At 39.8% G+C, this 72,089-nt stretch overlaps 2 protein-coding genes and 1 long non-coding RNA gene across 3 annotated transcripts in view; all 3 read left to right on the forward strand.

Moving 5' to 3' along the window:
* Nucleotides 1-5,304: 5,304 nt before the first annotated feature.
* On the forward strand, nucleotides 5,305-25,738 carry top2a (DNA topoisomerase II alpha). Its single transcript, XM_032574933.1, has 35 exons — nucleotides 5,305-5,442; nucleotides 6,814-6,960; nucleotides 7,094-7,184; nucleotides 7,285-7,348; nucleotides 7,435-7,580; nucleotides 8,059-8,156; nucleotides 8,245-8,457; nucleotides 9,793-9,966; nucleotides 10,165-10,266; nucleotides 12,014-12,151; nucleotides 12,233-12,371; nucleotides 12,455-12,612; nucleotides 13,286-13,411; nucleotides 13,826-13,936; nucleotides 14,797-14,902; nucleotides 15,035-15,144; nucleotides 15,232-15,324; nucleotides 15,404-15,518; nucleotides 15,608-15,729; nucleotides 16,208-16,356; nucleotides 16,447-16,678; nucleotides 17,137-17,271; nucleotides 17,376-17,576; nucleotides 17,667-17,862; nucleotides 18,671-18,762; nucleotides 18,851-18,997; nucleotides 19,677-19,760; nucleotides 19,834-20,037; nucleotides 20,131-20,248; nucleotides 23,779-23,943; nucleotides 24,170-24,350; nucleotides 24,449-24,504; nucleotides 24,585-24,701; nucleotides 24,968-25,203; nucleotides 25,320-25,738. Exons 1-35 carry the CDS (start codon nucleotides 5,425-5,427, stop codon nucleotides 25,467-25,469), a joined length of 4,734 nt encoding a protein of 1,577 aa, XP_032430824.1. The 5' UTR covers nucleotides 5,305-5,424; the 3' UTR covers nucleotides 25,470-25,738.
* A 2,109-nt stretch (nucleotides 25,739-27,847) lies between these two features.
* LOC116726595 (gap junction delta-3 protein) lies at nucleotides 27,848-30,394 on the forward strand. Its single transcript, XM_032573370.1, has 2 exons — nucleotides 27,848-28,199; nucleotides 28,408-30,394. Exon 2 carries the CDS (start codon nucleotides 28,580-28,582, stop codon nucleotides 29,408-29,410), a length of 831 nt encoding a protein of 276 aa, XP_032429261.1. The 5' UTR covers nucleotides 27,848-28,199; nucleotides 28,408-28,579; the 3' UTR covers nucleotides 29,411-30,394.
* Nucleotides 30,395-68,084: 37,690 nt separating this feature from the next.
* Nucleotides 68,085-72,089, forward strand: part of LOC116727733 (uncharacterized) — an 8,790-nt gene continuing 4,785 nt past the window's right edge. The window contains exons 1-2 of the long non-coding RNA XR_004340845.1: nucleotides 68,085-68,107; nucleotides 68,902-68,904. This is a non-coding gene — a long non-coding RNA (uncharacterized LOC116727733). The remainder of the gene's footprint in view (nucleotides 68,108-68,901; nucleotides 68,905-72,089) is intronic.

Genomic DNA, 72,089 nt, shown 5'->3' on the forward strand with positions numbered 1-72,089 from the left:
AGTTCACAATGACAGCCAGGAAGGGGTGTTCACCCTAAAGGTCACGTTGTGGACTTCCAAGGGCACTGCTGAGCAGAGTAAACATGAACCAAAAGGAAGCTAAAAGAATGTTGTTTTTTTTATAATGCCTTACTGCTGTAAAGATGTGGAGTTTGGTGACATATTCCAAGTTCCTGTCTTGGTCTTCTGTACGCGCATCACGCCCTACAGTACTTCCTGTGTATTTTCTAACACCCACATGGAGACAAGGTTGTTGCCTGGAAAAAAAATACACTCAAACACTGTGATGTCAAATGAATATTCAAGCTAAACCCATGCTAATTCATCATTCTGCAAGATATTCTTGAGAAACTGTTGTTAATCACAAAATGTAGCTTTGTACCAATGCAAGAGTGTAAGTTAGCTTAGCTTGCTAGCTTAATCTAGTTTGCCTTGTTAAGATGAAAGCCTTCCTTCCTTTTTCTGTTAAAAAATAAAAAAATTTTTGCCTGGACTATCTGCAGTTTTATAAATGTGTGTTTTAAAAACTACCTAATGGACTCCATTTAACTATATAACACTGCTTTGTTTCATTGACCACTCAGAGCTGCATTCATCCTTGGAAGCTGACATTTATGCAACTCTCCTTACAGTTTCTCACAGACCACTGTGTGCTTCTCCTCACTGCAAATTGAAAGTCGATGAGAAAATCAAAAATGAAGATGTGCTCAGCGCTTTGCCCTAAAACCTTTAAGAGTTGAGAGTTGCGTTGTTATCCTCCTCTGCTCGGTTCCTCTCATGATTAAAGATCAGGGTCAAACTTTCACAGTCAGACTGAAAAGTTTGTGGCAGTGCTTTTAGAACTTGGTCTGGCAACACTCTACGTACAACTAATAATAATTTATTGGGACGGACTTCAATCATACCCCCAATAAAAACCCAGTGGTAGGAATATAAATTTATCCATTTATCTGTAATGTATTATGATGTGTTACATGTCCAAGTTTCAACTCTCTGATTCAAGCTATCCCTCTAAGATGAATTATTGTTTGTTAGTCTCAAGCCTGACATAAACTTGAAAATGCTGAAACACTTCTTCCCTTCTTCCACAGAGAAACTACCAGACCCCGTCACTGAGAGGATACTGACCCAAAGACTGACTCCTACTGCAGCCTGGACACCTTCAAACCTGAGCCCACTTAGCAACTGTCCACAGAAAAGCCTAAACACTTTATTGAGAAAAGATTTCAGATTGAACAATTTAGCCACAATGATAAATATGTTTGAAAAAGTAAAGATCAGGTTGGCAAACCAAATAACACTGGGCCAACTGTTGAGCATAGCATCACGTTGTGGGCCTGTTCTGGTGCCAGAAAGGTTGGTGTGTTGTAGAAGGTTGATGGCATGATTAAGACGAAAGACTAGCTTCGAACTTTTGAAAGTTGGACCTCGTTGGGTGTTCTAACAGGACAGTGATCCTGTTTGTACGACGGGCCATTGTAGATTTGGAAAAGAAAAAAAAAAGAGGAGTACGTTTCAAACAAAAAACTCAGATTTTGTTTAGATTATTGTCAGAAATTTGCCAGAAAAGTAAGTACAATTTCTAAGTTTGAAAAGTTGGAACATTTTCAAGAAAAAACTCAGAAATATTGATCTTTCAAGTAGCCGTCAACAGATCTGTGACACATGAAGTTTCTGTCTGCTTCACTTCCCCAACATTCAGGCTTCATCAGGCAGCAGAAAACACGGAGCCATCAATAAATAAGCAGGAAAGCAGGTCGGGCTGAGAGGACGTCCATCTACTCTGCTGGGTGACTATTTTTGGATGCTGAGTACTTAGTATTCAAACTGCCCACTTGCACATGGCAAAAGGAGGGCTGTGTGAGTGGATTCCAGAGATGGTGGAGTAACGGCCCAGCTGCAGCTAAGAAAAAATTATCCACTGGAATTAAAATCAACTGTGATGAGATTCATTTCGTAAGAACAGATACTTTTAGTAAAGTAGCAAATAACTACCTATATGATGTCCTGTACACAGGTTCCTGATGATGAAGTGGCAGATTTTAGACTCACTGGATTAAGTCATAAGTACTAAGTTATTCCACGCTACTTCATATAATTTATGAATCAATTTGTATTTGCTTTTTACTCAGGTTGCTGCCAACATCAGGTGTGAATTTCACACAAACAGATCCAATTAGAATTTTTTTTTTCCACGAGAAATTATGTTGATGTTTTCAAGACATATTCTGTAACCGGCGGCACATACTGTATATCAGCTAAAAGTTCAAATTATTTGAGGTAGTCAAGAGAACCACCACTCATCAATCAGCACCACTGCTGGTTACCTTGGAGACAGAACACAGCTGGTGGCTAGACATTGCTGATCACACTAATTTCTCTGGCAACATCTGTTGCCTTGTTGCCATCAGATGTTGCTGCTTTATACATTTTAATATAGCTTAAATGATGAATAAATAACATTCTACTTACTGTTTTATATAGCCTAATCCTCCACTATTTAAATTGAGCATATACTGTATCTTTTTGTCTGTCTTCTTGCCAACATCTTTTATTTCTGAGGAAAGCATTGAAAGTCTTGAAGAAACAAAGTGCATGCCTTGTGTACTTTGAAGATTATTTGTGTATCACCTCCTCATATGTACGGTAACATTTAGGACTAAAAAGGGGGCTTACCAGTGTTTTTGCACTAACTTTGACTTTCCATCCATATGTTTCCCATTTCTCTGAAAGGAAGGTTGAGCACTTCAGCAAACGACTCCAGCTGCTACGGAAAGCAATGTTCGAAACAAACAGCATCTAATCACATGAGAGGAGGCAATCAAAATCTGATTTAATTGCTGAGTTGATATAATTTCGTACCACGCAGCGCATTCAAGGTAATTATTAATCCACCCTTGTCATGTTGGCTCTCCACTTTGCTTGCAAAATCTGCACAATATCACATTTTGGCGGTGAAGTACCTATTTGCAGGGATGGAGGAGTAAAAACATCCTGTTTTTTTACTGAATAGAGAGGATGATGACAGCCGACACGTTCTTTTGTAACAACATAAATCGTTTTTGCGTTTGAAGATACCAGGTGTTGTGAATCAAAAAGTGTTGTGTACTTGTGTGTTTACGTGCGCTATGGATGCACCTGTGTGCATACGTTCCTGCTGGCCGACAGCATTTCCATCCCGCCCTGTTATTGTGCCGAGGTCAGCCGGGTGGGCAACAGAGAAAAGACTCAACTGACTCAAAACTGCAGGTCAGGGAAATATAAAGATCCTCATTAGCTTGGATCCTGAATAGATTTCTCGCTTCCTTTCAGAGAGACTGACTTCTCAGACGCGTTACCTTAGCAGAGTGAAGCTGTGTGTGATGAGCAACACGTTAGCTAAAGGCTATCACTGAAATACATCAGTGCATCTCTGGGGAAATAAGGCCATTAACCGGCAAACAACGTTCAGACTGCTGTCATGTGTGCTTATGGTGTGTATGCATGTGGGCGTGTGTGTGTGTGACTGAATAAATGGAGGAAATCAGGGAGGAAGTCCCAGTCAAAGAGGATTGTGATGAATGAAGCAAAAAATCAAAACTTTGGCCAAGAAAAAAGAAGGAATGTTTCTTCAGGAAAAAGAACGCTGTCTGTGGATGAGTTTTTCATTAAAATGAAGAAAATATCTTCAGAAATATCTAAATCTTTTTGTAATCCTTAAGTTTTCTATACCTGTATTTTTTATGTTTTGACATGAGTTGTTGTATCATGACTGTGGTTGCATGTTTAGATTGATCAACTTGTTGTACGGTCAACCTTCACCCAGCCTTGAATTTTTTTCAGTATTTAATGTTGGCCTGATATTTTTTTAATTTTTTTATCAACCATGGCCAGTTTCCTGTTCCTGCTAAAGGAAAGCTTCCACACAGCATGATGCTGCCACTACTGTGTTTCACCATGAAAATTTTGCGTTTTCAAGGTAATTTCTACTGCTTGTTTTCAACAACACATAGGCCAAAACAAGTTTCATTTTGCTATTTGATAAGTGTTACTTTCTTCCACATGTACAAAATATTTTTGGCAAACTACAAAACTAGATTTTCTTTTCTTTTTTTTTTACTTTACTCCAATAATGTTTTTTTTTCTGTCCATAAAGTACAGATTTATGGAGAGCACCACTAACAGTTATCCTTTCTCCATATCCTTCCACCTCAGCTGTTGATTTCTGCAGCTGCTGCAGAGCCTCTGCCCTCTTGTTAAACTTTGAAACAGTCGAAGTTTGGGATATAGTTGTATTATCTGCTTAATACATTTGTAGTCATCAAGCACTCAACAATTAGAGTCTTGTTTGTGCAAATCTGTCACATAAAATCCCCAAAAGTACATGTCACAGTATGTGAAAAAGGTTTAAAGGTAATAATAAAACATTAGGGATACACTTTAAACATCATTGCAATTAAATAAGCTGCAATTGAAATAATGGAGAAATCTTTTGGTGTTTTTCAAGTTCAGTAAATTCTAAACATATGACTGAACAGGAGTCTGCAGCCGTTAGAATCCAGAGAGCCGTTTTACGCTTAGCGCCTCTATGTCAAATTTCTTTGGAGCTACAAATGTTCCTTTACTTTTTGAAAAAGGCAGCTTATATTTTCTGATAAATAGGGAATTTAAAGTCAGTTTTTAAAGAATCATCATATTATTTCTATTTTCAAGTTTTAAAGTAATGGAAAAAGTATCTTGCAAAATTTTCTCCTATGGGAAGCTTGTAAACTTCTTGAAAAAACACCTGGTTTCCTACTCTGGCAGTAAAAGTAGATAAAAAAATAATACAGGTACTTTTACTGTCACTCAGTTGTGGAAATTCAATACTATTACTCCACGGGGGAAAAAAACTACCAAAATTTTTACTTATTACATTCATTTATAAATATTATTTAGTTCTTCATCATTTTTTGCTAAAGTTATTAAAGAGCCATTGTGAAAAGTCCAAAGAGACACTTGAGGCTCCAGAGCCACATTTTGTAAACCCTTTTACTTCTTATTTTTGACATATAGCAAACCGTTGTTTACAATAATGTAGCTGTTGTTTGTAATAAAAACTACCAGTTTCGTAGCACTGAAGAAAATATTACTGAAAGTGTTGAACGGAAACAGAAATACCACGACGCATGTTGATTGGCTTATGAATATCAAAGAGGCGGGTTAATTTTACTTTTTCTGCCAACTATTGGTTGGCGTTTGGTTTGTGTCCCTCATTGGAGGAAAAAAGTCTGGGTCGTCGCAATGTTCTCTCGTCTAATTGGTCAAAGTAGCGAGCGGGAGCTGTTTGCTCAAAATTCGAATTTTTAGTCAGGGTTTAGTTCGGAGTTTCTGTAGTTTAAAAGTTACTTCTCCAGGTTTAGCCGTATTTTATTTACATTGTTGCAAGCACAAGGCACCAGAAGAATGGCTCAACCACTCAAGGTAACGTTAATGTCACATGTTCTACTTGTGACTTTTACTTGTGTAACTGCTTTTGAGTGGTTACAGTTAGCGACCTAGCAACGTGTGCAATTGTTAACGACCTTAGCAAGACTTTAGCTCGCAAACTAAAAAGCTACAAATACAAAGCATGGAGGGTAGTGGCAAAAAACAGGTAATTTTATTGTTCCTATAGCTTGTGTCCAAGCATATAACATGCACAAAATTACAAGACATCATTTCGTTCCTATTGAAAATTATGCAAACAAGTATTTATTTATTTAGCTAACCGTGCTAATTTTATACCGATTGGATAAAATTAGCTACGCATACATTTCTGTTAGTGGCATTAACATATTAATTTACTGTTATGAAAGTTGTTAGACTTAGAAATGTAAAGAGCAGACAAATATATTGCGTTAGGGTTAGCAAGATAAATGTCCTTGACTCGTTTTTATGAAATTAATAATTCTACCATTTTGCAACTTTTCGATGCATCACAGCTTTTGAAAGAAATGCACAACACAGAACAGGACAACAAAAGGGATACGACAGTTTAACAAAAACGAGTAAACCTGCATTTTTCAGCACAAAACATTAAATGACGCAAGTAATCCACAATAAGCGCTGTTAAATTGCACTTTGCAAGACAGATTCCGGGTACAAACACATGTAAACAGTCCAGTCACATTATATTGCATTCTAGTTCATTTCTACTTATGATCTACGGTAATTCAGTTTAATAAGATAAATTGATAAGTAAATATTTTCTTTTATTTATATATACAGTGCAGACCAAAAGTTTAGACACACCTTTTAATTCAATGAGTTTCCTTTATTTTCATGACTATTGACATTGTAGATTCACACTGAAGGCATCAAAACTATGAATAACACATGTGGAAATACGCACTAAACAAAAAAGTGTAAAACAACTGAAAATACCCCTTATATTCTAGTTTCTTCAAAGTAGCAACCTTTTGCTGTGATTACTGCTTTGCACACACTCTGCATTTTCTTGATGAGCTTCAAGAGGTAGTCACCTGAAATGGTTTTCACTTCATAGGTGTGCCCTGTCAGGTTAATAAGTGGGATTTCTTGCCTTATAAATAGTCATGAAAATAAAGAAAACCCATTGAATTAGAAGGTGTGTCCAAACTTTTGGTCTGTACTGTATATATTAGCTATTCATTTTAAAGTTACAAAACACATAGGGTTGAAGCAAAATATCAGTTCTGCCAGACAGAGAAAAGAAAAAAAATTGTCTAAGGAAGCCAATCAGATTGAATCAAGTATGATTTGGAGTTGATTGCATAGAGCTATTAATCGTGGGGATATAATCAACTTAGACAAACTTTATGGTGTGTCCTGCAGGCCTTTTTGGAAAATAACCCGATGGAAAAGACAAAGAAGGATCCGAAGCGACTGTCGGTGGAGAGGATCTACCAGAAGAAGACGCAGCTGGAGCACATTCTGCTCAGGCCAGACACCTACATAGGCTCTGTAGAGCCTGTCAGCCAAGTAAGAAATCACTTCACTGTTTTCCAAGATTTTGTGTGTTGTCACTTTTGCCGCTGCAGGAGGTTGATTGGGAGCGCCCAATGGAGTGTGTGCGTGCGCATTGCTGTAATCGCTAATTGGCATCTTTCCCCAGCAAATGTGGGTGTATGACGAGGGCGTAGGACTGAACTGCCGCGACGTGACGTTTGTTCCCGGGCTCTACAAGATTTTTGATGAGATACTCGGTGAGTGATTAGCATGTACGATTTTAAAAAGAAGAGCAACGTCAATCATCCCGTGTTTTGTTCCCTTTTCTTTTATTAAAAGTTGTATTTTTCTTTTTAGTAAATGCAGCCGACAATAAGCAAAGGGATAAGAGCATGTCCTGCATCCGAGTCAACATCGACGTGTGAGTCATCTCTGCTCGTCAGTTCACACTGCAGCTCATAGTTCGTCACAGAGAAGTTGGACGGTAACATGTGCATTTGTTTGAAGGGAGAACAACACCATCAGCGTGTGGAATAACGGGAAGGGGATCCCTGTGGTGGAGCACAAGGTGGAGAAGGTCTACGTGCCTGCGCTCATCTTCGGGCAGCTCCTCACGTCCAGTAATTATGACGACGACGAGAAGAAGGTCACCGGTGAGGCTGATTGTGTTGCGTTTATTGTTTTTTTTATTAGGCCAGCAAATTTTGCTGGTTGATGAGTTGTCCCAGAAGGTATCGCGTTAAATAATATTATTGTTTTGAGACCATTTTCAAATGATATGATGGCATAATGATGCAGGTACGCAACTTTAATTTGTAATGCACATGTAACACTGGAACTGTAAGATGTTTTAAATTTCCAAAATGAATAAACGAAACACCTAAAATGACACATCAAAGAAATACTCAAATCTGTACATAAAATTTTCCTTAAAAAAACTGAACTAGTTGAGACCAAATCACCAAACTGAAGACTTGTGTCATCCATGATTTGGTAGAAAGAGAGAGAAACACACATGGAAATTATCTGACTCGTTTTAATTTATTATGCAATTCATTGATTTATTTCCAACATAAAGGCTTTGGAAAAACAGGAATGCTGGAAAATAATTTCCTCCTTGTTTTCATGTAGGTGGCCGCAACGGATACGGTGCCAAACTTTGCAATATCTTCAGTACAAAGTTCACCGTGGAGACTGCTTGTAAGGAGTCCAAGAAGGTGTTCAAGCAGGTGGGAGGAGCTACGAGTTATATTTATCTGTTTTATTGTTTTCTAAAAGGAGAAAATTCAGTTTAACATCAGTACTCTGTTAACACAGACCTGGTACGACAACATGGGCAGAGCGGGAGACACCAGCATCAAACCTTTTGAAGGAGAGGAGTACACTTGCATCACCTTCAGGCCGGACCTGGCCAAGTTTAAGATGAGCATCCTGGACAAAGACACGGTGGCTCTGATGACCAGGAGAGCGTACGACATCGCTGGCTCCTCCAAGGGAGTCAAAGTGTTCCTCAACAGCAAGAGGCTGCCTGTAAGTCCCTTCAGGTTCCCCCCTGCAGGGTGTTTTTATTTGACTAGTTTCAGGTCATAATTTAGGATGATTTTGACTTGAATTTAAAAACATGTAGCTTTTGTGCATCTTCCTGTGGACTGTCTCCTCAAAAGCCAACTTTAACTTAGGCTAACTGACGTAAAAACACTGTAGTATCATGAGGTTAAAACGAAATCAACATTTCTTCTTGTTTTGTAGATTTCCTGGTATATGGCTAATCTTTAATACTGTATGTAGCTGCAGGCTTCCTACAGAGTCTTAACTCTAGAATTACTTTGTTCCTCTTAATAACTTTGACCAAAACTACTAAAGAATTAAACAATATTTTAAAGTGTACAGGTAATCATGCTATGAATGCTAGCTTCAGCAGTTTTTCTGGTGTGTTTTTGTGCAACATATTCATAAGATTTTCCCAAAGAATAATCTTAATAGTGTAAGAAATATTTATTTTATGACAAACTTTTCTTTCTTTTTTTTTTGTCAATAGGTTGTTTGTTTTTTGGGTTTTTTTGCACTGAGGTTCAAAAGTTTACAAAAATTGAACACCTCATAGACAAAACTGTTTGTTAAATTCCAAAACAAAATGTAATATACCACTTACTATTAGGACCACGCTAATAAAATAAAATAACAAAAATACAGTCACAATATCAAGAGAATAAAGTTATGTGAGAATAAAGTCAAAATCCTGCAAAGTCTTGTTTTGACTTTTTCTTCTAGAATTTCGACTTTATTCTCGTACGACGTCGTGTGATTTGATGTCCTTATTCTTGTAATTTACATTTTTCTTAGTATGGTCCTAATATTCCATCACAGTAATAAACCCCAAAAATAAATTGTTTAAAAATCTGAACAAATTTCCTGGGTCTTATAGAAAAGAGCTTTTTCTCATCGATGAGTCATGTTGCTTTTGTGTCTCTAAACAAATTCTGTTGAGCTGGAAAGAAGGCAAACATGGCTCTGAGTTATTGAGGTTTCTGACCCGTGTTCTAGAATATTGGATTTGATTAGATCGTTTTTAAAGTCTGAACAGGGAGGAAAAAAGAAAACCTTGAGTTATAGTTAGAGTTGAATTTCTTCTAAACACATTCCTTTGTATATTCCTTTAATATCAGATAGTGCCCATTATCTTTGATACGAGGCAATGTATCTCGAATCTTTGCCAGTAGCTGAAGGATAAATACAAAATCATTTTAAAAAATAAATCTGTCTCACCACCATCTTTGGCCTCTAGATGCCCTTAGATCAAAGCTTTTAAACTAGACAAGTATGTCGTATTTGTGCTACAAGCTGAATCCTGCTGTTCCACTCCAGGTGTCAGGTTTTCGAAGCTATGTGGACATGTATGTGAAGGACAAGGTGGACGAGCTGGGCAGTCCCCTCTCTGTGGTCCATGAGGTGGTCAATGAGCGCTGGGAGGTCTGCCTCACCATGAGCGAGAAAGGCTTCCAGCAAGTCAGCTTCGTCAACAGCATTGCTACCACAAAGGTATTCCCTCATATTCATAACTTCATCGTCAAGATTCTTGAGATTCGTTGTTTTATTCGTAAGAATGTATAGCTGAACTGACTGGCTGTATTTTGGTAACTAAGTTCAGAATTGGCTGCTCTCCAGAACTCTGTCATTTCTGACCGAAAACGTTTCTTGTGTTGATAAGATGTGCTGAATGTTTCCTTTGGCTCTCAGGGAGGCAGACATGTAGACTATGTGGGTGACCAGGTGGTTGGAAAGCTCATTGAAGTGGTGAAGAAGAAGAACAAAGCCGGCGTGACTGTCAAGCCTTTCCAGGTATTTCAGTTTACATTTTCTGTTCTAATATTTTTCTTGTAAAAATGTTTTCCGTGGGCTCACATTGTTTCAAAGTTTACCTAGTACTTTAAATCCAGTCCTTCCTGTTTCTCCTCCTCCTTTTCTATGTATAAAATTATACATGTTGATGAAGGGCTGGACAATAAATCAGTAGCAATTAGGGCTGTTGTAAACAAATATTTTAGTAATCGAGTATCGATTATTCTTACGATTAATCGAGTAATTGTGGGTTCGACTCCCGGTCCCGACAACCTTTGCCGCATGTCTTCCCCCCCTCTCCTCACCCTCCTTCCTGTCTGCCTACTGTCACAAAAATACGAGCCACTAGCGCCACAAAAACTCTTCGGAGAAAAAAAAGAAGAAAAAAAAAGAATCTGGAGTTATATTCAATTTAATAATAAAAAGGCAGGCTCACAAATATACTAATGAAGAAATGCTAATTTATAGTTTTTGTGTTCATGTTGGCGACGGGATTGAACACCTTCGTTCGTCACACACAGAAACATCTACCAGCTATGTTGAGACTGGGATGATATGAAAAAAATTTTCCGGTTCATCCGTAAAGCTACACTTGCGTTAATCATCTAATGCGCAGCCGCCCGCAGTGTTCAGTCTATCGGCTCACCTGTATAAATACACCTGCAGCGCTGCACCCCGCTGTTTGCTCTGAACCAGCAGCTCCAGGAGGAGAAAAGCTGCCGTACTCCAGGCATCGCTCCCGTCATTTTAAAGATGCTTATTGGTCCCCCGAAAAATGACAAAAACCCGGACATTATCATCAATCAATAAAATCTTTCCAGGCCGAATGTGAAAACTGGACGTTATGCTCTAACACTTAGCTTCGTCAACAACTCAGGCGGAAGTGAGAATTCTGCACAGCGCTAATAATAACCCAGCCGGAACACGGTGCATTAAATAATAAAACATAACTTAACGAAGCTTCAAGGTAGATAATTGTTCCTCGAGGAATTTTAATAATTGAGGTACTCGAATCGCTCGAGGAATCGTTTCAGCCCTACTAACAATATACATCGCTATAGACACATGATCAATATCAATAGATGATACATCTGATAAAATTTCCAATATTGTTGCTAAACTCCAATCAAGACCCACACAGCATTCTGGGGGATGTAGGCAGAGGAAAGGCTTTAGCAGCTCAACCTCTCTCGGCCTGCTATGCAAGGCTGGTGGCATCAACTGACTCACACTTTGGTTACCTAGCAACAACCTGTTGAGTGACTTTCTGCAGCAGCAATTTAAGGTTTTGCCATCCTGCCTCACAACTGCTTAAAAATAATTTTTAAAGAATGGATAAACCAGGAAGAGGCATGTCATCAGTTTGGCAGTATTCCAGATATTTAAAATAAAAAACTAATCAATAATTATAAATATAAACTGAAGTGAAATGCTTGTATATGGATCTATTTTTTAGCCATGTATTCCAACCCTGTGTTGTTAGAAATATATATATTTTTTAGTTGCAAATGCACAATAAACAAATGCTGTTTTATTTTAGGCAATAAAATGTTTATTTAAAAAAAGAGGAATTGAATTATTATTTTTTTCTGTATTTCTAACTTTGTATATCATAAGCTCATGTAGTTGATCGCGAATTTGATTGTGCCAATTTTATCTGCTTAATTATCAGAATAATTTATGGCTATCAGTTGCTAAAATTATCATAAGCTGCAGCCTCATTTCCTACATATCTTTGACTTTCCAGGTGAAAAACCACATGTGGCTGTTTGTCAACTGCCTGATCGAAAACCCCACCTTTGACTCTCAGACGAAAGAGAATATGACTCTACAGCAGAAGAAGTTTGGCTCCACTTGTCCACTGGGTGACAAGTTCATAAAACAGGTGCTGGGTTAACAAAGCGGTTTGTGTAGAACTCGGATATCCGTCTGTCTCTAAACGCTCCTTGTCCGCTCATTCTCTTAGGCCACAGGATGTGGGATCGTGGAAAGCATCATGAACTGGGTGAAGTTCAAAGCTCAGTCTCAGCTCAACAAGAAATGCTCAGCGGTGAAGCACACCAAGATCAAAGGAGTCCCAAAACTGGACGACGCCAACGATGCAGGTAATGTCTCTCACCTCTGTTATCTTAAAAAAAACCAAAAAAACAGAGACTGCAGCCATTCGGTGTTAACTGTGTTCTGACAGGTGGGAAAAACTCCATCGGCTGCACGCTGATCCTTACTGAGGGAGACTCAGCCAAGACGCTGGCTGTGTCTGGGCTGGGAGTGGTGGGACGGGACCGCTACGGTGTGTTCCCCCTCCGGGGAAAGATGCTCAACGTCCGGGAGGCTTCTCACAAACAGGTGGCGCTCCACAGCAGGAAGTTCAGACCAGAGGTGGTAGAGAGTCAAAGGGGCAGTGTTATGTAAAGTCCACTTTTCTTTTCAGCTTTGCATCCCCCATCAAAAACATACCTTTAATCTCCCATGGCAACCACTCGGCTGTGAAAAACGGCTGGGTGGACCTAGCGCCTCCTTCAAGGCAGAGCTGCAGTTTCCATGTTTTTGAGCTTCTCTCTCCTTCAACTCCCCCACTCAGCTCCTTCAGACTAGCCAGCAGCAATTAGCAAACACCTGGTGGAACTGAGCATCTGCTGAGCTCATTATAGGAGCTGCTTCTCAGTGCAACGCTGGTTAAAGACTTTAAGGGGTTGATAGAGGAGTGCTGCTGTGATGACTTCCTGTAGGTGGAACGCGGGAGTTTTTAAAGAGACAGACGTCCAATTTCAAGGCGTTTAAATTACAAAGTTGTTTTTGATGTATAGCATTTTTATAACAACTGAAGGTAACCTAGTGCCATTTTATAGCATAATCAATTAACTATGTGCCTGGAAAGCGCATAACGCTGCCCCTTTAAAGGTTTTTGGTGAATTACGTTTGTGGCATTCAAAGCTTGAACACATTGACTGGTCTCATCAGAAAAACCAAGTCTAGCATGGAGAACTGAGGATGACTTTTTTGTCGTCTTCATCCTCAGATTATGGAAAATGCTGAAATCAACAATGTCATCAAGATCCTCGGTCTTCAGTACAAGAAAAACTACAGTGACCCAGAATCCCTGAAGACGCTGCGTTACGGGAAGATCATGATCATGACAGATCAGGTGACCTAGCTTCTTATTCTTTTTCTTTTTTTATGTCCAGACTTTATTCCCTGGCCCTTGTCAGCATAATAAATATCTGAAGTAAAAAAATCTTTTCATTCATTTACCTTTGTATTTGTCCATCTATTCTTTAATGCATCTGTCCGTCATTCCCTTTGTCCGTCCTGTATTTACTGTGGTGTCTGTCTGGTGTAAGCTATGAACTGCCAACTGATACCCAATAGAAACAGCAACACACGTGTAGACGCATTATAATCACAGAGAGCTTTGGTCAGATTACCCATAATGCATGTTTACACCAACATTAAGAGGACTCTGTAGAATTTAAGAGCTGTGAAAAGTTATGCAGAACCTTTGACATCAGTTTCCACATATCTTTACAATGTGACTGAATTGCATTTGTTGTTTGGACAGGATCAAGATGGATCCCACATTAAGGGCTTGTTGATCAACTTCATCCATCACAACTGGCCGTCGCTGCTTCGCCATAACTTTCTGGAAGAGTTCATCACACCCATCATCAAGGTAAATGGACTCAAGATTTTGGTTTAAAGCGATTAATCGTGATGCATCAATTATCAAAAATAATTCTCAACGTATTTAGCAATTGATTAATTGTTAGTTGGAGTACACAGACTACAAAAATGGCTGAAAATATGACATATTCAGAGTAGTAATTAAGCAAAAACTGTACAAAAACATGTAAATATGTTTTGCATTTAACAGAAAAAACTGTCTGTAAATGCCTTTTACCCAGAACTCATCAAATGACAGTTTTAGCTTCACCTGGTTCAAATTCTGTAAAAATAAATAAATAAATAAAAATCTCCTATTAACCACTTTTGCTGTTCAGTTATTAATCTGTCAACAGATAAGCCCTATGCTATATTGATGTCAAGTCCAACAGAAGGCTGAGCTTTTCACATGTTGTAAGAAATATTTTTTTAGCTGTACAAATGATCTAGCACTCACTAAGGAATGCTCTTGTTGAATTTTAGGCAATAAAAAGATTTTCTTGTTTTTTTTAAATAAGGTGCCTAAATGAAATATCTGACTAATGTTCCCATTTTTGTATCCAATTAGTTGTCAAAATAATAAATGACTAAATTGATCACTAGTTACAGACCCACACGCAATGTAATTTTTCCAGTTTTAGTTGTTTTAAGTTGAATAACTTACAGCTGAAGTTCACAATTTTGAGTTTCAGTGGAGTTTATCAAACCACATGGAACAATGATTTCATAAGGCCCACCATATTTATAGCAGCACTGCCCCCTAGTGTCAAAAACGGTATAGGATGCAATTTTTTAGTAAAAAAAAATTTTTAGTCCATTTTCTGCTTTTGTCCAGTTTCCCTGAACAAAATCATTTTTCCATTCCTTTAGGTGTCTCTCAAGAAAAGCCAGCTGTCCTTCTACAGCATCCCTGAATTCAACGCATGGAAGGAGAACCAACCTAACCACAGATCCTGGAAAGTCAAATACTACAAAGGTTTGTTCCAAACCCCTGTGTGGTAGTAGAACACAGACAAGTAAGCAGTGCAGTTATTGTCAAGAATACAGCTTCTGGCTGTTGACTCTGTGTTATTTCTATAACTTCTGTTGTGCTGCACAATCCCTCCAGGTTTGGGAACTAGCACATCACAGGAAGCCAAGGAGTACTTCTTGGATATGCAGAGACATCGTATCCCTTTTAAGTACTCTGGCCCTGCTGATGACGACGCTATCACCCTTGTAAGAGCTTCCTAATCTGTCTTTGACATGCTGACAGACATAACTAATAGTTTGTCTCATATTTGATGGTCTGGCATTGTTTAATAGGCCTTTAGCAAGAAGAAGGTGGATGAGAGGAAAGAATGGCTCACCAACTTCATGAATGACAGGCGCCAGCGCAAGGAGCACAACCTTCCAGAGGTAAAGGCCCAATGGTTTAATAAACTTACTGCTTTATAGACATTTAAAATGAAACATCACACCTCTACCTGGTTTCCAGGACTACCTGTACGGCCAGTCAACAAAGTCCTTGTCCTACAATGACTTTGTCAACAAGGAGCTCGTTCTTTTCTCCAACTCTGACAATGAGAGGTCCATTCCTTGCTTGGTGGATGGTAAATGGAATTATTTCTGTGCTTTAAAAACAAACCTGACTTCAGTCCAGTAGGTTGATGTAACATGCTTGGTGTTTTGCATGTTAAAGGGTTGAAACCAGGACAGAGGAAGGTGTTGTACTGCTGCTTTAAGAGGAATGATAAGCGGGAGGTGAAGGTCGCCCAGCTGGCCGGCTCAGTGGCTGAGATGTCAGCGTACCATCATGGGGAGGTGAGAGACTCTAAATCAGATTACAATAAATCCATTTTACCAATTAATCACATTTTAGGTTTATTATTTCATTTTTGGAAAATATGGAATGTTGGGTTTCCATAGTTCAGAGTGACGGTCGACATCTTGTTTAACAAAAGTTTGAACATTTATTTGAAGTTTGAATATTAGGGCCAAGCTAATTTTTTTTCAGTTATTTTGTCGTTTGTAATTTTGATTTTCATAAAAGAAAGTGAGGAGAAGAAAATAGATTAAAATGGGATCTAGTATGTAAATAAATCTGCAATTTTTATTTTTAAGCCATATCGCCCTGACGTCCATTATCAAATGTTATTTGGGTTAAAGAATAAGGCTTTAAAAAAGGTCATTGGTCGTAGTTATTAACTCGTAATTTTCAGCTTGAAATAGATTTTTATTTGACCTGCTTTACATCGCGATCAGTTCTGATTTTCATTAAAAGTTCATTCTTAATTTCCAGGTATCTCTGATGATGACGATCGTCGGTTTAGCCCAGAACTTTGTGGGAAGCAACAACATGAACCTGCTGCAGCCTCTGGGACAGTTTGGAACCAGGCTGCACGGCGGCAAGGACTCAGCCAGCCCTCGATACATCTTCACCATGCTCAGGTCCCAACACGCTTTCATCGGCTCCAAGTCGAAGACGCTGCTGGTTATTTACAACGTGACGCTAACTTCTGGCCTTTTTTCTGCTTTTAGCCCCTTGGCTCGCCTCGTTTTCCCAGCAGTGGACGACAACCTGCTCAAGTACAACTACGACGATAATCAGCGCGTTGAGCCCGAGTGGTACATTCCCATCATCCCCACCGTGCTGATTAATGGTTCTGAAGGTATCGGGACCGGCTGGGCCAGCAAGATCCCCAACTACGACATCCGCGAGATCATCAGCAACATCCACCGGATGCTCAACGGCCAGGAACCATTGCCCATGGTGAGAAGAGGGAGTGGGGGTCTGCAATGTCACCAGAGATGCAGAAAAAAAATCTATTCTGTAGAAAATCGCAACTCCTAGTCCTGGAATTTCGAATTTTGAATAATTCTTTAATGCTTTTTATTCAAGAAAAAGTTAAGCTAACCTAACACCGGTAATTTAAGTTACAGAATTTTATACAAAATCCCTTTTTATATATATAAATTGATGGAATTTGTTACCATATGGAAACTTATAGAATTGTTTTAAATAAATGTTTTGTGTTTAAATTGTCTTTTCCTTGTCAGTAACGTAATTTAAGCAAAATCTCTAGACCGTTTTTGAATAGAAAAATTGGTTTCTGAATTGAAAATCATTTCAGAATCAAATGGAATTGCTGGACACTGAAGGACTCGCATCTTTAAATGTCACATCTAGAGTTCAAAACCGATGGATTAATTGTCTTTTCTCTCCCCTAGCTTCCAAACTACAAGAACTTCAGAGGCACGATTGAGCAGGTGATGGATAACCAGTACATGAACAGCGGAGAGGTGGCCATCATTGATTCCACCACCATTGAGATCTCTGAGTTGCCCGTCAAAACCTGGACCCAGGTCAGTCGTTTTAAGCCCGGACGCGTTAAAGACCCGCTTAGTGGAAGCGTTCTTTCCTCGGAACGGCGAGTTTGTTTTACTGAACTTTGTGCGTCATGTGTTAGGCCTTCAAAGAGAATGTTCTGGAGCCGATGTTGAACGGAACAGAGAAGGTTCCTCCTCTGATCACCGACTACAAGGACTATCACACCGACACCACGGTCCGCTTCGTCATCAAGATGTCTGAGGAGAAGCTGAGGGAGGCGGAGGCTGCCGGCCTCCACAAAGTCTTCAAGCTGCAGAGCCCGCTCACCTGCAACTCCATGGTAACGGCTGCAGCTTAGGGTCACGCACCCACAACACATGACTACAAATACAAATATTTAACAAAATTTTGCGTATATCACGCATTTTAGGTTCTGTTTGACCATGTGGGCAGCTTGAAGAAGTACGAGTCTGTTCAGGATATCCTCAAAGACTTTTTTGAATTGAGGATGAAGTACTATGTCCTGAGGAAGGACTGGTTGGTCGGGATGCTCGGCGCAGAAAGCGCCAAACTGTCAAACCAAGCCCGTTTCATCCTGGAGAAAATTCAGGGCACCTTGGTCATTGGTAAGTTGCAAGTTTGATATTTAAAGGGGCAGCATTATGTAAAAATTTACTTTTGAGCTTTACACAGTGGCATAATGTTATTCTCTCATCAAAAACATCTGGCTTTTAAATATGAATTCTTACTTTGTAGCAGTGGAAGTTCAAACAGATGTGAAGGATGATCAATGCAATTTATTTTTACAAGAAAACAAATGACTAAAAACAGAGATGCAAGGTTTTAATTGTTTTGTATTTCAGTTAACAGTAAATCAAAAGTTTTAGCAGGTTATTAGTAAATCTTATAACTTCAGGGTGACATTCTTAAAATGTCTTGAATTCATGTACCTAATATTAAGGGCCTTAAAATGTCTTAAATTCAGTGAACAACCTGACCTTCAATTAATAAATCACAGGTCTTAAATTGTGTTGTGGCAGAACTATGTAGTCTCATTCTAATGTAGTTTTCTTTCTTGTGGAACTTTAACGTTACGCAAAACTTTGAATAGCGCGCAGACATCATTGCCTTCTGTGACTCAAGGCAGTTTCAGCTAACAGTAACTAGCTGCTAATATACCCCTGATTGATAGCTACCTAGCTTTTTTTCATTCATTATGGGGAAAGTGCAAATTTATTGTCAGTTGCCTGGACGATGTTCGTTTTCCCATTGGTTCACTTCTGTTGCCAACCCATGCTATTTATTTATTTGTGATTTTCTTTTGTACATTTCTGTCGTGGCACAGGTATTAAATTCCATTCATAATGGTCTCAAAACATTTTACATTTCAGCTGGTGAACCCTAAACTCATTCTGATTCCCTCTCATCTTGTAGAAAACAAGCCTAAAAAGGAACTGATTCGCATGCTTCAGAAAATGGGCTACGACTCGGACCCAGTTAAAGCTTGGAAACAGGCTCAGGAAAAGGTAGGACTCTTTCTAAAGAAATATTTAGCTGAAGCAACAGGACCGACAAACCTGTACTTTTATTCCATTTGGGTTCTTTTTTTTTTAGAATGAGGAGGAGTTAGAGGATGAAGAGGAGGAAGGAGCAGAAAAAGAGGATGACAGCGGACCCGACTACAACTACCTGCTGGGCATGCCCATGTGGTTCCTCACCAAGGAGAAGAAGGAGGAGCTGTGCCGGCAGAGGGATGCTAAGGTGACTATATTACTAAGCTGATTAACATGGGTGTCCCACACGGCTGGGTTCTTGGACCATTTGCTGTTTGCACTTTACAGGCAGTCAGTGTGCAGTGTATCATGGTAAACATATTTGGACTCAATAGCCGTTTTTTGAAGGACAGTTTTGTTTACAGAGATCTCATTCATTTTATTTATTTCTGTTGTCTTTGTTTAATTATTTTGGATATTTAAAATGCCTTCCAGTTCCAGTGTTAAATGTTTCTTAGAGTTTAAAGTTTACTGATCTTTGAGAATGAATTCTTCCATTACCATTAAATTACTTGAAAATGCTCTCGAAACAACAATGTTATAGTTTATTGCAGTAACCGCTGGGACAATTTATCATCCAACAAAATTTATAGTGACAAACCTATTTATATTGTTATAATCTTATGACATTGTAAAGTGATTGTACATCGGTTTCAATATATGCTTTATGATATTCAGCTGTTTTATTACTCACCTGCTAAGGGACTGCAAATGGAATCTAGCTTCAGCTAAATCTGGCGCAAAACAAAGTGTTTTCAGCACATTGTCCCTGTTTTAAATGAATTTTTAAAAAAAGGTAAAACTCTGATCTTCATGATGGAATCCTGTAAAAACTGACTGAAACTGTATTGGTTGGTTTAGTTAAGTTTAGATTGTGTCTCACACAGATGACTGAGCTGAACACCCTGAAGAAAAAGAGTCCAGAAGACCTGTGGAGGGAGGACCTGGCTGCGTTCTCAGAGGAGCTGGAGGTATTTCTGCCTGCTCCTTCACATGAATAGTTTTCAGTTTGCTTTAGTAACTCTGGTTTTACTCGTTGTTTAGCGCATTGAGGCCAAAGAAAAGGAGAGCGACGGCATCCCAGTGAAGGGGGCCGGCAAAGGCAAAGCTGTGAAGGTGAAGAAGGAGACGCTGCCCACGCCGCAGGGCCGGCGGGTCATTCCTCGCGTCACCAGCACCATGAAGGCCGAAGCCAACAGGAAGGCCGACCTGAAGAAAGGAGAGGGCAGGAGAGGCAGGAAAGTCAAGGTTAGCCACTGCTGGACTGCTGCTACATGGTCTGGTGGTTATTACAGCTGTTGGAGTCCAACTCATTTCGTTCTTCCTTCGTCTTGGCGATAGACTGAAGACGTGGTGATGCAGATGGAATTTGATGAGGAGGGTGAGAACGTGGAGCCAGAGGAAATGGGCTTGGCTTCACGGCTGGCCAAGAAAGCCAAACCAGAGCCCAAACAGAAAGGTGAGTGTCAGGTTTACAACCTTAAAATAGACAAAAGAAGAAAGACAAATGAATTGGATTTTACTCGCGAGGAGAGCAGAGAGGAGGGTCTGAGTTTCACAGTCTCCAAACTCTCTCTGAGAATCCTCTCTTGCTTCTCCTCCTTCATTTGCATCATGATGCCCTAATTTCCTTTGGCCAGCAGCTGATAAAAGAGGTGAAAAAACAAAACCCAGCTGCTAACACACAGTCATAAATCTTTCTATACAATGAAACCTCCTGTCTTAGCACATGTGAGGACTTCAAAGCAGTCCCTGTGTCTCTGGGTCACAACCTTTGATCCTTTAGTGTTTGGGTGTTTTACTAAGAGCAGTTCTTAGTTTTGTCTCCAGAGTGGCTGGTATCTGCTTACAATTAGGCACGCTTATCAGTTTCCTGCAGACAGCTCTCAGAATAATACAAAGAATCTCACAGTCCTTAAAGTACATTTTGAGTATCTATGGGATAAAAGATATTTACAGTTCTAACAGTGAGGAGAACTCTGTTCACTTTACTAGCAGGGATGCACTGAACCAGCTTTCTTTGAGGTCCCACGTGTTGCTTCCAATTTTGACCATGTACTTAAACATATATTAGTTTACTTTATCAAAGAAGTATGTTTAATTTCAACTTAAAGAAAAATCTTTATTGATATTTGCGCGCATATTGAATTCATCAAAACTGTAGCTGGACAATAGATCAACAGTATATGTTGTGATATGGGTCACGATATATATTATCGTGAAATGGAAAAGATTTCTTGAATTCATAAAAGGCTGAACATGATGCAAAGTCTTAGTTTTGACTCCTTTAATTGACAGGAAATTTGACATTTTGACCCGATTGAACATATGGAGCCGATCAACCCTGATGATCTATGGTTCATCTATTTTCGCATCCTGTTTATCAATATATATGCAACACATACATGCAATTTAACGCTGTGCAATAAAACATCGAAACAGATTTGATATATATCACAAGTCGATTTCAACCCAATGCGTGCTAGTTCTCATTTTAACCGTATTCAGTGTTTTCTAAATGGTGAAACCAGAGAGAAAAAAAATACCAGGATCATCTGTAAAGTTCCCAAACATTTGGTGTTGAGAGCAAACAAATGATTTTGTTGATTTTTCTTTTTTATACTGTAACCATAGATACACACGTCTCTGAGAACTCCAACCTTCTGTTTATAAGTTAATCAGACATGTTTAGAAATAACAACTTCCATGGTAATTGTGGCTGCATTGTCCTTTATGACAGTTTCATGCTTCAACAAAGTTCCCAAAGCATTTAGGAGAAAAAAAACAGCATCCATCATGATGGGGAGTGGGGTTTTTGTATTTAAAGGAATAAATGAGTTGAAGTCGACCCACAAATGTTACTCCTCTCTTTCATCTTGTGATATAACAACAAACCCGTAAGTGTTGTGGAACTGGTGAAATATGATCCTTCAGTGTCTGACCTGAGAAACACTCTGCTCAGTAGAATCAGGTGCTGATGAAACCCGTCAGCCCCATTCAGACCTGCCACTAACGGGTCTGAATGTTGGAGGCATCCTGAGTGACCCGATTGTCTCCAAGCAACATGAACACACTCACGATGCACTGAAAACTGTTCTCTTCATGTATGAAGTTAGAAAATAAAGCTTCTAAAGAAAATGAACTCGACAAGCTACTCTGATGAATCTCAGCTATGTTGATCTGTAGAATAATAACAAAGCTCAGATGATTTAAAGTGTCTGCAGTGCTCCAGGAACTTTTGTTTATGTCGTGTCGATTGTCTCTCTGTGAAGTGGGTGTGTGTGTGTGTGTGTGTTTGCGTGTTGATCAGACAGCTGAAATCTGGTTGCCCTGGATGGATTCTGGGTGCCAAGTTTGAATTGCAGCTGAACTTCCAATGAAATCAGCAACATGCACACGTTTATATTAATTGGATCAAAGCTCACGGTTCCAGTAAGGTTTATCAGCAACCAGTTGGAAATACGATGTCATCTGTTTACGGTGAAGAGAAATTGGTCAGTATTATGTAAAATCGACTTATCTTTGCTTACAATGTCATTCCCTCGTCCAAAACTCATACCTAGAGAGGTGCCTTGATTCTGTCATGCATGTTTGAGAAATCTTTTCATCTCCATGGCAACTACTTAACTGTTCAAACCCCTGAGTGGACCTAGTTCTGCCTTCGAGGTGAACTTCCTCCTCAGAGCTGCAGTTTTCAAGCTTCTGCCTCACATAGCAACCCTTCTCTGTGACTCCCCCACTCAGCTCCTTCAGACTAGCCAGCAGCAATTAGCAAACATCTGGTGGAACTGCACATCTGCTGAGCTCATTATAGGAGCTGCTTCTCAGAGCAATGCTGGTAAAAACATTACAGGGTTGATGGAGGAGCCATGTTGTGATGATTTCCTGAAGGCAGAGTCTTAAAGAGACAGAGGCCCAATTTCGACGTGTTAAGTTACGAACGCAAATTTCTTTTGTCATATTTGACTTATGCAGCATTTGTTTTATGACACCTGAGGTTATAACACAGCTACTTAATTCTGCTGTAAAATGGTACCTGGAAAACACAACAATAATAATAAACTTTATTGTCATAGAAACCATGCAATAAAATTACATGGATTATAACAAAGTACTGCCCTTTAAAGGATTTATTTGGGGTGTTTTTATTTGTTTGTTTTCACCCCACTTCCTACTGAAGAAATTCAAAGCTCGATTTTCTCTTTTTTTTCCAGGTTTTAGGTTTATTTTAAGGCTTCTTGCACATCTAGACCAGGAACACTAACAGATGTCTGTTTCTTGAGGAAACGCGTCATCAGACCTGTTCTGTCGATCACTTTGTCTTGAGCCCTTTGTGTTTATTTGCAGGTAAAGCCGGTAGCTGTGACATGTTGTCATCCAATTATAATGCCTGGTTTGATCCTTTTTATTGAGGCATACTTTAAATAGACTTGCACAACAGGCCTCATTAAAGCTGGTTCCTATCAGCTCCTTACTGTGATGAGAACTTTTACTCTTCGCTGTTACAGAACAGGACGGTTACGCAAAAACCATTCAAAGCTACAGTTGTGCTTGAAGGGTCATTCTGAGCCAACAGAACTAGTTAGCTTAAGGAACCATCGTTTAGTCGGTTCTTATGTCGTTACATCACAACAACTTGCTCAACTTGAACCAAAAACTGAACCTACATATTACCTGTGTGGACCACAGTTCAACATCAGAAATATTCTGTAAATGTTTCCTGACCAAAATCTAACAGCAAACATTTCCAAAGGTAAAAAGTAACAAGACTTTAAATGGCTCACTATGAATACGCTTTCATACGCAAACAAAAACTGAGAACACCAGAAAATGATTGATCACATTACTTCTGGCGTAGGGATATGTGATGCAACACTTGCCTGTTTGGTCCCAAGAGGCATCTAAGAACTAAAACGGTTTTCTTTTAACTACATCTATATCTAAATACTGTCATGCGTTTATTAAAATGTAAAACAAATCTTCTTCCAGCCACATCAAAGGTTGGTAAGCAGACCACTCTCCAGTTCAAGCCCGTTGCCAAGAAGCCGAAGAAGAATTCGCGGTCGGATGATGAGCCTGAAGACATGTCAGGAAGTGACATGGAGGCAGAGGAAGCTGCGGCCCCCAGGGAGCGCATAGAACGCAGAACTAAAGGTGAATCTGCTTCATTATGTTTCCCAGCATCCCTCACTGAGAGCTTAGCTTATCTAGATCCCAATCGCCCCAAGAATGTGGTCAGTGTTCACTCTTATCTCCAGCTGCCTGCAGCAGAGACTGTTCCTTTCCTCAACGGTCATTTCTAAATCTTGTTTATTTAGAATATTCCTGTAAATGAGTGTGTTTCTAAACTCTCCCCCTCCTCTGTTACGTAACGCTCCAGCCTCGGTGAAGTACAGCCTGTCGGACAGCGAAGATGAATTTGATGACTGGGGAAAGAAGAGTTCCCCAAAGAGGAAAGCTGTTATCAGTGACGAGGATTCAAGCTTCGCCCTGGCGCCCAGCACTATGTCGGACAGCGACGTCGACTCCCCTCCGCCCCCTCCCAAAGCTCCAGAGCCAGCGTAAGAACCGGCTAAAACTGTGCGTGAAAGTTTTAGCCAATAACTGCCCGTTATCTCACCTGCAGTCCTGTCTTTTTTTCTTTTTTTTTTATGTTTAGGAAAAAGACAATAAAGAGCAAAATGACGGTTAAAAAGACAGAAACCAAGACACCTGGTAAGAACTTGTCAGCTACTTTTGGCTGGTGTTGAGCTAAAGATGTGAAGGTGAATCGTTTCATCCTGGTTGGGTTTCAGTTTCCTCTGATGATGCGGCGCCAACATCCAAACCTCCAGCTCAACGGAAACCCAAAGAGACGGCAGCCAAAAAAGCTCCAGCCAAGAAACCCACTGCCACCAAGAAGAAGGCATCAGGTACAGCAGAGAACGCAGTTTATACATCCCACTATTATGTCACTGCAGATACATGTTATTGATTAATGAGTATTGTTTGCATTCCTTATTGCCACCTACTTAACTTGTTTACATTTTGTCACATTACAACCACCAAATTTTTTTTTTCTTTTTTTTTTTTTTAACTGGGATTTTATGCAGTAAACTGTTGGTTTAAATTCGGAAATTGAATCCTCATCCGTTGATCAGTTTAAACGTCACGATTCCTTTTTCCCTTCCTCCCCCAGATGAAAAGCAGCCTTCTATTCTAGATGCTCTCTCCAAACCCAAAGCTTCCTCCAAGACCGCTCCCAAAAAAATCCCCACGTTTGGCTCCAGCGACTCGGAGGACGAAGGGACCGTTCCAGCAAAAAAGCAAAGCAAAGCCGCCGTGAAGAGGAAGCAGATGATCAGCGACGAGTCGGACAGCAGCTCAGACGACCTCATGTCGCGTCTCAAGGCTAAATCGCAGGCCGGCGTAAAGGTTGGTCTCTTACCCAAAAGCGCTTGATTTCTACGTCAATTCATTATTGCAAAAAAAAAAAAAATACTACTAAAAATAAATACTTTTAAATAAAACTGTAATAATACTTTTTGTAGAAATCGAAGAAGTGGATGGAAGATGACATCTTCCAGATTTCAGACCAAGAGGAAGAGGCTCTCGTTGCCATGGCACCTCGGGATAAACCCTCACGTGCTCGGAAACCCGTCACCTACAACATGGACTCAGACTCTGATGAAGACTTTTAAACATCTTTTAGACTTATTTTGATAAAACACACGGCTTAGGTAAACATTTCATGCTTTTGCTCACTGCTTGAGAAACTCTCAGAACTCATCGCTGAGTGTAGTTTATAAAGAGTTAAAGTTTTTATAGATCTGTTTTCAGCAAAACTTCTAGTTTTGAAGTTACGAAAATTGTTTTTTGACTGTTTTCCGATGTATGCTGTTGTGTCTTGTAAATATTTTAGTGGTTACTCATAATTGTTCTAAAATAAAGTTTGTTCTGAGTTTTGAAATTATGTGTGAGGACTTTCTGTTTGAGCTGCAAATCTGGTTCCCAGCAGTGAGAGGGGGCGGGGCTTAAGTCACAAACAGTTAGAAACCAATTACAGGAAAATGAAACCTTTGATGAGAGCGAGGCTTTGGTATTGTGAGATTCTGACGGGATGAAACCCTTCAGGGGAAAATATGTTGATATTTCCAAACTGAAAAATGTCAAACATGTATAACATGATCTAATTCCCAGGGCTTTTATGCACTCTGGGGAAGAGTGAAAATTGTACATTTTCATGTATGGAAAAATTAAATCTGGATGTGGGAATACACTTCAATTTGAATATAAAATAATTCAATATTTTCTGCCAATTATTTCAGAAAGAGAAGCTTCTATATATGTTCCTTACACAAAATAATTCAAGCTTTCTTGTAGTTTTGTTGACTGACTGACAGATTATGAAAACCCAAATTAAAATATTGAGAAGAGGTTCAATAATGACAATTACCGTAATTGTATCTCTCCCTAATCAGCTAGTTGGCTCAAAACAACTGCAGAGGTTTCCTGAGTGCCTGATTAAATAATAAATAAAAACACGGTAAATCAGACCAACCTTCTCTTGTTTTAGGACCATTAGAATGACCACAGTTGGGTCTATTTGATACGTCAGAAAAAGTTTTTCAGAGATTTTTTTTTTTTTTAACCAAAATCTTAACAGTTTTCAGGTAATATATGCAAACTTCTGAATTTAAAGAAAAACATACAAAACAAAAAATCAAAAATGTTCTCTCTAAGTTTTCTGACATTTAGCAAACAGATAATTTTTGCAATTCTAACTGACCCAAAACAAGAATTTTGGTCTTCTTTAGTTTCAGTAAGAAAAAACATCTTTATTCGGTGTATGTCATTCCTATTATTACAGCATTATGTAGATTTTTTTTTTTCCCAGTTAACTTCCGATGTAAATTCACAACAAATATCAAAAGTAATCCATCAAATTTATGTGCAGATATAAAAATTCAGATCAATAAGAATCCGATTACATATAAAGATTTACATGTATGAAATTAATAGATTTCCCAGCTATAACACAATACAGGTAATTTCAGTTTATTGGGACAGTTGGTAATAAATTGTCATCTCATTGTATCATGTAATTGATTTTGATTTTAATACCTCTTAAGCTACAGTCATCTCTTTGCACCAGTTGCTGCGTTTCCATTACAAATGTGAGCAAAACTTTGTTGACATTCTGCTAGTGTCAAAAAAAAAACAAAAAACAATTTTGCAATTGCGATGTTTCCATTAAATAACAAATGAAGTTAAAATGTCACGTGAGTAAGTTTGTGCGATAATTCATTAAAAAATGCGGCGCCAAGATCTTCCTCCGACTTCCTGTCGTTGTCTTCGTCTTTTCCACCGGTAGTAATACTTGGCTGTCCATCACGTGGCTTTTGATGCAATAAATGTTTCCGTTGAAGTTGTGTAAAGAAAGACCTTCAGCCTAACACAAAGTACTTATCAAAAAACCTTTTTTTTTTATTGGCAAATTTTAAGGTCAAGAGAAACGCAGCGAGTGTAGGCATATGTTTGTGACGTGACCTGCTTGTGACTGACAAGAGGACTGAGAGAGCAAAGCTATGATATTTACACCAAACATTTTCATATAGACTTAAATGACTTTAAAACTTTCACATACATTGGTTCTGGTAACTGTTGAACACAGCCATCGCTGAAATCAAAGTGTTCTGTATTCACTAGGTGATTTCTGGTTCTGAAGCCTTTATCACTGAGCACAACAAACTTTTAACCACCAGCTGTAAATATTTTGTGATTCATTATTGTGCTTGTGATTTCCAGCTGTTTCTATAATTAATTTTATTTATGATTCTCCCACTGTACGTCATGTGTTCTCATGCTAGCCCCTTGTGATCAGGGAAACTGGTGGTACAACATGAAACAAATCCTTCCTGCCATTTAGGAAGCACTTTGAAATGTTCATTAAGAGTTGCCTTTCTTGGGTAAACATCGTCTCTTGCCTGGGACTCTGGATGCAGATTAGGGCGTAGAAGGAATTTCCTTAAAACTGCTGCCGCCCGCCCAGTTAAAAGTCATGGCAAACCTCATACTCGAGCCATTTGGAGAGACCGGCCGAGGCCTGGGCTGTGTGGCGTTAGCGACCGACGGGCTTTTATAATGCCTTCGGGTTTATCCCGCGATCTTTAAGCCCTTGAGGCTTGAGGAAATCATTCGTGTCGAAACAAGTATGCGGACAGATCAGACCGGACCTGTTTTGTCGTCTTGTAGCTTGTAGGAGGTACTGTAAATGACATGGCATTTTATCTCTACTGGCAGTCGGTGTGTTTTAAAGGCAGCAGGTGGTTGAGGACTACATCATTTTTAAAAGAAGATTCAGATTTGAAGAGGAAATACAGATTTTTTTTTTTGTTTCTTGGCAGAAAAGAACTGGACACAAGGAAACTGTAAGTAATGTCATAATGGGTTCTACTTTAATTTGAGATTAAATTTGAGCAAACTTAATATTGGATTTTGAGTCTGTAACAATCTCAGGATATTTCCTTTTTTGGTAAATCACTGTAATCAACAGGAAGTTGAATGAAAGCCAGTCTTTACTATCTTACATGTGTCAATTGGACATTTTCTAATTTTTGGTTTTGTTTTTGGTTTCAGGTCAATTAACAACAACACAATGAAGTAACCTTTGAACCACACTTTCAGTCCTGAGCAGGATATATTAGTGTCCCGTTCAGTTTCTTTTTAAGCCAGAGACACTTTTCATTGTGTGAGGCACAGGTGAAGACATCTCCAGCCTCCCTCCGACAGATCCCTGACCTCTGCAGCCATGGGTGAATGGGGGTTCCTCGGGAGCGTCTTCGACAACCTCCAGGCTCACTCTCCGATGCTCGGACGCTTTTGGCTCTTCCTCATGCTCATGTTTCGGATCCTAATCCTGGGGACTGTGGCCAGCGACCTGTTTGAGGACGAACAATTGGAGTTTACCTGCAACACCCTCCAGCCGGGCTGCAAGCAGGTGTGCTACGACAAGGCGTTCCCCATCTCCCAGTACAGGTTTTGGGTGTTTCACATAGTTCTGATTGCTACGCCGTCCATAGTCTTCCTCTTGTACGCCACACATCAAAATAACAAAAAAGTCTTGCGGCCCAAGTCAAGGCGCAGCAGCATTCAGAACTACAAAGACGACCGCCGTTTGAGGAGGCTGTACATCATCAACGTCATCTTTCGAATCATAGCGGAGGTGGCCTTCTTGGTGGGCCAGTGCAAGCTGTACAGCTTCAAGGTGCCAGCCCAGTACCCCTGTGATCGCTTTCCCTGCCCCTACACCGTGGACTGCTTCACCTCCCGCCCTATGGAGAAAACGATCTTCCTCTACTTCTACTTTGGCGTGGGGGTCCTATCTGCCTTTTCTAGCATTGTGGAGCTGTTCTACAGCTCCATAAAGTGGTTCTGCTGCAACCAGGAAGACTTTGATCTGGAAGACAGAGCCTGCAAGAATCTCCAGAACTTCAGGCAAGATGAGTCGGGCAAGAAGACGATGTCAGACAGTGCATCCGGCAGCGTGCAGCTAAAGAAAGGATCAGTGAGGAGCAGCAAGACGATCTCCGCTAAAGGCAAGAGAGGCAAATATGTGAGCACCAGGACGTGCACGGTTTGACACGCCAACATTTCCTGCTCAAAAAATTTTGTTTTTTTTTCTCTAACTGTGTACGTCATTTCATCTTAAAATGCCATGTATGTATGTGTGACAGAGTTTCCCTGATTGGAGACATAATAAGGAAGCCCTAGGAACGAGGTCAGGAAATGAGTGTAAAGACGAGGCCTGGTTGACCTGCAGGGATCGTGAATCACGCCCAACTCTAAACACTTGAGAGAGAAAAATCTGACAGCAAGGCCCTTGTTAGACCTGTTTAACGCTTCCTTGGTTGCTGCAGAGCTCACTCTGACACTCCCATTGTAGTGAAAAAAATCCACCCTCAAGTGTGCTTTTGTGAAGTGTTTCTCTCCATCACTGAAAGTGTCTGAAATGAAACGTTTTCCAAGCCAAAATAGAAAGAAAAATTTGACATCAGAAAAAATACACTTCTGTTGTTTTGTTGTTGAATGAGTTAGCTGCTTAGCTTAGGCTTTGCTAAATTTGAGCCAACTCAAAAGCAATGCTACATTTGAATTTTTGTGAAAGTATTCTACCTGCTGACAAGTTAGGTTTTAATTTACATTTGTAAGCGTATTGGTCGTAGGTCAGGCAGAATTTTTCAGTTTGCTACTTAGAAATAAAAGTTTAAAATGTAGTTTACGTCTCCTACTAGCATAAATTTGTTTATTGTGGATGGAATTTGAAAAAAGGGCCATTTTGTTTCTTTTGAATTTTATAAAACAGTATTATTGTCTACATTGTACTTTAAATCGTATAGTAAACATAAATGTGACTTGTTTTGGAAATAAGGCACCGATTTTAGACTGAAGTAAATACCATATGTGAGCAATACATATTACCCAATACTTTAGCTGATTTCTTTTTCCAACTGGTTCAAACACATTTTTATATCAGTGGAGGGTCATCAGGGCCTGCATGCAGTATCAAAATGCCTACCATTCACAACCTAACTTATTTTTTGTTCAATTAAATTGTATTAATTTACTTCCACGAGTCTATTCTCTTTTTTTCTATATTGTCTCTCTTGGCTGCGCTGCTTCCTGTATGTCTGTGTGGATCGTCGGTATTCCGTCCAATCAGATTTCAGTGTTTTTGTGTTGCCGATTTAACCCAGGGTGGTAAGTAGAAAAGTTGTGTGATATCGCTAATTTGCACGTCAGCTTCCGTGTTCGGGGAAAAGCGACTCGGTCGCTTCCGGTCTATTGAAAATGGCATTTTAAACTGGGTACTTGCAGGGCTTGGCCTAGGTAACAGTTAATGGAGAAAGGTTTTAAGATGTACGCCTCCTTATACATTCACAGATACGAAGGTGAGTTTTACTTTCTTTAAACTTTGTGATTAACATTAACTTTAGCTTAAGCTTGTAGGCAATATTCCCGGACATTTTTATTATAAAATTGTGCTATTTAAATATTTAAATATTTTAATCCATTCTAACGGACAATATTTTTTACCTTATTCTGTTCTTATTTTCAAGTATAGTATGTGTGTTTATTGTCGTTAGTGTCAAACTGAGACTATAGGTAACGGGGGAGGTTACGATTCTTGCTTTTTGCTTCTGAAGCATGAGGAAGCACAAGCTCCGTAGCTTACAAGTACGGCAGCGCTGGTGTCAGAGTTCTAGTTCAGCTGACTGTTCAGGTTCAAAGTTGTTGCTTTTAGAAAAATATGGCCGTGTTTTAAGGTCTCTGTGTTATTTAGTTTTATTACTTTTGCATGCTTCTTGTGAAGAGCTCAAATAGGACGGTGTTCACAGCGGTGTGTACAGGCGGATCAGTTGCTCGGCTGTCTGGCTGTGGTCCGCTCTCTCGTTCCCGTACACTCGCTCTTTCAGGCTGTGTTATTTCAATGACCGGCTCCTTTATTTACCATTCATCTCCCTCCGGTAGTTTTAGGCTGAAGAAGTTGATCCGGAGTGAAATTAAGGCTGCAAACTTTGCTGTGCGACGTTAGCTTTAACTTGTAGCAACGAATATTTTCAAGCCACCGTTTCCTTAATTCAGGATGTTTGGAAATCCATGAAAACTTAAAAAGCCCATCATATTTGGAAGACAACAATGTTCATAGTATTGCTTTATTTGCTTCTAAAATACGACTTTGTACACTGCTCAAAAAAATAAAGGGAACACTCAAATAACACATCCTAGATCTGAATGAAAGAAATATTCTCATTGAATACTTTGTTCTGTACAAAGTTGAATGTGCTGACAACAAAATCACACAAAAATCATCAATGGAAATCAAATTTATTAACCAATGGAGGCCTGGATTTGGAGCCACACACAAAATTAAAGTGAAATAACACTACACGCTGATCCAACTTTAATGTAATGTCCTTAAAACAAGTCAAAATGAGGCTCAGTATTGTGTGTGGCCTCCACGTGCCTGTATAACCTCCCTACAACGCCTGGGCATGCTCCTGATGAGGTGGCGGATGGTCTGCTGAGGGATCTCCTCCCAGACCTGGACTAAAGCATCCGCCAACTCCTGGACAGTCTGTGGTGCAACGTGACGTTGGTGGATGGAGCGAGACATGATGTCCCAGATGTGCTCAATCGGATTCAGGTCTGGGGAACGGGCTTTAAAATTAACATCCATATTCCCTGCTTCTTGCTCAGCCCAGTAACTATGGCAACCATTGACAGTTTAAAAGCCCACTGAGGCTTTCTGCAGTCCACCTTCTGAATATGAAATGAAACTGTGACATCACAATGTGACATGACAATAAAACTCCAAAAGCAGAATTCTGACATCACCAGCGATTACATAAGTTCCTCACATCGATATACTTTCATCACAACCTTTTAGCAGCCGTTGTTGATACGTTTCTCTTGAGAGTTTATTGAGCAATTCACAGTAAGATCTTCAACTTTGTTTGGTGAACATTTCTTTTGGAGATCGACATCAAACTTAACTTGAAATCTTTACTGAGTTTCTACAGAAGTGATTTATCTTAGAACCTGAAACAAGCAAAGGTTACAATGCAGTCCAACCAGCCTAGAGTTGAAGAGGTTGAATTCGACAACATTGTCGAAAGCGAATTACAGCCACCCAAGCCACCCAAGCGCAAGAAGAAGAAGGTGTCATTTGCAGTCTGGTGGGAGCTGCACGCACCTGAGGAGCTAAAGATTTCTGCTGAAAATATCCAACAGCAGGACCCTTCACTGGTGGTTGAAAATGGATCGATTGCCAAAGCAAAGGAGACAGTGGATCACAAAGGGGACAGACCGACACCTGAGAGTGAGACCAATGAGAAGAACCAGGTACCATTTAAAACCTGGTCGGAGGAACACGTCCCCATTGACCAAGAGATTTCTGCAGGAAATATTGAAAAGCAGAACGATTCACTGCTCAGTGAAGAAGAGTCCATCACTAGAGTGCAGGAGACAATCAATATAGCAGAGAAGGAACAGCCCTCTAAGTCTGAGGAACAGCCACCAACCACCAGGCGCCACAAGAAGAAAAAGATACCGTTTCATATCTGGTTGGAGAAACATGCCCCTGCTGATCTAAGGATTTCAGCTGAAGATACTGGAACCGAAGACGTTTCACCAGTTACTGAAAAAGCATCGATCTCCGTACTGCAGGAGACAATCCATGTAGCAGAGAAGGAACAATCCTTTAAGTCTTGCACTGAAAATGTTAATAAGCAAGACACTTCTCTGCCTGAAGAGGAAAGTGATCAGGCTGTTTCCTTAAAAAAGGAGATTTGCACAGAGGAAACACCACTGGTCACTGAACAGGATTTCATCTCCAAAACACAGGAGACACTGGATCAGCAAGAGGAGGAACAGCCACCAACCACCAGGCGCCACAAGAAGAAAAAGATACCGTTTCATATCTGGTTGGAGAAACAGGCCCCCACTGATCTAAGGATTTCATCTGAAAGTACTGGAACAGAAGATGTTTCACCAGTTACTGAAAAAGCATCGATCTCTGTACTGCAGGAGACAATCGATCTAGCAGAGAAGGAAGAGTCCTTTAAGTCTTGCACTGAAAATGTTGATAAGCAAGACACTTCTCTGACTGAAGAGGAAAGTGATCAGGAAGATTCCTTGAAAAAGGAGATATGCGCCAAGGAAACACCACTGGTCACTGAACAAGATTTCATCTCCAAAACACAGGAGACACTCAATCAGCAAGAGGAGCAACAGCCACCAAAGACCAGGCGCAACAAGAAGAAAAAGATACCGTTTCATATCTGGTTGGAGAAACATGCCCCCACTGATCTAAGGATTTCATCTGAAAGTGCTGGAACGGAAGATGTTTCACCAGTTACCGAAAAAGCATCGATCTCCGTACTGCAGGAGACAATCAATGTAGCAGGGAAGGAACAATCCTTTAAGTCTTGCTCTGAAAATGTTAATAAGCAAGATACTTCTCTGATTGAAGAAGGTGATCAGGAAGATTCCTTAAAAAAGGAGATTTGCGCCGAGGAAACACCACTGGTCACTGAACAGGATATCATCTCCAAAACACAGGAGACACTGGATCAGCAAGAGGAGGAACAGCCACCAACCACCAGGCGCCACAAGAAGAAAAAGATACCGTTTCATATCTGGCTGGAGAAACATGCCCCCACTGATCTAAGGATTTCATCTGAAGGTACTGGAACGGAAGATGTTTCACCAGTTACCGAAAAAGCATCGATCTCCGTACTGCAGGAGACAATCAATGTAGTAAAGGAACAATCCTTTAAGTCTTGCGCTGAAAATGTTAATAAGCAGGACACTTCTCTGTCTGAAGAAGGTGATCAGGAAGATTCCTTGAAAAAGGAGATTTGTACAGAAGAACCTGTGATTTTTACAACACAGCTGGTCACCAAAAAGAAATCCATCTTGAAATCACAGAAGAAAGTGGATCAAAAAGGGGAGAAACAGACATCAAAGACAAAGCACATCAAGAAGACGCCACTATTATGGAAATCTTTCCCCGAGTCAGACGCTTGTGTAGATCTAACGTTTTTGACACAAAATAGTGACATCAATAACGGTCCTCTGCTGGAAAAACCAAGTTATCAGTCAGCTTTGCCCAGCAGAGGAAAGAAAACATTTTGGAAAGTGTTCCCTGAATCAGAACCTCACATTGACCTAAATTTCTTTGCTGAACATATCGAAGGGCAAGATGTTTCAGTTCCAGCAAAACACGGTGAACAGGTAGCTTCCTTGGAAAATCAGTGTTATTCCAAGGACACTGTGATTTCCACAACAAGTCAAGCAAAGTGTTTCTGTCAGGCCAAATCTAAGGAACCTGAATTGGGAAATATCGAACTAGAGAAATACTTAATGAGACAGCTTGATGAGATGTTCGACATAAATCGTAAACTAAGTGCTAAACTCAAATACCAGAACGATCTGTTGAGGAAAGTATTCTCAGAGCAAAGACAAAACAGGAAGTCAACAGGGTGGGGCCACGTGTGGGTTGAGTGATTGGTGGGAATTTAAAAAGAGCTTCTGATGTTGTTAATTGGACATTTTAGATAATATTAAAAAGCCAAGACATCAGTACTCATGTTCATCCATTGTAAGATTTTTATTTCTAATTGTAAACAGACAATAAAACAACCACATTTATTAATTAAAGGGAGATTTAGAAAAAGAAAATGTAAACAACGTGGAACAAAAAGAGCCTTTTAGAAATTTAAACCTATACAAATTGGGGAAAATTTAGAAAACTATTTATCTTTCTGGGAAAGATATATCTATATCTAAATTTATGTCCCTCTCTCTATATCTATCAATCTATCTATAGAAATATATATATACTGTATATATATATATATATATATATATATATATATATATATATATATATATATATATATATATATATATACTGTATATATATATATTTATTTATATATAATAAATATATATATATATATTTATATATATATATAAATATATATATATATATTTATATATATATATATATATATATATTGTATATTTCTATATAAATCAGAAATATAGATTTAGATATCCATCTATATATCTAAATCTCTCTCTCTGTATATATATATATATATATAAATATATATATAATGTATATATATATATGATTTATATATAAATCAGAAATATAGATTTAGATATCTATCTATCTCTATATATATATCTACATATATATAGATCTATGTCTATATACCTATGTATATGTATGTATGTATATATAATCTACACATCTATATCTGTAGCTCTATCTGTAATCCATAAATCTATAGATCTATATATCCATATATATATATATATATATATATATATCTGATTTATAAATAAATCAGAAATATAGATTTAGATATCTATCTATATATCTAAATATATATATATATATATAGAGAGAGAGATCTAGATATATAGATATATCTATCTACATAGATCCATCTACCTAGATAAAGAAATATATATCTATATAGATATACATATCTATATATATACATATAGATAGATCTATATGTGTATATAGATCTATCTGTTTATATATCTATGTATATATAATCTACACATCTATATCTATAGATATCTCTATATATATACAGTATATAGTGTAGATATAGATATAAATATATATATAGATATCTCTCTCTCTCTCTCTCTCTCTCTCTCTATATATATATATATATATATATATATATAATCTACACATCTATATCCATAAATATATATACAGTATATGTATATATATATTTACACTGCTCAAAAAAATAAAGGGAACACTCAAATAACACATCCTAGATCTGAATGAAAGAAATATTCTCATTGAATACTTTGTTCTGTACAAAGTTGAATGTGCTGACAACAAAATCACACAAAAATCATCAATGGAAATCAAATTTATTAACCAATGGAGGCCTGGATTTGGAGCCACACACAAAATTAAAGTGAAATAACATTACACGCTGATCCAACTTTAATGTAATGTCCTTAAAACAAGTCAAAATGAGGCTCAGTATTGTGTGTGGCCTCCACGTGCCTGTATGACCTCCCTACAACGCCTGGGCATGCTCCTGATGAGGTGGCGGATGGTCTCCTGAGGGATCTCCTCCCAGACCTGGACTAAAGCATCCGCCAACTCCTGGACAGTCTGTGGTGCAACGTGACGTTGGTGGATGGAGCGAGACATGATGTCCCAGATGTGCTCAATCGGATTCAGGTCTGGGGAACGGGCTGGCCAGTCCATAGCTTCAATGCCTTCATCTTGCAGGAACTGCTGACACACTCCAGCCACATGAGGTCTAGCATTGTCCTGCATTAGGAGGAACCCAGGGCCAACCGCACCAGCATATGGTCTCACAAGGGGTCTGAGGATCTCATCTCGGTACCTAATGGCAGTCAGGCTACCTCTGGTGAGCACATGGAGGGCTGTGCGGCCCTCCAAAGAAATGCCACCCCACACCATTACTGACCCACTGCCAAACCGGTCATGCTGAAGGATGTTGCAGGCAGCAAACCGCTCTCCACGGCATCTCCAGACTCTTTCACGTCTGTCACATGTGCTCAGTGTGAACCTGCTTTTATCTGTGAAGAGCACAAGGCGCCAGTGGCAAATTTGCCAATCCTGGAATTTAATGACACCCCCTGATGGATACGAATTTGCACAAGGTCAGTATGAAGCATCCAGTGGCAGAAGACTCAAATTCATACCTGTAAAAATAAAGTATGAAAGAAACAAAACTAGAAAGACACAAAATGGCGACAGGCGGTAATGACCAGCATCCATTCTGAAAGCCTGGCGACTGTATTTATTGTTTCACAGTGAGTCTCTTTTTTTATTTTTTTTTATTTACTGAATGATAAACTCTGAATTAAGAACATAATGAGGAAAAGATGAACAACTGGATTCATTTTTCTAATATTAAACTTGGGTTTTATTACAAGTAGTGGCTCCAGGTTGACTTTGGACGTGACATTTATCTTCAGAAGTGCACTATGACATAGATCGGGTGAAATGCCCCATGAACAGCCATTTCCAAGATGCATGCTACACGTGCTAGCTGGAGAACGTTAGCCGTTTGTAAGCCGTTTGAACGTGTGCCATAAAACAAGCTCAACAACATTTCTTTCATGCCTTGCCTACAATATCAACTGAAACTGAACACAAACTGCCTTGTTCCAGCTGTCTGGAATATTGTTTCCTTTCCTTGTTTGTCAGTAGTTTGACATTAAACCGTCTTGGACTTTGTAACTGCGGAGTCACCTCTGCAGTTTCATTCTTACTTAGCCTGAAGAAACTCAGTCCATCACAAGAAGGCAAAACTGATACGTTATCTTTCCAGCATATTCTTATCTCACTGATTTCTTATGTACAGATTATGTTAAGCTAACGTGGTTGGTACAAATGGAAAAAAAAAAAAAATCTCAAGCTCATTTAAAAATGTTAGTTGGAATTAAAGTTAGTTTTACATTTTCACATAAAAATATTTCTCCATGTTTACTTATGGAAGCCCTGTTAGCTTCTATTGTGGTAGATATTATTCTTCCTGGGGTCCACATCACAAACATTACCATAAAATTATACTTTTACAAATATTACAAAAAAATATATATATATACATAATGGAATACCTTAAAACACACACAAAATCAAAATGCTAATTTCAAATCAAAAAATTCTCAACAGGTTTATTATTTCACAAAATACATTAAAACACAAAACTAAAGCAATTTCAAAGATAAATTAAAAACAATAATAATCTTCACTTCTAGTATGAATTCGTCCGTTCAATCAAGTCAATATAATTTCATTTTCTATTATAGGTATTTATAAGGTTTGTTTTAAAGTTTTCATGATCATCAATTAATGTAATTACAGAAGGCAACATATTCCAGTAAGAACTAGTTCTATACTCAACATTTTTTTGCTTTTCGTTTTTGTTCTCATTAAATATCTAATTATGTCTTGGCGTGTAGCAGGTCTTTTGTCGCTGCTGTCTGTGACAACTGGTTCGTAAGAAGTGGCAATAGGCGAAACATGATGTATCAAGTGTGGCGTTTCTCCTCTTCAAGTCGTTGCTCCATGTCAAGATTTAAGCATAATGTAAGGCCACAAGAAAGAAGAAAAGCTGAATCCAAATTTGTGTCTAAGGATTATTTTACCTGCAACTGGAAGAGATCAGGAAAAACAAATATGGTCACTGCATAGCAAAGCGTTTCGGTCAGGACTCTGACTGGCCACCCCAGAATGTTAATCTAACTTTCAGTAAGAACAAACGTGTTGGTAAAATAAAAGGAATACTTTAAACTTTTGATCTATCAATTCGGAACAGAAGTAGTTGTAAAAGCACTATTTACATTAGTAAAACTGAGTGTCTGTATTCAGAGGCTTTTATAAATTTGCTGTAATACAAAATGCTTTCCTGCCCACAGCCACCACCATCTACAACACTTTGACTTATTATGGCTTACAATAATTTAATTTCCCTTTAGGATCAATAAAGTATTTTTGAATTGAATTAAATGTGGCAGTACCAGATTTTTGTTTTGTGGGATAAGTTATTAGTATTATTTTTTTTACATATGACCAGCCTTCTTTGAATAGTTTTTTTTTTCTCTTATAATTTAAATCAATTGAAAACCTAGTTTGCATTTACTTAAGTTATTTGTCTTATACATAATGGTTTTATGATCAGAAATATTTAAGTGTGGCAAAAACGAAAGGCAAAACCAATCTGTTGGTTCTTTTTAATGACCCTGTAGATGGTAGCAGTCCCAAAACTGCAGCCTGATGTAAGATGAAAAATAAACAGAGTCCATGGGGATCTTCTGCCTCATTTCAGAAGGAAGTGCGTGATTCCACACTCACAAACAAATGTAACCTGCATGGGCAGCTTGCCAGGAAAAAACCTCTCATCCCCTCTAGAAACACATTCAAAGAAAACAAAAAACGTTTTTCCGTGACTTGTTTGGTCTCAATGACGACAAACACAAACACAAGGCGTCTCTTCGGGAAAAGTAACCTGAGATCGATTGGCGCGGCCAGAGAAACGTGATTATGGTTTATGATTTCTCTACTTCGTCTGGAACTTGGTTAGAGTTCAAAGAGCAGAGTTTTAATCTTATCTTAATGAATCACGGCCTTAAAAAATATAGTTATACCCCTTAAGGCTTTAGTTGATCGACATCCGCTCATTCCAGAGTATTTTTTAATAGATCAAGACAAAGTAGTGCTTCAAATAAAAAAATAAATAAAAAACACTTCCACAGCATGATAACTGTTACTGTCATTCTTTAACCTTAAAGTTGCAGTATATAACTTAAAAAAAATGATATATATATATATATATATATATATATATATATATATATATATATATATATATATATATATATATATATATATATATATATATATTCTTTTTTACATTTGTTGAAACTGTCAGTGCCATGACAGTTAATTATGAGACAGATAATCTGAAAAAATTGATCTCCTCTGCCTGCTGCCAGTGCTAACTACAAACAGCCGATCAGACAGAGCCGTGAGGCGGGTCTTAGCGCTCTCAATCACAATCTTCTGTGGCTGCCCATCCTCACCTCCCCTCTCCTTACTCACTGCTACATTACAGTTCGCATAGCCTGTTGTGAATCCTCAGGCTAATTAGCAGAGATAAACTGTTTTCCTGTAATGTTAAGTTGTTTCACCGTCATTAGCAATATTTAGCAGCGAGTACTTGAGAATGACTGACAGTGCTAAGCCCCTCCTTCTGGCTCTGATTGGTTGTTTTTGGTTGGGAGTGTTATAGGATTAAACAAGAGTTAACTTCCTCCTGCTCCTTTTCAAACAGAAAAGCAGTGGTAAACAAATGATTTTGTTGTTGGTTATGTGTGCGCATGTTTTCTTCTTTTTAAAAACCTGCTTGAAATAAATAATTAAGGTCAAATCAAAAATCCCGATTCTAAAATGATTTCATTGTTTAGTTCAAAAACATCCCCAAAACACTTAGGTTGTTTTTTTTTTTTCTTTTTTCAGTCATTAGCATTAAATGCAAACTTTTCACACGAGCGCATAAACGGATTCAGCAGCGTGGAAAACCAAATTAGGCAGCTGAGCAGATTGTTCCGACTCACGTTGCCGTTGGAGTCTTTATGCAACTTTGATTGCATTCAGTTTTAGTAAATATTATCTCAGTTGGTAGGTCGACTTAGACGGGGTGTTGCATACTTTCACCAGCAGGTGGCAGCAGTGGTCCAATTAAAAACAAGTTGTGTTATGAAGCCCTAATCCTCTGAGATGACTTCATTTGCTGCCATATTATTCCAGTGACAGATTGTCTCCACACTTTCTCATCGCCCAAGCGTCTTATTTCCCACAGAAACAATATATATTTTGAACGCATCTCAACAGGAAGCGACGCCGCTCGAACACTTTGCAGCCGCGCGGCTGCATAAACAGACACTGTTCTTCTCTTTTCAGTCATTTCTGCAGGGGTTTGTGTCCTGATTAAACAAAAAAAAAAGAGAGAGAAAAGGATTGTCTTCTGAGGACTTAAGCAGTCACAGATCCAAGTGGCTCTGACTAATCTAAATACTCTCCAAAGAAGCTTATTTTAGACTCCAAAAATTCCTGTAAGACACACACACACACACGCACCCACACGCACACACAGTCCTCCTGCTGCTCCCTGGACGCATCACATATGCAGATTGCAGAGCGGCGCAGGCTCTTTGATGTGCATAGAACAGAATTCTGGATGTGCTTTATATAACCACTGGAGAGGAAAGGAAGGAAGAGTCGAGGAGGGTTACCGTCAAAACTTTTCCCTGTTTCCTTTTGTCTGCCTGCCTTTTTCTTTCTACCTTTTCATGTCTGCCTTGTCGAGATGGATGCGTGGCTGTTCCTGTCGCTGTGGATCTGCTCCGTGCGCGTCATCCCTCTCCCACTTTTCCATGCCTTCTCCATGCCGGTCCTTAATGCAGCGAGGCTCCTGCTGCTGGAAGCCTCTCTCTCTTTATAAAATGTAGGTCATCCGTTTTTGTTTTTTTGTTGTTTTTTTTCTTCTGCAGCTCCCTTCACACCAACGTGGAGGAGGAGATGGAAGTGATAACATCTTTTTTTTTCTTTCTGTGTTTCTTCCTCTCCACCTCCTTGTTGCTTTTGCGTGCTCTTTGAGTGAGACACTTCAGGGGCCCCCCTGTGCTCTACCTGTGTCCCCCGTGTGTCTGCCTCTGTACACACGGCGCTGAGTGACAGACAGCTCTATTTGGAGCGTCTCTGCCGTAGTGCAGGTGTTGCCCTGTCATGTAGGGGCGAAGTCTTTGCCGAGATGCCTTCATTTCGAATGGGGGTTTATTTTTAAAACGTCTTCGTTTCGCTCGTTCCCTGTCCTCCAAATATAGCATCGACGTCAACTTGGCTTCGACTTGGTTCATTCTGGATCAAATTCCAGTCAAATTAAATGGGTTTGTTCACCAGACCTCCCCCTTAAAGAGACAGTATTATGTGTTTTCCTGGCACATGGTGTAATTCTATAACACTACCACAGTTGTGTTATAAAAATGGTCTATATATCAAAGACTTTAAAAAATGTTTACCTTGTATTTCAGTGCCTTGAAATTGGGCTTTGGTCTCTTTAAAAACTCCAACTCTTTCTGAAACTCCGCCTTCAACAAGTCATCACAACATGGCTGCTCTATTAACCCTTTAACTATCTTTTTACCAGTGTTACATTGAGCAGATGAGCAGTTCCACCAGGTGTTTGCTAATTGCTGCTGGCTAGTCTGAAGGGGCTGACCTCCTCTGTGAGGTGGAGGTTCTGAAGTTTGGAAACTGCAGCTCAGAGGTGGAGCTGCGCCTTGGAGGTGGTGCTATGTTGCCTATGGCAACCGACTCAAAGGTTGCCAAGGGAGAATAAAGGATTTCCCAAACATGCCTGAAAGAATCAAGGCAACACTCCAGGTATGTTTTTGATGAAGGGATAACATTATAAGATGATGTAAAACTAAAAGTAAAAATTAGTTTACATAATACTGCCCCGCTAAATTTTATCACAAAATTTAGGATCATTTGTGTTAAACAGAAGTGTAACTTTGTTACTTTAGCTTTTGTTTTGTTTTTTTTATTCAAAATTTTCATTGAGACACTAAAACAAAGAGGCAAATTGATCAAATATCTGGTAAATACATTAACATGAATTTATCTTTACATTTAGAAAAATCCAACCTTTAATTTGAGTTCATTCATTCAGTTTAAAACAAAATCTCTTCCCTGTTTCTCCAGTAGTGCAGCTCTGAGTCTTTTCCTACAACATTTCACAAAGTACGAGCTTACAGATACAGATATTTGACTGTAGCTCTTTGTACCTTCTAACTAGGTCAAAGGTCAATAGCTTGCAGATCTATATTTTTGCCCTCAGACCTGGAAAGGAACATTAAATTTGGAACCACTAGAGATGTTCAATCATTGAAAAAGTGTAATTTTTCTGTAATTATATCATTTTGGATATTTGTTTTCATTTTGCTTATTAAATTGACACCATTTAATTTCCGTTATGGGTATAAATACAATTTATATTCTAAGATCAAGGCTGTATGTAGAATGAATACGTTTCTTCAGCAAATCGTTCATATTTGTGAGAAGTAGACAGAAATGTACACAATGTGTCATAAAAAAAAACTGTTTTATGTTAATCTGCTGTGGAAATGTTGTCACAATATTACATTAAAACACCTGAACACTAAAGCTAGCCTTTTGTCATAACTTTCATATTTGAAAACATTGCCGAGTTGGTTTGAACGTTTGGTCAAAATTCTGAAATCTCACATGTGGAAAAAGTCAACAACGTTTGAATTTTTTCTCTCCAAATTTCAAAACTTTTTGCCGGAAATTTACTCCAATGTTTTGTTTTTTCTCCACCTACGACCGTCAGAACCAACTGTCTGCATGTATGATGCTTCACAATCTGGATGTATGAGCCTTTCCATTTCTGTAAGACGCATTTTACTGTTGATATTCTTAATTTTCAGATCGCATTGGAATAAAAAAATAATAATTTTCTATCAGTCTTACTTCTAACTAACACAGATGTGACGGTAATTAAACCTAAATAATGCAGTCAGTATCTCTGACTAAGCCTGATAAAAGCTCACAAAACTGGAACGAACTTATGCAGCTGGAGAATAAATGTGCCTTGACAGCAAATACACTCCAAGATTCCCAGAGGGCGTTTTCTTTTTCTTACCCACTTAACCCTAACCTATAAATAATCCAAGCATAACTAATGTGTCTACATGTAAGCGACATCTGAGGGGGGGGAGCTATTTAAAAATCTTTCTTTTGTATCTGTTGACTTCTCGGCTCGTTGCTGGTTATGGGTCTATTCTATTAAAATGTCTGTTTGGTCTACAGAAACACACATGACCTTTGAACCACCAGAGGGATTCCTAGATGTTTAAAATGGCAACTGTTTGTCGTTTAGTTTGTTTTATAATGGAACAAAACAATTGAATGAATGTTAGCATGCACTTAAATGTGAGGTTATAACCAGGACTATCTCTATAGTCGCAATGGCAGGTTGGTTTAAAAGACCTGGAATAATCGCAGCAAACACAAAATAAATAGAATGAAATAAGCAGATCTAATATAAAAACCCATCAAAGTTAAATATAATCATATTTTCTGTGGCCATATCTGGAACAAACTTCCAGAAAACTCCAAAACAGCTGAAACACTGACTTCCTTCAAACCAAACTTGTTTTGATTACTGATTAATAATAATAAGTGGAACATTGATCAATATTTTTCATGTGTTTGATTTTATTTTTGATTGGATTTGATGTATATTTGCTTGATGATTTTGACGACATTTGGCAGAACGTAATATTCATTTCTTGTTCCATATTTTATAGTGACACTGGCTAATTTTCTGCTTCTCAGGACTTTATTGTTTTTGCTCTCAGATTATTTCTGAACCATGAAAGAGGTGTACGGAGCCTTGTGCCAGAAGTCCATTAAAATGCATCTACATCGTTTTAAACCGTGTGATTGTGAGTGTGAGTGGGAATAAAAATAGCAACAGGTATTTTGTTCCATATAACACAGTAGGAGTGTAACATGTAAACCTTTCATGGATGCAAACTCGACTAAAAACCCACCTGTTTAGGATTGTGTTTGAAACGTAATCAATTACAAATTTATTGATGGAACCTGAATTAATGTCGTGTTTTGATTGTTGATTCTACACTGTAAAAAAAGTCAGTAAATTTACGGTAAAAAACTGTAAAAAACCAACAGTTTTTGACCGTCGTATCCAAAAACATTGCATTACCGTAGAAATTACATGGAACTACCGTAAGTCGAAACTGCAAAGAAAGTCAGTAAATTTACGGTAAAAAATTGTAAAATGCCAGCAGTTACTGACCAGAATATTCACAGCATTATACTGCCGTAGAAAATACATGGCATTATCATAACTGAATAAACATATATCCTAAATAATTGTGACAGTCACGAATGTAGAAAATACAGAAATATAGTGTAAAAATATAAGTAATTGTAAAGTTCTTAAAAAATTGTAATATTGCCAGCAGTTAATTACCCTAAACTTAACAGTAGCAATCAGCCAAAATTACAAATTTTGCTGATGTTTAGATCTACAATGTAAAAGCGTAAACAAGACTGCAAAATAATTTTTTACAAAGAACAGAATGCTGGTGTGATATTTTGGTTTCTTTTTTAATAATGCCTTTAATACACCAAACTGAAATCTCAGCAGTAGACCAGGCATCGATCTGGCGATCCACCGATTGCAAAGCAAACTCCTACAGCCAACGCCACCATCATTTATGAGAGCATTTGATCATTAACATTAAGAGAACTGTATGTTAGCCCCTCTTGCTTGAATGAAGCTGAAGTTGGTTTCCAATTGCTGCTTCCAATTTGGGAAATGGCTAAAGGGCAATTCCACCTAATTTTTCACTGCAATCAGCATCTTTAATTTACTCTAGCTAAAAAACTACAACACCTAGACTCTTCAAATCTGGACTAGATTATTCTCAACTCATATCAGAATATTTAGAACCAAGTGTGGGATTTGTAAAACCTTTATCTGATTTGTGAAACTTCAATAAAGAACAATTCTAGTGTTATCCAAAATCATACAAGTTGTAAAGTCACCCATCATTGAAGTTTCACAAATCCCACACTTGGTTTTAAATATTGTGCTATTAGTAGAGAATAGTCTAGAGCAGGGGTCCCCAAACTTTTTCCTGCGAGGGCCACATAGCTGTTCCTTTCTCTGCTCGGGGGCCGGTCTTAGTTTTTGGAGAAAGATACCTTAGAAACTTATTGTCGGCGGGGGGGGGGGGGGGGCTGTTCTGTCTTTGAAACTGTCGACGGGGGGGGGGGGGGGTTGCTGACTACGACACATTCGCGGTCGCTTTTAGATAGATTTTTACCCAGAATGGAAATGGAAAAAACCGTGAGTGAAACGGTGACTGGGACTGACTAGTATATATTTGAGGGAAAGTTAGTTTAACATCTGCTCAAGAGCCCCCTGGTGGTTGAAGAGAAATCCACAAACCAGAAAATACAATATATGAAAAAATACACTGAATGCTCTCTGGTATGAGGAGGCGGGCCAGATCCGGCATTGCCAGACCAAATGACGCAGGCCGTAGTTTGGGGACCCCTGGTCTAGAGAGTTTTTCATTTTGTTATTGTGATAAATAGTAGGGTTTACAGTAAATGGAGACTGTTATTTGTCATGTAAACAAATAATTATCTAGTTTGCATTGCTGCTTGATCCTTCAGCATCAGCAGCAAGATTCTTTTAACTCTGTTCCTGTAGTGGTGTCCTGAACTCAACACAGTAAAGTCACTGTGCTAACTAAGGTTGCTAACTAGGGTGCTGAGAGCCCAGTAGGCCTGGTCCTTGTCAAGATGCTGCTACTGTCTTTGAAATCAAATTTCTGCTATTTTTGCACGTTCAGGAGGAGAAGGGCAACACATCACAGGTGAGTCCCTTTCACGGTTTCAACTGAAGTTAGCTAACTTTAACCAACTGACAAAGAAATGTGTAGTTTCTGAGCCATGCTGTTTATGTACATGCACTGCAGCTAGATATTTTTACTATATGGAACATTTAATCTTCACAGATGCAACACTTCCATTAATGTTTCTGTAGGAACGGCTGCATAGATTATATTTCTGGTCTACTTCAGACTACATGTGCTTAAAGTTATTGTTAATGGCAGAAGCAACTTTTTCCAAGTTTGGTTCAATAATTAATTTGAATTACTTTGAGTGTGAAATGTTCATGCATGCAAGTTAAATCTCTGAAGAACATGTTAGCTTTTGTTTCAATATTTTGGTAATACTTAGAAGTATAAAGCTTGGCATCAGAGATATTATTTAATATTTTCCTTTGACCTCTTGACTCTCACACCCAAAATACTTGCACTAAAGTCACTGGGTCCATGACAGTTGAAGGATTTGAAGATAAGAGAATTTAAATATTAATATTTTACAGCTTTTCTCAGTTTGGGTGCATCTCTCAGAACAGAATTGAAATTCTTAAAACTACCTGTTCAATCTTCAAATTACTGTGTCACTTCTGCACATCAAAACAATTAGTTTTGCAAGTTTTGCTTTTGTACATCATGTAGCTGGTTATGTACACTTCTATGCTTTTATAATTGTAATTTGCTTTTATCGTCTTGATCAAAATATGTTAACCCTCCTGTTGTCCTCGGGTCAAAATGACCCGCCACTGTGTTAAACCCCCCCCCCCCCCAAAAAATCCCCTAAATGTAATTTTTTTAACTTGAGATTTTAAGACTTTTCCTAGATTGGCCCAGACAATAGAAAAAGTTCAGTGTTGCTTTTATTCTCATTTCCATGTAAGCTGTACAAAAAAAGGTACAAAGATGGTCTTCAGGTCAAAATGACCCGTGAGGCAAATGGAGTTGAAATCAAGGTCACAGAGTTATTTACAAACCATAAAATGTTACAAAGTTTTAGTTGTGTCTCAGATCAATCAGTAGCAGAAGTGAGCAGAGAGTGGAAGGCCAATTTTCCGAGCCACAATGCCAGTCAAACTCTTTCACACCTACTCAAGACTGATGCGATTTGATGACCGTGAATCAAGACCAGCAAGACGTATGACAGACAAACTTGCAGCCATAAGAGAGGTATGGGACAAGTGGGTGGAGCGGTTGCCCTACCTCTACAATCCAGAGCCTGATGTAACAGTGGATGAGCAACTGGTTCCATTTAGAGGTAATCTGTTTTCATATTTGTAATAAAAGTGATTTTCACTATTGATTTCTTTGACTGTTTTCTGTGACACTGATACTAATCACTGATGCTAATGTCTTTTGTCCAAAGGTTGTTGTCCTTTCCGGCAGTATATGCCCAGCAAGCCAGCAAAATATGGGATCAAGTCATGGGTGGCTTCTGAATCAAGCTATGCTTGGAAAATGCAAGTCTATACTGGGAAGTCAACCAGTGGATGCCCAGAGAAGAACCAGGGGTTGCGAGTTGTGCTTGATGTGACAGAGGGACTGAGGGGTCACAATGTGACATGTGACAATTTCTTCAACTCTTATGAACTCGGACAGCAGCTCCTGAAGAGGAAGATCACCATGGTTGGTACAGTTCAAAAGAACAAGCCTGAGCTCCCACCTGCACTGCTTGGGTCAAAGGAGAGAGAGGTCTTCTCCTCAAAGTTTGCCTTCACACCCACCACCACTCTAGTTTCCTACCTCCCAAAGAAAAACAAGAATGTAGTTCTTCTGAGCACACTGCACAAAGACGGCGACATTAGTGACCGTGAGGACAGGAAGCCAATCATCATCCTGGAATAAAACCGAAACAAAGGAGGTGTGGACAACCTAGATAAGGTGATTGGAGCATATAGCTGCAGAAGAATGACTGCCCGCTGGCCCCTGGTCATCTTCCACAACATCATTGATGTGTCCTCCTACAATGCCTTTGTGATTTGGATAGAGATCAACCCAACCTGGATGTCTCATAAGCACAACAAGAAGAGGGTGTTCCTGGAGCAGCTAGGAAAGGCACTTGTAACTCCACTCATTGAAAGAAGGAAGCATGTCCCCCACACAGAAGCCTCAGCAGCAGTTGTGAAAGCTATTCAGAGTGCAGCAGCTCCTGATCAACCTGAGGATCCATCTACCACAGCCACTTCCTCAGCTAAGCCAAGTAAGAGGAAGAGATGTCAGTTCTGCCCTCAGACTGTAAAACACATACTGTGTGCTGCAGGTGTAAGAAATATATCTGCAAAGGCTGTGCACTTGCATACTGCCCTACATGTGCCAATTAGTTGAATGGGTTATGTTATTTTTCATATTTTTGTATTGTACATCCTCTTGTTCACTGGAGAAAAGTAAAAGAAAATTAGTCACTGTGATGAATAAAAATGCATTCGAAACTCATTTTGCACATTTTTTTTCTTAAGCTATAGAAATTCAAGTGGAGAGGGAAAAGTCAAGTATTCACACATTTTGTGGTGAGTGACAATATACAAGATAGAATTTGGTGTTTAAAATTCAATTAAGCTGCTTATATTGGGGGTTTATTGAAGACGGGTCATTTTGACCCGGAGGATAAAGGGTGTATACAGAAAATGAGGACAACAGGACAACAACGTGTCTGTGTTGAATTCTCAACTTCCAAAATAGCATCAGTTCATTGTGTAAGTCTTAACATGCATAAGTCTTAAAGTTGTCATAATGTGAATCATATATTAATTAATTTATATTCTATTATTTTCTAAATCTGTCCTGAATTGGTAAATTGCTCCCAAGTGAGTCCTGAGTTTCTCTAACAGGTCAGTGTATGAACCATTAGCTCAACCAACGATCAACCAGTTTTCTGAAACAGATTGGAGGTGCATCTTGTGAACCATCAGTTGGCAACATTATGCTCTATATAGTCAGAACACAACACAATGTTACATGTCTGAGAACTGATGAACAAGTATCTGGGCAGAGTGAACAGCCAGAGAGAAGAAGAGGAGTGAGGCTGAGGAGGAAATAGTTGGGAGGAAAGCAGAAGAAGAGTCAGAAGAGGCTGAGGACATCTGCCAGTTTCCATCAGTCCAACATCAGGACATGGCTGAGACCCACAACATGATGCTGATGGAGGTCCTCCCACCCTACTGTTCATTCCTTAACCCCACTGAGGAAAAAAGATTCCTCAGTGGAGTTAAGGAACAAAGTGACTATGGAAATTAAAATGTAATGTAATTTCTACAGCACTGTACAGTTTTCCTTGAGGAGATTGTCCTGTGGCTCCTTTTCTACTTTTTTTGTTCTCTGCATTTCTGTCTTTTTCTTTCTGAATCACCATGGCATGGTCCATGAATAAATTATAGCAAAAGCGTAAATCAGTGTTTCTCAATCCTGGTCTTCAGCGTCACCCTGTCCTGCAGGTTTAGGTATTTCCCTTCTGCCACACACCTGAATTGTATCTCTGGATGATTAACAAGCTTCTGCAGTACTTGATTGTCATCCAATCATTTGAATCAGCTGTTCTGGAGTAGAGGCACATCTAAAACATGCAGAGCAGGGGGGCGTTGAGGACCAGGGTTGAGAAACACTGGCGTAAATGATCCTTTTGTAGTCTCTTCTCATGACTAATCGATTTGACTGTCTTATCTGTACATAGAGAGACTATAACTTATTATTTTGAGTCACTGATATGTTAACAGACAGGATTTTAAGAGCTGAACTAAGGATTTTGAAAGCAAACAAATGCTATTTTTCCTGTTTCTACAAATTGTTTTGAGAAATGCGCTTACTGTTTTGTAAATGCCAACAATGACTCGAGAAATGCACCAAAAGTGACTGAGAAAAACTAACCTAGCATAAATTGTCTCAGCTGTATCAATTTGTTTGCCTGTATGAAAAGTGTTCACATTTACAGCTTTGTTTCTGCTAGCTTGCAGGAAATGTAACTTACATAAATGGTTGAAGACAACCTATTGGCCTTCATGAGACTCAGATAAATGGTGAGTATCTATTTCATAAATTGCCTAAAACAGTTATATTTGTTTTTAGTTTGTGTATTTTGTCTGGTTGCAGACCAGAGGATCACACCTGTTGACAACAAACAAAGGTTTAACTACTGAATTTTCAGTCAGAAATGATCACACCACCTGGTTGAAGTACCTGTGTCCATATGCAAGTCAACAAAGGTGAAACAAACATTTAAGCGAATAAGATGTTCATGTAGTGCATCTTTCTAACTTTTTCTTTTTGTTTTCCAGCAGAGAGGAAACACCCGATTGACAACATGCGAGTCTCAATTTCAACCTGTGACTGGGAAGACTACAACCATCCTGAGCAACGTCTGATCTCAGCGACTTGTGACTCTCAACCCAGAACAAGAATCCTTTTATCACCATTTTGTCTTCTACAATATGTTATCTCTTATGTGGACACATACTGTTTGTTTTGTTTTTGTTTTCCAGATCTCAGTAATACCGTGAGGAAACTGGACATAAAATAGAATCAGTTCTTTTTTTAACTTGACTTTTTAAATAGAAATTGTTTCTTTAAGTGGATTACTCGTAATCTGTATTTTTGTTTAATTAGAAATTATTTTCTTTATAACTTTCTGTATAGAAATGCTTGACAAGTTACACTTCCTTGGTTGTTGTACTATAATTTGTATGGTAAAATTCTGGTAGGAACAGAGACCAGTAATTTACCATAAGTTTTTTTTGGGGGGGAGGGTTTACAATAAAATGTCAATATATCATACAGTCTGGATGTGTTTTTCACTCATGTAGATATTATGCCTCAGTCAGCATGACCGTATTTACTACGGCAAAACCACATTTTATTTTTTTTAAAATATTTTAGGAAGTACGGTATTTTACCGTATTTTAAAAATACGGTAGAATCCTGCATTTACAACATACGGTAAAAAACTGGCAGCTGTGGTTGCCAGAATTTTACCGTATATTAAAAATACGGTAAAATCCTGCATTTACAACATACGGTGAAAAACTGGCAGCTGTGGTTGCCAGAATTTTACCGTATTTCAAAAATACGGTGAAATCCTGCATTTAGCAAATACGGTAAAAAACTGGCAGCTGTGGTTGCCAGAATTTTACCGTATTTTAGAAATACGGTAAAAAACTGGCAGCTTTGGTTGCCAGAATTTTACCGTATTTTAGAAATACGGTAAAAAAATGGCAGTTTTGGTTGCCAGACTTTTACCGTATAAAGACGGTAAACTTCTGGCAACTCAGCTGCCAGTTTTTTACCGTAAAATGAGGCCGTTTTTTTTTACAGTGTATGTTGCTTTGTGTTTCTGTGTTTGATATGATGTAAAGCACTTTGAAATGCCTTGCTGCTGAAATGTGCTATACAAATAACATTTGATTTGATTTTTTGATTTTGAACAGGACATTTCTGATTGAAAAATAAATAAATACATGTAGCTGGATTTAAATTTAGGTTGAGTTTTATGTTTTATGATCTCAATATGATCCGATTCAAGCATTGGGCAGTAAATTAGTACAGACAGAAACATCATGGAGGGGTTCAGGAGATCCAGTTCTTCCTTTCAGGACGTGTAAGGCTGCGTTCAGGCGTAATCGGACAAATCAACACCATCACTGTTTGATCTGAAACTCTGGGAGAAACGATCAGCCATCTCCTAGAGCTCACAGACTCCAAATATACATATATATACTGTATATACAGTATATACAGTATATATATACATATATAATTTTCCTTTCCACCTTAGTAACTCCTGGAATGTTCTGCGTCATTGTTCATGTGTGCCGAGAAGTGTGAGTCACTCAGCTTTCCTCCGTTTGGCTGATTATAGGAAATCCATACATCCCGATGCTCTTTAGAAGTCACACACCTCCTTCTCTCTGCTGTCACATCATCAATAAAACATTAATGACCCGGCGCCATGAGGAGCCCGGGGTGCCGCTCCTATCCGTTGAACTGACGATGCTTTGAATTGTCAACCTTTTCAAACGCTCCCTGGAGTTTTTCCTTCTCATCATCCTTGTAAAGGTTCACTTCCATTTTGATCAGCTTCCTTATTATTCCCACATTATCTTTTCCGTAAGGTCATTTGTACTTTGTTGAACTGGTTCACGTTGTAGAGTGTTGGTCGATTTCTTCTCCTTCTGTTTTGCCGTTGTGAAAAGGGATTTGTCTATGTTGTTAAGACATGGCTTAACTGTGACTAACCACATGTTTTGATGAGCAGATTTCAATTTGACAAGCCACACCCAGACTGGATTGCCTCTAGAATCAAGAAATCACTTGGGGTGTGTTCACACCAGCCCTGTCTAGTCCGCTTTAATCAAACTCTGTTTGCATAGAAAGTCCAGTTCGTTTGGGGAACGTGAGAGAGGAATATGGGATATTCATGGGAGAATAATAATACAGGAGCACAGCGGGAAAGGCTGGTAAAACACTGTAGTTTCCCAAAACGGGAGACTTGACAGGTATGAAGAGTCTTCTTCAGAGGTTTTTGTGTCGTTTCCTTCAGTGGGTCATGCTGCAGCGCCACCACAGGTGAGGAGAGGAACAGGTTTTTCAAAGAGTTGCTTCATTTGATACAGTCCAACGCGAAGGCGAACTACACCAGATGAAAATGTAACAAATATTGTGAACCAGTCTACCAGGTGAAACCTCTGGTTACTTTATGTCTGTTAACATAAAATAAGATAAAACTTCTCCAAAAGCAACGCATCATATCCAGATCTAAAGAAATTCAGAAGCATGAAAGAAGTCACTCGCATGAAGACGACTTTTTACATTTGCTCAGCTTATTTTTGGTTTGATGATAAAATTTCTAGGATGATCTGAAACATTCAACTGTGACTAAAAAGCAAAAGCAGAATCAATCCATAAGGGGAACAGAGACTTCCTGACTGCAGGAGTCCTGATACTCCGAGCTCTGCAGACATTCCCGGCTCTACGGAATGCTGCGGCTCCGTTATGTAACTGTAAATGCAGTGCTGACGCTGCCTCTACAGTGGTGCACGCGCTCACTGACCTTTAACCCTCCACATGCTTGGCCACAGAGCTGATGGCACTCAGCTCTCTCTCTCTCTCTCTCTCTGCGGGGCTCGGGGCGTCTGTCTTCATGGCTTCACCCAGCCGTTTGGGTCACAGCACATCACACCTCACCAGTCGTCTTCCTCCATACATGCAGCTGCTACCCCTCCACCCACAGCCCCACGCCCCCTACCCCACATTACAATGTGATTGCAGCTTTTTAAAATGTTCTCTAGCCTATATTTCCTTTCTTTCATCTCTCCCTCCATCTGCTATCGTCATCTTCTTGCTGATTTCTCAGCCTGAAAATATTGTGTAAATGCCTTTGGGCTCTTGGCCATGGAGCCCCATTGGACACAGTGACCAGCAGAGTGGATGAGCTGACTGCTCTCCCCATCATTACCCCCCCCCAAGATTGCTTTGCTAGATGAAGACGATGCTTCTTGGCCGCCTCTCTTCTCTCCGAGCGAAGAGAGCTTTACTGCTTGATGACAGTAAATTGCCGCGGTTCGTTCGGAGCAGCGAACACATCTGGGTTTGAAGAGTTTCATTTCCACCACCGGGACGTCGTCTGGACGCTGAGGCCAGAGAGCCAGACTGCAGCGTCGTTTGAACCCAGAGGTGGGCAAAGAGGCAAAGACGTTGGGGGCAGGGGAGGGAGTTAGGGGGAGGGGTTGGGGGGGTCAGGTGCTCAAGCTGTGTGACAATCATGAAACCATCATCTGGCTGCCTTATAGGGTGAGGGGGTTTTGTTTTTTTTACAGGTGAAATTACACTGTAAAAAAAAAAAAAAATTCACAAGGTCCTTATCTAGTTTCTTGTACACTTGAAATAAGACAAATCTAACTTAGAAATAACTTTTCAGCAATAAATAGGAGCTTGTTTTAGGTCAATAATTCCTCAATATTGATGAAAAATTACTAGTTCCACTGGCAGATGATTTCGCTTCTAACAAGACCATGTTAGAAGAGAAATCATCTGTCAATGGAACTACTGTACTACCTTGGATCATAAGTATATTTCTATTCTGATAGCTCCAGTTTTCATGTTATGATCATGGATGGATGGATATGAAGTCAGTTTGTTGAACTCTCCAGGTTTCTGTTGACTTATATTCAATGTCCTTGTGAACCTCGTGGGTGACTAACGTGTGTGTTTGCGTCCAAGTGCAGATATTGTGTCCTTGTGAATCTAAACTTGTGTGTGTGTGTGTGTGTGTGTGTGTGTAAGGCGTGCGCCTGTGTGTGTGGAGCAGATCTGACCAGAGTGGTGTGCTCAGCAGCCGTGCTCGGCTGCACACTAACTGGATGTGACAGAGCAGAAATACCAGTACCCACCACGCTCTAGCCCACCCACCGTCACACACAGCATCTCCACCCGTCACATCCACCACCACCCCCCTCTCCCCACCCCCCATCCCTCTCCGTGGCGCGCCCACACTCCATTGGCTATCTGCTTCCCTCACTCCATGTCTTCTGCTCGGAGACAGAACCGTTCCCCCCCTTACACCCCCATTGTCTCCAGCGTTGTACCTCCACCCCCCAACGACTAAAAACATCCGCCCAACCCAGTTTGCTTATACTGTCTCTGTAATGTATAATTGGTGCATATTATGTAAGGTGCCATTACGCAACGCCACATTTTGATATGTTCACCCGACCATTAATCAGAGATGAATTATTCTCTGCTGTACTTTCAATACCCCACCGCCACGCCCCCCTGCCCGTCTTTTACACGGTTTGCTCCCTGAACGCTGAGCCAAGTTGACAGTCACAGTAGGGGACACGTCGTTTTGACATTTGCAGCCGTCCCGGTTTGAACCCTGACCTCCGTTCACTCAGCAGCTGGCGGCCGCTCGCCGATAGGACGGAAATTTAAATACCGCGCCATCTTCTCATCATAACACAAACTCAGAGACAGCTTTCCGATTAGCCTCCGGCCACGGTATCAAAGGAGGGGGGGGGGGGGGGGGCAGATTTATCATGCTGCACCTTGCTTCATATTTAGACCATTACGCTGTTTCACGCCTGGATGCTGCTGGAGAAAAGGCCGATCTGCGGCTCCTCCGCCGGAGCGTTTCACTCTCCTCATGCTCGGCTCCAGGACATTTTTTTTATTTATTTATTTTTATTTTTTTGCACTTGTAGAGTGAGAAGAGTTGAATTTGAAATATAAAGAACACATGTTTGACACGCTTCAAAAATGGAAAACTGGAGCGTTTCGTTTTCTAAGAGTTCGGGTTTTGGGGATGAATTTATGATCAAGCTTCATATGTGGTGGAGCAGAGAATGTTGAGAAACTATCACATTTATGTTTGTATGATGTTTTTGTGACGCAACATCATTAAGGAAACTATGTAGAAAGAAAAAGAAACCTAGTATTTTTTTTTTTTAATATCATAAATAATAATAAAAAAAGAATTTCAGGGCTGAAGCAACTAATCTGATTAATTGCGACGAATAATCATTAACCAGAGTAGACAGTTTCTAATTAAGGCCGTTTGCTGAAAGAACAACACATTAAGAGCAGTAATTAAGCCAAAACTGTACAATAAGTATATACATTTTGCATTAAAGATAAAAAAAAACTTTGTCTGTAAATCTGTTCTACTTAGAACTTATTTAGAAGACTTTAATAATGTGTTTATTTGCAAATGTTGTGTATTTTTAATGCTCCAAAAAATAAGCTTAAGTGGTCAACAGAAAAATCAGCAGACTGTGCCGATTTCATATCAGATTAATCGATTCATCGAATAATCACCAGAATAAGTGATAAAATCTTCGATTAGTGAAATAGTTTTCAGCTGCAGCCCTAGAAATTTTTACTGTGCCTTTACGCGAGTCAGTAGCTTACCGACCATATAATTTCACAATTTAAGGTTTCGAAAATACATTTTCTTAATCGAAATAAGGCAAGTATGAAAAAACTCTCATCCTTCGATTAAAAAGTTTCGCCGTTTTAGGATGAGGTGATTTATTGGTTTATTTCACAAAACTACAATAAGAAAAACAAATGTCCATAATATGTTAGTTTCAGATTTATTCTAGTGTAAATATCCGTCCCAGCAAATATGACCAGTGTTTCTTTTTTCTGGGACAGATTTGTTCTACAGCAGAGGAAAACAGAAATGTTTCCCCTGTTGCATAACTGTTTCTTTTTTTCCTTCTCTCTGTTGATCACATTTAATTCAGGCAACTATTTAGACCGGCAACAAAAAACAAAACAAAACAAAAAAAAAGAAATATAACCCAGCGGGAGAGGAAAAGAAGAATGGGGATCAGAAAAACAACAGTGACAGACTCAAACCACAAACCCCATGATGTGGGGTTTTTTTTTATCCCACATCATGCCAAACCAAAATAAACTCAGGAACCCATCAGTCTGAAAATGGCTACAACGCCATTTCCACAACCGATCCAACAATGGAGACAGTGTAGAATATTAGTGAACCTTCCCAAAAGGTCACGAAGGAATATCTAAACCACTGCTGACCAAAAGAAACACAAACTCTCATCTCATATTAAAAAAATAAATAAATACTTGCAGGCCAAACACATTGTTTAAAAACTAAAATCAAGTTTTCTGGATTTAATTTTTTTTTTTAACCTATACTCGGCAGTAAACTTGGCCTGAAATATTTTAATTAAACAAATAAAATAGTCCGATCTTAGAATGTGTGAATCTTTCTTCATCCAAAATTTCAAAATGGTTGTACATGGTTTTCCCAATTTAACAAAAAAGGCAGTTACTTTACTCATTTATTTTGGGCTCGATTGAAAAAAGAAAATCTAAAAAGGATTTATTCTCTCAGTAAAAACATGAATTAGCTCATTCTTTCTTTGAAAATGCTTGCTGCCAAGTTAGCAGATGTGGATTGTTTTTTTTAATATTCCTTGAGATGGTTCTAGTCCTTCATTGGAGTCAAGCTGTGTTTAATTAAACTGATTGGACTTCATTAAAAAAGACACACGCCTTTCCTAAAGTCACAGCTCACAGTGCACTATCTAACTACAATAGCTGTTTGAATAAGGTAAAAAAAAAAAAAAAAAACACCATGAAAATCTGTTTAGTAGTTAACAAGTTGTTATTAATTGAATGCGCTAATATTTTATTACGTATGCCAAACATTTAACACTGAGTGGAGCGGTCGACCGCTCCAAGATGGCGGCCCTATCTCACGTCAGCGACAATAGCGCTTTGGAACCGACGTCACTGCGTATGACTTTTATGTCTCGCGCAGTCGCTCGGCGCCATCTTTAAAGGCCAAAGACCAAAACAAACTTTATTCCGGCGTTTTCATTGTGTTGCCGACCGCAGTGAAGTTGTTTTCAAGTTGGATATTGAATATCCGCGCTCCGCGGACTGAGGGCCGTTTAGCTCAAGGTTGATCCGATTTATGAAGGCTAATTCCGGCCAGCTGTTCTCTACCGCTCCCCCCTCAAGCGCTCGGAGGTTCACATGGGGACTGTCAATTTTCCAACCAAACACTCCTGTAAATAAATGCCTTCTGACCAACTGATACAAAAAGTGGTAATTCATGCTATTACACGAGGCACACTATCCTCAATTAAAAGTTTAAGTCATATTCAATATTTTAAATAATTTTAATATTAAATAATATGTTGCTAATTCTGTGAAATTCAGTCCAGACTGTAAACCAGCTGACCAGCTTCATCTTTGTTTTTATGGCGGTTCAGCCATGTCTGCCTTCACCTTTACAACTTTTAAGATCGCTACATGGATGAGGAGGGAGAGGTGACGTCCATAGCTATAAAATTAGCATATGATGTTTGTTTTTTTTTTTAACCGGTTTTCTCCTGAATATGGCCCAGCCGTAATTGCAGTCGCACTTATAATCACGTTGCAGTGTGATGTCACACGCAGCATCCTGAATCTAGAGGGCAAAAAGCTGCTTGCTGAGGATGAGTACCATTGGTACCATTGGTGTGACATAGAAAAGAAAAAGGAAAAAGGGACGCAGTGTTTTACTAATAGTCAACACAACAATAACTAGATAACAAGGTCAGGTCAAAGTTTTAATTCAGAAAAAGATAGCGAGGAAGAGGAAAGTAGGTCAGTCATGCTAGCTTGAGTTTGTCAACCTTCCCATGTAGATGTGATGTGGAATGAATTTGATTCAGTTAAGCAAAAAAAAAAAAAAGCGACCTACACACCAACTCTGAAAGCTCTTCAGTAGAACAAGTTTTTAAATTAGCTAAACAACCAACACTATAGTAGATTAGCTGATAGCAGCACTAGCTAATCCACAGTGATCAATTATTAATAACGGCATTAACATAAACCCTGAAAACCTAAAACTGTAACGGACTGAATGTTCTGTTCTTTGTCGGTGAAATGTTTGTGTGTGTTTTGGTGCTCAATCCGGATACATTGGCATTGTTGTCAGTTGCTATGGCAAGAATCTGAGTGGTTTCAGTGGTTTTTCTGCATTATTTTCCCCTTTGCTGTGGCACTAAATTAATAACACCTACATCTCCAGGTTTCATTTGATGCTAACGAAACTGTTCTACTGCGGTGATCAACGGAAAGTAAATGAATTATCTTTTTGCCCTCCATCGTCGTCCGGATGTAAACAATAACATGCAACATGTCTGTACATACATGAACGTAAACACATACGTAAAAATGTGTTTGAATTAAAGCAACTATGTAAAGATGAATGGAACAGAATTCCTGTAAATCAGTGTCAACTTGCTTGATCATTGTGACTGAAAGAGGCACCAGCTGTTAGTCAGGGGTCAATTACCCCTTCATACAGAACCAGGCTGGTTTCTAAAGCTTTGTATTAAGGTAAGATATTGACTACACATAGGCCTTGTTGTTTTTATTTTACGCAACTAATGAACACCTGTCTCCATGTCCCTCTCCTTCCCACCCACCTTCCTCCTTACAGACTCTCTCTCCCTCTTCTTCCACACCCTCTCTCTCCTCCCTCTCTCCTTCCATCTTGTGTATTTCTCTGTCCTCAGGGAGGCAGCTGCGTACAGCAGCATTGTGGATCACTGAGCTTTAAGTCACCGTCTCTAAAAATTGCTCCATTTTTCTGCAGAGCCCTGTTTTTATTTTTTCTCCCCCCAAAGAGTGCCTGAGCGGGACAAGCCGCCTGATATGATGCTAGCTACTTTCCTCCTGGAATCCGCCGTATAAATCAGGGTTTCGATACATTATGGATGCGCCGTGTTTCCTTTTGTCCTTGTCACAGCTTATTAAGTCATGTTTGTGGCTTTAAAGCCTGTTTCAAATCGGCACATCATTTGATGGGAATGTTTTCAAACATAAATCTGCTGTAATGTGTAATAATCAAGACGCCCCCCGGTGGTTGCAGAGCTGCCCTCCTCCTGATTTAATCTATGGCAGTGTAGGTTTCACAGCAGCACGGCCCTGGAGGCATCCATCTTGGATCGTCTCCAGTCCAGGGGAGGCATGGTGATGGTGGGGAGGGGAGTGCACAGTGGAAAATACATCTTGGCTCCCTTCCAGTCCAGTGGATATGAAGCAGGCCTCAGAGGCTCCGTGGATTTCCCTGAACACACCATCCCGTTCTGCTCTCCATTAACCAATTAGAGGAGAGGATCAGCTTAACTGGACACAGAAAAGGCGGCGGGGTTGTGGGGAAAAAAGTCAGAAAGAAACGAAGAAAGAAAAACACACCATGGATAGTAAGAATGAGAGAAAAGGGCCAATTAGAATAACAGAAAATATTGGAGCATAACCTCTCTCTCACACACACACATGCAAACACACACACTTCCTCCTCCCTCTGCTCCTCCGCCGCTTCTGATTCATCTCTCACACATTTCGCACTCAGATGGGCAGGCCTGTGATAGATGTTTATGAGCTAATGTCAATTTTCTTCTGCGAATTTACTGTCAGGACATGATGAATGCACTCAATATCACTAGTTATTCATCTCATCCGTTCCCGGCAACGGCTCCCGTCGGCATGGCGACGTCTCTCCAATAGGTGTCATCATTGGCCAGCTTGTCTGAGGGGGCCCCACTGAGGAGAGTTTTTTTTTTTAAGTCATGCTCAGAGTGATCACATGCGGAGGCCAGTATTTAATGAAATAATGGCTTATGTCTTTTTTTTTGCCAAAGGATGATCTAGGCAAAAAAATAAATAAATAAAAAAGTTCTGCCACAAGACAAAAAAATTTTAGCAAAAAAAAAGTGCAATGAGTCTTTTTTGCCACTTTTGGAAAATATGACTAAGGCCATCATTTTAGGAAGTCGATGATATGAGAGATTAATTTATACATCCATAATTATAAATTTTTTGTGCTGCTTTTATAGCGCAAAAAAGATAAAAGCTGGTGGAAGTTTTTATATTATCAATCAATTGATCAAATCTATTTATTCCATTAGGTAGATTTGGTTACAGCGATGTGAGTCAGCTTTCTTGACAGACTGGAAACTTTATTGGCAATGAATATAAATATAACGTGATTCAAAACATTAAAACAAATTTGACTTTGTAATTTAACACCTTGAAATTGGGCCTTTGTCTCTTTAAGAAACTCCTGCTCTTTCTGATACTCCACCTTCAGGAAGCCATGACAACATGGCTCCTCTATTAACCCTCTAACAATGATTTTACCAGTGTTGCTCTGAGAAGTAGCTCCTATAGTGAGCTACACAGCTCCACCAGATGTTGGCTAATTGCTGCTGGCTAGTCTGAAGGAGCTGAGTGGGAGAGTCACTGAGGAGGGGGAAGCTTGGAAACTGCAGCTCCGAGGAGGCGGAGCTGCAATTGTGCTAAACCCAGGCGTTTAGCACAATTGAACGGTTGCCATGGAGATTAGATTATTTCTCAAACATGCATGAAAGAGTCAAGGTAACACTCCAGGTTTGTTTTTGATGAGAGAATAAAATTATATCATGATGTAAAGTTAAAAAAATTCAATTTTACATAATACTGCCCATTTAAAAACCATGAAAACAATTTAAAAAATGACTTATACAGTATCCTCATTAGGACAAGATTAGAAAAACAAAATAAAAAGACATTAAAACTAAGCAAAATCTAATTTTGCAAGCTGTTATAGCAACAGGAGCCAAACTCTCCAGGTCACCTTTACCTGTGTGTGTCGTCGTCCTTGTGGAAATATAGGGGACTCGCAGGCATTTGGAGGGGCCTCTGCCCTTTTCCCAGTGCTGCCTGAGAAATGTGATGTGACAAGTGGGATGAGTAAGATGGAGCGAGGGGGGAGGAGAGGTGGAGGGAAGAAGGAGGATAGGTGAGATGGTTGGAGGTAGATTCAAGGGGACATTTCAAAACACAGAGAGATGCCCTGTGTTTTGAAACACAGTGCAAACCCAGAACACACACCTGGTGCAGCGGATGGACGCGCTGTGGAACGCCAGAGAGAGAGACGGGATTAAAAATGTACTTTCTGGATCATTTCTGCTGGGAACTTATACAGAAAGTAGGAAGTGTCGAGACTTCTTTAGAGATTGTCTTTGACTTTAATAGTTTGGCTGAAACTGAAATTTGCTGCATCACCTATAAGTAGGAAACAGGAACTGTGCCAAGTTTTTAAGAAGTGCTTCAAAAATAACAAAAAAAACCCTAATTCATACATCCGACTGAATTTAAAGCTACAGCGTCGTTATTTTATACCAACGGATACGTCAGTATTTTGAATTTCCTGACAGTGAACATTTTTATCAATACTTTATTAAAGTTTATGGTAATTTTTCTTAACTTCTAATGAATGTGGTTACCTTGTATGAAACATCTTGGATGCAGAAAGTAATTCTTGCTTTTAGTAAAAATGTGAATGAGATGTTTCTGGAGCCTGAAGCTAACAGACCAAAGTGGACTTTTACCATCGTAAAACATCCAAAATCTTGGAAAAAAAAAAAATAAAGGCAGTGTGTGCAAATGTTCATTTATGAACCTTTGCATTCTTATTGTTTTTGCATTGGATGGTTGCTCATACTGGAACTGATGCATTCATCTAATCAAGAAATATGTCTTGATGATGCATTCTTTTGGTTCCACAAACCCCGAGATACATAAACCGTAGTGTGTTTCTCACCATACTTTTTCTTTTCATTCAACTTTCTATGAATATGCTATAACTTTTTCACTCTATTCAAATTTTCTGACACACTGAGTTTTGGGTTTTAATTGAAATTTGTGTAAGTCATAACTTTCAAAATTACACAAAAAAGTCTTGGAGTATTTTTGCTCTATGTGTAATGAATCTGAGTTTTGCTTTCTGACAAAATTGGGCTCAAAAATCAGGAGGTACATGTAGCTATATATTTTGACCGTTTTAATGCGAGTCGCAGCATATTTGTGGGTAAACAGATATGCCGCTTACTCACAGCAGAATATCTGTCAAATATTCCTGTAAGATATGTCATTCTGCTCAGTAATTTCAAACTCACCATCATAGGTGGACAGCAAATAGCAAAATATATGAATGCAACAAGACATCCAGTCACCACGTCCAGACAAGGATGTTCATAGCACTTATTTTTAGAGGTCAAAATTCTTATAATCAGCTAAAACTGCAGTATGTACATTTCACAAAAATATGTTGTTTTTTTTCATATTTGCTAAAACTGTCACCATGTCGTGACATTGTAAGACAGACAATCTGTGAAGAGATGGAGTTCCTTCACCTCCTCCCTGACCTGGTACTGCCGATTACAGAAATGCGCCGCTCCCGACCAAAAACAACCAATCAGAGCCAGGAGGAGGGACTTAGAGCTGTCAATCAACCTCCTGAACCTGCTGATAAAAGTGCGAATGGCGGAGGAACAAATTGCCGTTACAGGAAAACCGGTAGTCCGCTGTCATTGTTGCTATGCTAACTAGCCTTAGCGTTCATGGCAAGCTAAGTTGTGATGAACCAACTGTAGTGTAGCAGAGTGAAAGGAGGAAGGTGTGAGTAACACGTGAGGAAGATAGACAGTGCTAAGACCCTCCTCCTGGCTCTGATTGGTTGTTTCCGTGATGCGGTGCAGCAGATCCATAGAGAGAAGGCAGAAGAGCAAAAAAATTTTTCACAGATTATTTATCTCGTATTACACCAACATGACGTAGTGACAGTCTCAACAAAACATGTTAAAAACATATCTTTTCAAATAGAAGTTATATACTGTCACGTCTAATAATTCTTCACACATACAAATTTGATTTTTTTTATTTCTTTCAAGATTAAGATTGTAATATATTAAAGCGACTGAGAGCATGCAGAGCGTCCAGTCACCATCGTGCTTGTGTTAGCTAAAAGATTAGCAGAAGGGAAAAATGGTAAGGAAGAAGATGAGAGACGGAGGAGAAATCTGTTACAGTGACAAGACGCCTATAAAGCCGGAGGCCTCTGGGGACGCACTCCAAGTGCTTGGTGCTAAAATAAAATACAGAAGGAGGCTAGTGGAATGGATACAAGGAGACACATGTGACTAAATATAAAGGGAGCGGTAGGAGCCAAAATGTCAGCTGTGTATGTAAACACAGAGCCTTCAGAAATCTAACTTCCGGCCCCCGAAAAGCAAATGTAGAGTTTCAGAGTGTGAATGCATATGCTCAGAGACCGATCACTTCTGTTGTACACCGATCGACGTATGGGGGGCATGTGTTCTCCCCTTCCCGCCCCCTGACTTCTGAGTGCTACCAGGATGAGTGTGTTCCAGATGTATGTCAGCTCCGATCACTCAGAGGAGACTGGGGGGAGGGGGGCAAGGCGGGGTGGATGTGGCGGGGGGCAGCAGCCGACATCGACATCAGTCTGGGATGTCGATGGGGACTGCATCTCAGACAAGAGAGGTGAGGAAAAACAAGGGCTGCAGAGTTTCAGGAAGGAGGTGACAGACGACAGCGGCGGAAGGAGTTCGCTGGGGAGGGAGGGAAAGAATTACCGGAGCTGCTGGCTAATATTCATCCATCTCTTCTCTTTTTACAGCGCAAAAGAATTCATACCCCTCGTCCAATTGGGATTTCATGTGACAGACCAACACAAAGTAGAGCAACGCTGTGTGTAAGTAAAACAATACATGATTCTCAGATTTGTATGCACCTAAAAACCTGAACACTGCGCATCATCGACCCATATCCTGATACCTACAAATAAAATCACCAATGAAAAAAGAAATCAATAAAATACAACTATCTGCCTTCAGAGGGCCACTAAATCAGGGGGTCTCCAAGCTTTCTCGCACTGTTATCACCTTTATGAAGGACAAATGATAAAAATAATATAATGTGTAAAGTAAGATACATATTAAAGGAAGAGGTAAGGTCAAATAAGTTCATACTTCTGCCCTGCTCCTTTTTAAACAGAGTTACCAAAATATTTATCATGGTATTTGAATGTGAATGTGTTTGAAAATCTAAGCTAAACAAAAACTAAGTTAAGCTAAATTAAACTAAATTAATCTAAGCTACATTGATGTAATCTTATCTAAGATAAGGTAAGATAAACTAAACTAAACTAAGCTTTATAGACTGACTGCAGAGTCAGACTCTTACTGGTTCCATTTTTTACCATGGAAAGCCATTTTGGACATAAGTTGTGCGTCTCTGTGTCCACCTGATGTCAGATTAAGAAATATCACCCAGTGAATCTTCAATTTACTGCCTTTGCACCGTACTATGCATATATGATTAAAAATGATGACTTTGAATAAAGGTATTCATTTATTTTTTCTCTCCTGCCATGTCGTTGTGCTAAAAGCTAAAGGACCGGTAAGCAGAGTCAACTAGTGTAATGTAACCCCTGCAGGTGTTCCATGAAAAACATGGAAGTGGCAGTATCGCGCCGAGGGAAATTTTTCTTGGGATAGGGCAAAAAACAGCCACTTAGAAAACATGTGCTAAACACAAGGCTCTAGGGCCAAATCCGGCCCACCATTGTTTGTTTTGTGGTCCTCTGTGGCTTAAATATTTTTTCACCAATCAAATCATATCAGTTTTTCCTGTGTACTGCCAAATCACCTCAATATGAAAATCTGTTCCCTATTATCTAACCTTAAGAAGCGCTCACTGAATGCAGAGACTGCTATTTATTAATATGTGAACAGTCTGCTAATGGGTTTTTATCAATACAACGAGGACATTTATGATCGTGATTTGGCCCAAAGTGGAGATGAGTTTGACACTCCTGGCTCAGACTGTGGTGAAGGTTCCTCCTCCACCTGGAGGACACAACCACATATACAAGGACATTGTTCGGATCACAGCATACTGATGAATGGCAGACTCTTCAGATTTTTATTGGTCTCATTTTCCTTTTGCATCATAAGTCTGTGCCCCGTTGTGTTGATGTATCACTTAAAATCCCAGTTATTTACTCACAGGTTTTTGGTTTTAATGTGACAAAATGTTCACTCCTGAATGCCTTTCCGAGTTATGTTATGTATTTTTATTTCCGGCCTCTCCATATTTCTTCCTCTCTATGTCTCTCTCTCTCCCTGCCCCACCCATGTGTACTTTGACACCTCACTCCCACTCAGCGTGACGAAGCCCCTCCGCAACCCCCCCCAAGCCTCTAACGTCCTAGACCTCAGTCATGTGACATTGACCTGTTATGTTTTACAAGGCCTCAGTGCAGCGAGGGGGCCTCCGAGGAAAAGGGTTGAGTTCACCAGCGGCAGGAAACAAAGCAGAACTCGGAGGGGAGAGCTGTCTGTCTGTGTGTGCCTCATTGCGGGGCTGTGCGTGTGTGTGTGTGTGTGGGTGGGGGATCAGGAAGCAGTATTTCAAGGGATGGAACTCCACCATAAAAACTTTGACATCAAGCAGTGTGTGTAGTTTTCCAGCAAAGCCACATTTGGCGCGTGCTGTATTGTGGTCTGTAGGAGATGAAAAAAAAATATTTGATCAAAGAAACTTTGATCAAAACCCTGGTTTTTTCCACCTGGCTGGTGTTGATTTTTCAACTCTTATTGACATGCTTGGATGAGCTGAACTTTAATCTCCACCTTCCTTCACCCTCCACCTCCTTTTCTCTCTCCCCCCTTGCATTAAATCTCATGCATCTGAAGCTCATATACCACCCCAGCCCCCCGCCCCCAAACCCTTTCCCCTCCTTGACTCTCGTTTATTCCCAAATGAGTTGACCTTCACCGTTGCTGGGCTCCGCACGGCCATAAGTCTGCCCTCGCCTGCTCTGCCGCCTTAATCTATGGCTGCAGACGCTGACGTATCCTGTTGCTCCCCTCCTCTGCGCCCCGCCAGTCCGCAAGTGCACACATGCACACAAAAGAGACTTCACATAGAAGAGAGTGTACATGAGGGATGACCACAGGTACTTATGGGGCAAGTGCGGACACATGCAAATACACGCAGACTTGCACTCACACACGCACGCGCATATATCCATGTCGTTCCTGAGAGATTTTCGTCCATTAAACCAGAACAGCCCGGTCCGGTCTCTCAGATCGCTGCCGCCCCCCATTCCTTCTTTGTTCCCCCAAAATCAGGAACAGCTGTGCTCCTCCACAGTTGTAAGTCACTCACTCAGTGGAAATTTAAAAGCCATTAGGCGAGGCCCCTCTCCTCTTCCCCACCTCTTCATGTGAAGGGGTGTGTGTGCCTGTCTCTCTTTTCCGTCTCGCTTATCTAAATCTGCTCAGAGGGACACGGACACATTTATACGGACTCTTGTGTGTGCATGTTGGAAGTCTAAAATCACCTCCCCAAACCCCTCACTCCCTCCTTCCCTCATCCACTCCACCCAGCACAGCAGAGAGCCTCTTGAAGTGGCCTCTCTTATCGAATCACGGTGATCGCGGTTGAAACACCCCTAGTGAAGTGCAGACTCATCCCAGGCACTTCAGCTTCGCTTGCCCAGAAAACTTCCCCTTGTTTCAGCAAGCTGGAGGGGTGGTGGTGAGGTGGAGGAGGGGGGGCTCCCTGCAAGGGAGTTGGGCGGTCACATAAGGTTGTATTGTCTTTGAGCGTGGGACAACAAAAACGAGGCCCCGCTGAAATAGCTCGCTGCTTGTCCATTTTCTTGGCTGAGCCGGCGAATTACTATGCCAGGAAAGAACAACAAGCCTGAAGCCCTTTTTTATGTAGGGCCACTGCATGGATACATGCACAGCTGCACACTCTGACATGCAGATGTTCAAGGAGACACAGAGACAAGGGGGTAAGTAGAAGATAACAGAAAGACGGGGGAGACCATAACTTGAAAAGGTAGACGTTCTGATGTCAGGAGTCAGATCTATGATTCCTTTGGCTGTTTGTCTTTTGTAACCCCCTCCTAACCTACTGCTCCTCAACCCCTCTGCTCTATCTCCTGTGGAGATCTCTCATTTCCTGCAGGCCCGATGTTGATTTCATACTGGAGCTCAGGGCTTAAGAGTGGGAGTCTACAAGATTGGTGATGGGGTGTGGGGGAGGTAAGGGGCTGATTGGGTTCAGGCCAAACACAACTCTTACCTCCACCTCTCTCAACTGCTTTGTGCTGATGCTTTTAAATCTTAAAATCACTTGCCCTTTTTTCCGCCCAAGAAGACTGGGTCGCTCCAAGACTTCCAAGGTGTTTCATGATATAGTGGATCATGATAAATCTACGTAAAAAACTAGTTGGTTATTGATTTATTTCCACAGGTTGGTCTTACTAGTTGTGTTTTCATCACAAGACAAAACTATTAATATTCTGCTAATGTGTAGAAAGCACAGTGGCAGTGTGTCTATTAAATGAGAAACACAATTAAAACCACACGTGAATAAGTTTGTTCACGTGAGAAGTCACTAAAAACATGCTGCGACATCATCCTCCAGGAGAAAGTTGTCTTCTTTGTGGTTTCTGCCAGTGGCAACATCTGGTTGTTGCTCATGTGACTCATCTGATGCGAAAAAAGAGTTTCTATTGTAGTTTTGTGAAATAAACTAATTTTGATATGGCCGAAAAACCACCTCATCTTATAGCACCAAATCCTTTCATCAAAAAAATTTGGTTGTTTCAAAATTGACACGTTTCCATTTAGCAATTTTATCTCTCAAAATGTCGTTATGCAATTCTGTGGTCACTGGAAACACAGCTACTAAGATCAAATACAGAAAACTCCTGATATTCGTTGGGGTTGAAGGCACAACCGACAGCCAATACCCGAGATTTGAGGTTCTCTCTAAAAATGCTTAGTGCCGCCTGACATAATAGTTCAAACACCAAATATACCTTAATATGCATTGAAAAAATATACAAAATAAAAAGTTCAACAAGTCTTAAATCGTATTGGTGCTCACCTGGTCCATGCTCATAATGCTCTCATCACTCGCAGTGGGAACTATCTCGACACAACCGCAGAAGCCAACATCAACAATCAACCATATCTCCAACCTTTGGAGTACAGCCAATCGGCAACAAGGAAATTGAGTTGTAGTGTGTTTGTAGTGAACACATTACAAATTTTAGTCAGTGTAGTGTAGTTTTCAAGTGTTTATTGAACAGAATATCGCATATTTTTGTCACCCATTTCCTCATAGAACAATAAAGGGTTTAAAAGCTCATATTAGCTGGTTTATTAGTCAGGCTGTCTGTAGGCCACTTACGGCCTCAAACCTTCCAGTATGCTTTACTGACCGATAAATTTGTTTCATGACAAAAAAGCTTGCCACCTGTACCTGCTCATTAGGGTCAAAATAATATCCATCCATCCATTTTCTGTTCACCCTTGTCCCTAATGGGGTCGGGAGGGTTGCTGGTGCCTATCTCCAGCTACGTTCCAGGCGGGAGGCGGGGTTCACCCTGGACAGGTCGCCAGTCTGTCGCAGGGCAACACAAAGACATACAGGACAAACAACCATGCACACACACTCACCCCTAGGGAGAATTTAAAGAGACCAATTAACCTAACAGTCATGTTTTTGGACTGTGGGAGGAAGCCGGAGTACCCGGAGAGAACCCACGCATGCACAGGGAGAACATGCAAACTCCATGCAGAAAGACCCCGGCCGGGAATCGAACCCAGGACCTTCTTGCTGCAAGGCAACAGTGCTACCAACTGCGCCACTGTGCAGCCCGTCAAAATAATAATAAATAAAAAAATAGTCTGCGCATCAGTGCACTATCTGACTGGCCAAAATTATCACTGGCATGCAGAGTGTGAAGGCATGGCAGTTGAAATATGATGTCCTGCTGAGTATTCCCTCCAAGCGGTGCCTTGTGATTCTGATACTGCACTCACTGACGATGCAACGACAACTGCAATTCAGCGTAGTGTGCTGCTCAGTCACAACAGCAATTATATTCCCATCCAAAAGGTGGTGCCAAATACACAGCACGACTCAGGGCATCGACAGAAGAAGAACAGCATTTGGATAATGTATCTCCCAGGAATACAAAGATAGGAAAACTTGATATCACGGTGAGAAATGACTTTATTCTTTCCCTTAAGTTTTTTCCCCCTTCTTCTTCTCCTGTAGTTTCAACTATGTCTTTGTTTTAATAGTTTGGTTTAATTAAGGCAAATAGAGTATGAAGAAATACTTGTGCTTGTCGTCATGGTACACAGACTTACTGTACGTTCAAGGATATGGGGAGGAATGGACCTTACCAAGCTCCGCCCACAACCGACCCACGTGACCGCAAGTCTCACAAACAAAGCCTCGCGCGCGTTGTTTCTATGTAAACATGACTCGATTAGTGCATCATTTCTACCGGATTTTCACAATATATCAGCTACTACAATTCTAACAAGAACTAACAAGTTCATGTCATCATCTGGGAGGAGGTTACTGGTTTCTCAGTCACAAACTGGTCGCAAACCTGAGGCCAGCAGGTGTTAGTCAGTTATGGTAGATCTGAAATTTGGTTTGATGACGTCAATATGAGAAGCTACAGACTGATAGGAGGAACCAAAGAGCTCTGTAAAGGTAAAGGCAAATCTTCTGAAATTGGGATATAATTAATTTAATTTCACATAATTATCGCGGTAGAAGCCATTTGTTTGTTAAAATTTAATGAAATATATTTGTTCTATTTGATGTTTGTTGTGAATGACGTAAACTCACAAACGACGAGGTAATTAGTCCAACGTTTAGAAACTACAGCGGCTGTAACGCGCCACATCAAAGGTAAACAAAGGTAAAATAACCTGAACAGGTGATCAACTCAAAACCACTCCTACCTTTTTACTCTCTCTCTCTTTGTAGTTTAAACACACCTGTTATCGTGGCAACCGCCTGCGCCCCGCAAGACGAGCAAAGATTATGTTAAAAACATAACATTCAGTCCGTTACGATATCAAGTTTCCAGGCTTGATATTTATTTCTCGATTATTAATCAGCGCTTCCCTGAACACAGCGATGGTTGATTGACTACCTGTACTTGGTGCTAACGTGGCTAACACGAGTAACAGTTTAGTCCAAAGCCTTTTCTGCTAAAATAAAATCTTTAGTGTATGTCAGATACAGTACACATTGCATATTGATCTGTTTAGCTAACATAAGACTGTGTAGCAGACAGGCTTCAAGGTGTAGAAGTTGTATCAGTTCTGCCATTATGCTGTACTTAGCTAACGGGAAGCTAAGTGTGTTTGTGAGACGGCCACGCACGTGACCACGTAGAATGGGCATCAGCCAATGAAAAGCGACCCCTGTGGTAAGGTCCATGTCAAGGCTTTAACACACATGATCCTGCCAATTGTACTTCTGAAAACTTCACAAGAAATTAAATAGTGTATTAGCCTTATTTTAGCTAGCTGACCAGCAGCGCGCAGCAGATGCAGGGAGAGGGGATTACCCTATGCTCTATTCAGAAACTTTTTTTTGTATCAGAGGTGCTGTGGTGGCCACTGGAGGCCTTAGTTTTTGAGGCAGACGTTGCAGGTTCGATTGCCGGCCTGGTGATCTTTGCCGCACATCTTCCCTCTCTCTCTTTACCTACTTTTCTAGAATTGAAGAGCCAAAAAGAATAATTTTTTAAAAAGTTTTTTAAAAAATCCTGTCTCCAATACCTTCTCTGGATTCGTATTAAACCTACTTTAATCTCAAAGAACTGCATGACGGGAGTGTTAGTGGTTTTGAAACGTAACATTTTAAAAACTTAGATACAGGAAAGTGGGCCACGCCTACACCCTGGCATCAGTCTTAGTGTTCTGTTCACTGTATCATGTGTTTAAAATAAAAAAAATAAGATGAACTTTCAAAGTCCCTAAATAATCACTGACTGACACGTATCATGATTTTGACCTTTGTGGGTAAAGATAACACCTCGCCTGGCACAGGAAACAGTCTAGATGCTTCTATAAGCGGAAACTTAAACTTAGTTGAGGCTGATTCATTCGTTGCCACACAAAACCCCGAATGAATCATTTGATCTTTAAGTCGAAGCTAAACGTGACATCCATCCAGGATCCGCTTTGCGCTCTCCGTGTTTATCTGGCCAGGCTATAACCGGGGAAAAGGAAACGGCCTGAATAAAAAAGGGGGAAGTTCAAGCCCCGCACGTTGCTGGCGCACACAGACAGCGGCAACATGCGCAATCTGATATGCGCGCGTGGCAGATTGTTTCACTCAGATAACTGCGGCACATGGACAATTTCTGCTCCTCACTTCCTTTCTCTCGTTGTTAGCATAGATGGCACCTTCTAGACATGAACAGCTGCAGCCCTCTGCTTTCACTTCCCCTTCTATGAAACCACACATGTATCTGTTACCACAACAAGTTCTCTAAATGTGGCCTCTAATACCCTCTGTGCCTC

This window comes from Xiphophorus hellerii, chromosome 10, assembly GCF_003331165.1.
Source record: "Xiphophorus hellerii strain 12219 chromosome 10, Xiphophorus_hellerii-4.1, whole genome shotgun sequence".
Classification (NCBI taxonomy): domain Eukaryota; kingdom Metazoa; phylum Chordata; class Actinopteri; order Cyprinodontiformes; family Poeciliidae; genus Xiphophorus; species Xiphophorus hellerii.

Excerpts from the sequence above, each read along its gene's own strand:
- top2a (XM_032574933.1), top strand. Across the intron at positions 20,038-20,130 it reads GGAGAGGCAGGAAAGTCAAG|ACTGAAGACGTGGTGATGCA; the intron begins GTTAGCCACTGC and ends TCTTGGCGATAG. Across the intron at positions 24,505-24,584 it reads GACAGAAACCAAGACACCTG|TTTCCTCTGATGATGCGGCG; the intron begins GTAAGAACTTGT and ends GTTGGGTTTCAG.
- LOC116726595 (XM_032573370.1), top strand. The coding sequence starts at position 28,580 with ATGGGTGAATGGGGGTTCCTCGGGAGCGTCTTCGACAACCTCCAGGCT.